This window comes from Somniosus microcephalus, chromosome 2 (assembly GCF_052327205.1).
Source record: "Somniosus microcephalus isolate GS21.2 chromosome 2, FLI_Smic_1.0, whole genome shotgun sequence".
Lineage (NCBI taxonomy): Eukaryota > Metazoa > Chordata > Chondrichthyes > Squaliformes > Somniosidae > Somniosus > Somniosus microcephalus.
In genome coordinates, this window is record NC_140988.1 from 192,260,313 (window position 1) to 192,332,401 (window position 72,089).

The following is a 72,089-nucleotide window of genomic DNA, read 5'->3' on the forward strand; positions in this document are numbered from 1 at the left end:
TGCTTAGCAGCTTGACAGATACATTGGGGGCGTGTCCAGTGAAACTGAGACCTCAAGGAGCGTGTCTCACTTGCACTGCACGCTCCTGGCTTCGCGCTGGTTGCACTCCTGGGCGGCGTGACGTCACACGCTGCCCGGGAATCTTCTTTTTCAAACACCAAGTCCAGGCGTCCCTGGAGCTGATCTGCAGTAGCGCGAGGTAAGTGCAAATACGGGGCTTGCACGCGCTGCAAGCCCCGTTTAGGAATTTCTGGCCCAATAACATAGAGGTCCCTTCGTGGATCAGACTGGCTTCCCACATTCTTGTGGTTTGCCAGTTAGGGATAGTGTTGTATCTAGTTTGCATTAAATGTAAGAGAAAAGGTCAGTTGTTAGAATTCCGAAACTAGAGGATCTGGAAGGAACATTATGTAAAGGTGGAGGGAGATACGCCTGTTTAAGTCTTTTTCCTTGTATTCTGGTTTATCCTATATGATTTTCTATTTTTCCAATTTATTCAGCTAAATCTTGCCCTTAAGCCATGGAAGCCTGTAGATTATATTTAGAACAAAAAAGATCATATTATGTTGCAGAGCAGAGACTATTGGGTCCAATTAGTTCCCAACCAGTTATTTTTAAATTGAAGCAAAAAGATGTAATAAATTTATAACCAGAGAAAAAAAATGTCGGTCCCCACCAAATTGCATGAGAATTATTGCATTAAGATTTCTATAGGAACAAAAATTGGAGCTAACTCTATCTTGTATTGACAAAATCTAACTGAGTTCTGACCCAGACAATTCAAAGCCTTTGTATTGTTTAATAACTTCCTGTTAATACAGAATCATAGAATCATAGAATCTTACGGCACAGAAGGGGGCCATTCGGCCTGTCGTGCCAGTGTCGGATCTTTGAAAGAGCTGTCTAACTTAGTCCCGCATCCCAGTTTCTAAATCCTAAAATTAGTTCTCTTCAAGTACATGTCCAATTACGATTTTAAAGTTCCAATGGAATCTGATTCCCCCACAATTTCATGTAGTGCGTTCCAGATCATAACAACCTACTGTGTGAAATAATTTCTCCTCATTTGCAGTCTAGTTCTTTTACAAATTATTTTAAACCTATGACCTCTGGTTAACCAACCCACTTGCCAAAGGCAAGCTACTTGCTCTATCAAAACCCCTCATAATTTTGAATACCTCTATTCAGTTTCCCCTTAACTTTCTCTGCTCTAATGAGAACAATCCCAGCTTCTCCAAACTCTCCACATAACTGAAGTCCCTCATTCCTGGTATCATCCTGGTAAAGCTCCTCTGTATCCTCTCCAATGTCTTGAACATCCCTCCTAATATGTGGTGTCCAGAATTGTACACAATACTCCAGCTGAGACCTAATCAGTGATTTTCAAAGTTTTATTTTTATTCACCTATGGGATGTGGGCGTCGCTGGCAAGGCCAGCATTTATTGCCCATCCCTAATTGCCCTTGAGAAGGTGGTGGTGAGCCGCCTTCTTGAACCGCTGCAGTCCGTGTGGTGAAGGTACTCCCACAGTGCTGTTAGGGAGGGAGTTCCAGGATTTTGACCCAGTGATGATGAAGGGTCGGCGATATACTTCTAAGTCAGGATGGTGTGTGACTTGGAGGGGAACTTGGAGGTGGTGGTGTTCCCATGCGCCTGCTGCCCTTGTCCTTCTAGGTGGAAGAGGTCGCGGGTTTTGGAGATGCTCTCAAAGAACCCTTGGCGAGTTGCTGCAGTGCATCTTGTAGATGGTGCACATTGCAGCCACGGTACGCCGGTGGTGGAGGGAGTGAAGGTTTAAGGTGGTGGATGGGGTGCCAATCAAATGGGCTGCTTTGCCGTGGATGGTGTCAAGCTTCTTGAGTGTTGTTGCAGCTGCACTCATCCAGGCAAGTGGAGAGTACCATTACACGCCTTACTTGTGCCTTGTAGATGGTGGAAAGGCTTTGGGGTGTAAGGGGGTGAGACACTCACCGCAGAATACCTAGCGTCTGACCTGCTCTTGTTGCCACAGTATTTATGTGGCTGGTCCAGTTAAGTTTCTGGTCAATGGTGATACCCAGGATGTTGATGGTTGGGGATTTGGCGATGGTAATGCCTTGAATGTCAAGGGGAGGTAGTTAGACTCTCGCTTGTTGGAGATAGTCATTGCCTGGCACTTCTGTGGTGTGAATGTTACCTGCCACTTATCAGGACAAGCCTGAACGTCATCCAGGTCTTGTTGCATGCGGGCATGGACTGCTTCATTATCTGAGGAGTTGTGAATGGCATTGAACACTGTGCAGTCATCAGGGAACATCCCCATTTCTGACCTTATGTTGGAGGGAAGGTCATTGATGAAGCAGTTGAAGATGGTTGGGCCTAGGACACTGCCCTGAGGAACTCTTGCAACGATGTCCTGGGGCTGTGATGATTGACCTTCAACCACCACAACCATCTTCCTTTGTGATAGGTATGACTCAAACCAGTGGAGAGTTGTCCCCCTGAATCCCATTGTGTTAGATCCGTGATTCTGAGAGAATGATGTTTTTCAATAACCACACAGATGCTGTAACTTAACAATCAACAGGTGTTTACTGGAGCAGGGTAGTCTCAAGACTGGGGGTACAGAGGCATGCGCAAGGCTTTTATACAGGTGTCGTCACTGCTGGTACTACAGTATACAGGAGCTGTAAAAGTAGTTCTCTCTTAAAGGTACATACACTACACATTGACTTCAGTTTTACTAGGGCTCCTTGATGCCACACTTGGCCAAATGCTGCCTTGATGTCAATGGCAGTTACTCTCACCTCACCTCTGTAATTCAGCTCCTTTGTCCATGATTGGACCAAGGCTGTAATGACGTCAGGGCCGGAGTGGTCTTGGTGGAACACAAACTGGGCATGAGTGAGCAGGTTAATGGTGAGTAAGTGCCGTTTCACAGCACTTTCAAAGACACCTTCCATCAATTTGCTGATGATTGAGAGTAGTCTGATGGGGCGTTAATTGGCCTGGTTGAATTTGTCCTGCTTTTTGTGAACGGGACATACCTGGGCAGTTTTCCACATTGTTGGATAAATGCCAGTGTTGTAGCTATATTGGAACAGCTTGGCTAGAGGCACGGCTAGTTCTGGAGCACCAGTCTTCAGCACGATAGCTGGGATGTTGTCGGGGCCCATAGCCTTTACTGTATCCAGTGTGCTCTGCCGTTTCTTGATATCACGTGGAGTGAATCGAATTGTCTGAGGACTGGCTTCTGTGATGGTGGGGACCTCGGGAGTAGGCTGAATTGGATCATCCACTCGGCACTTTTAGCTGAAGATGGTTGCAAACGCTTCAGTCTTGTTCTGTGTACTCATGTTCTTGGCTCCACCATCATTGAGGATGGGGATAATCATGGAGCCTCCTCTTCCCGTTAGTTGTTTAATGGTCCACCACCATTCACGACTGGATGTGGCAGAACTTTGATCTGATCTGTTGATTGTGGGATCGCTTAGCCCTGTCTACAGCATGCTACTTCCACTTTTTAGCATGCATGTAGTCCTGTGTGTTGCAGCTTCCCCAGGTTGGCTCCCCATTTTTAGATACACCTGGTGCAGCTCCCGGCCTGCTCTTCTACACTCCTTATTGAATCAGGGTTGGCAATGCTAGAGTGAGGGATATGCCGAGCCATGAGGTTACAGATTGTGGTGGAATACAATTCTGCTGCTGCTGATGGCCCACAGCACCTCATGGATGCCCAATTTTGAGCTGCTAGATCTGTTCTGAATTTATCCCATTTAGCACGTTGGCAGTGCCACACATCACGATGGTGTCCTCAGTGCGAAGACAGGACTTCTTCTCCACAATGACTGTGCGGTGGTCACTGCTACCAATGCTGTCATGGACAGATGCATCTGCGACAGGTAGATTGGTAAGGACGAGGTCAAGTAGGATTTTTCCCTCGTGTTGGTTCTCTCACCACACTGGCAGTTGTGTCCTTCAGGACTCGGCCAGCAGTGGTGATACCGAGCCACTCTTGGTGAGGGATATTGAAGTCCCCCACACAGAGTACACTCTGTGCCCTTGCTACTCTCAGTGCTTCTTCAAAGTGATGTTCAACATAGAGGAGTACTGATTCATCAGCTGAGGGAGGGTGGTAGGTGGCAATCAGCAGGAAGTTTCCTTGCCCATGCTTGACCTGAAGCCATGAGACTTAATGGGGTCCAGAGTCAATATTGAGTACTCCCAGGGCCACTCCTTCCTGACTGTATACCACTGTGCCACCATCCCTGGGTATGTCCTGTCCCACTGGTGATGGAGGAGTTTGGGACATTGGCTGAAATGTATGATTCTGTGAGTATGAATATGTCAGGCTGTTGCGTGACTAGTCTGTGGGACAGCTCTCTCAATTTTGGCACAAGTCCCTAGATGTTGGTGAGGAGGATTTTGCAGGGTTGACTACGATGGGTGTGCCGTTGCCGTGTCCGTAGCCAGTGCCGAGGTCGATGCTGGGTGGTCCATCCAGTTTCATTCTTATATTTTGTAGCAGTCAGTTACAACTGAGTGACTTGCTAAGCCATTTCAGAGGGCAGCTAAGAGTCAACCACAGGTAAGGACAGCAGATTTCCCTTCCCTAAAGGAGATTAGTGAACCAGATGGGTTTTTACGACAATCTGATAGTGTCATGGTTACCATTACTGCTTTTTATTCCCGATTTATTTAATTAACTGAATTTAAATTCCCCAGCTGCTGTGGTGGGATTTAAACTCACATCTCTGGATCATTAGTCCAGACCTCTGGATTACTAGCCCAGTGACATTACCACTATGTTACCATTCCCCTAGGTTTGAGCATAATATTCTTGTTTTGGTACTCAATACCCCTATTTACAATGCCAAGTATCCCATAAAACTGCCTTATTAACTTGCCCTGCTATGATATCTTGTGACACAGCATATATATAAAACAGCACAACATGCCTTCCAGTAAGAACTGCATTGCATATGGCTTAATTATTAGATACACCAGTAGTCCTCCAGGTGGCTTTATTATATTTCTCCCTACTTATTGAAGAAGTTAATCACAGCAAATAATCATTGTACATGACTTGCATGGTATACACAACTCTTGGTATACATTTCTCAAATGGAACCCATTTTATGTTTCCAAATTCTACTATAGAATTCTGTACCACTGTATGATTCGCAAAATTTCCACATTTCCCCAAAGGTTAATATTAATAAAAGGGACCCTCCGTGGACATTTTAAAAGGGCTACCCAAAGATGGTGTCCGCACCTCATGGCCGAAAGCCTGCAAGATTTAAAAGCTTGGACTCTGTGGCACAAGCAGCTTTTGGGGAAATCAAAACCTAAAATCCAATTTCTGTGGAGAAGGACTTTTGTATTTTGAAAAGCAGACAGCAGGACTTTGAATATGTATTAAGCCAAATCAGAGACAGGTCAAAACCAGTTAGGCCTATACTTGAGGCCATCAAGCAGTTTGCATAAATAATCGGAAACAGCTTAAGGAAGCCATCGAGGCTGGTAAGATGCATTAATAACAATACAGCTCAGACATCAGGCCAGTAGGTGTGATTACCGGCCATCTAAAAACAGTTCATTTAGATTCCTACCATTATTTAAACTAGCCCGCCAAGATTGGGACAATGAACTATCCTGATTTGGCGTGCAGATAAGGGCCATCCGAAGGAGTATAACTGAAAGCCCCGGGTAGCAATCTCTCTCTGGCTCTCGCTCTTTTCTTCTTGCCCCTCGCCCTGTTGGCTACTGCTCTTCCACCATCCCGTGCTTGCCGTCTGGCTACCGCCCGTGCCTTTCCCATCCCATCAGGAATGCCCGGCACTGCACCAGGCGGACATGGACAAACCAGGCCAGGTGAGGCGGGACGAGACGAGGCAAGGTGGTGAGACGAGACGAATCAGGAAAGGATTGAAGAACGCTTCGAATGATCGGGCCTTCAATTCAGCTGACCTGCGACTGTCTTCATGCAAACCCCAACTGCCGCCTGAGGAAGAGGAACCATCATCCCTGCGAGGTAAAGTACCCAAGCAAAGACTTTAACCTTGGGGTACTTGTACCTGGATGACGCGCAGCGCCCCGAGACCACGTGACGATGGCAGGCCCCAGAGAGCACAAAGAGCGAACCCCAAGCCCCACCGCTGTTTGAATTCAGCAGATTTTGGATTGGTGAGCATGAATTCTGGCCCCTCATAGCTTAATCTAGTTAGGTATAGGGGGTGGGATAATGATAAGGAGATTGTTATTGTTAAGGTAGTTGTTTCCCTCGATGTGCCGTGTGTTCCCCATTCCCTGTATAAGTATAGTTATCTCATAAGACTGTTAATTTTCTATTTCAATAAAATCTTGGTTTTGCTTACATCGAAACCACCTGTCTACTCGAGTCTTTTCTGTATCGCCGCCTGTACCTAATTCTGGTGTCTAGAATCCAGGGGCGTGGGAGCGATTCGAACCGCTCACAAACAGTCAGGGGCTTAACTGACTGGGCGCACGCACCAACCCCACCACCCCCTACACCACAAACAAAAGATATGAACTTATTTTCCATATTTACAGATTAAACTTAACCACTGGTTTTCTGTTTCGAAGAGAATACCTTCTTTCTTGAACAAAACTTTCAGACTTTGTTGTAGGACTTTGACTCATTCTAGGCTGAGCCTGCAGAGAATTTTTCTCCAAGGTCTGATCTTGATCTACATTTGGACTTTCTACACTTTCAGACTGTTTGTCTGCCTGACTTGGGCTCAGACTTAATTTCTGACTTTGCCTTGTACTTGTTTCTGGTATGTCTGATGCAGAATTTACTACTGGTACTCTACTTGTTAGAAGACTATCTGACTCATCAGATAAAATTGAATCATCCCAGCTTTCAACTCCTTCCACATCTGTAGGTAAGATATGATCAACGTAAACAAACCTAACCTTTCCATAATCAAACATCTTGACCAAATATGTGTGAGGGCCACATATCTTCACTACTCTTCCTGGTAACGACTTTTACTATTTAAGGTGATGGTGCTTCATCTAACCTTCTGGTTCAACTTTACACTTCTCTCTCTAATGTTACCTTTATCATGACTCTCTTTCTGCCTTGATTGTTTCTCTTCTATGGACTGTGCCAAGTTTGGCTTTAACAACGAGAACCTGGTTCATGGCTGTTGTTTGAGAAACAACTCTGCTGGTTTTCTACCAGTAGTGGTATGAGGAGTATTCCGATAGTAATCAGATATTTTGCCAGTTTGTGGTCCAACGACAACTGACATTTCTTTGGCTTTGGATCCAACATTTGCTTGGTGAGGGCATGTTTGACAATTTGTACTGTGCGCTCTGCTGCACCATTTGAAGCAGGGTGGTATGGTGGAACTTTGGTATGGTTCACATCGTTTCTGCTCATGGACTGTGTGAACACTTCTGAACAAAATTGCGGCCCATTATCAGACACAATTTCTTCTAGGAGGCCGTATGAAGAAAACAATCTTCGCAAATTGTCTAGCGTTTTGCTTGTTGTTATTATCCGCATCTGAAGCGCCTTTACCCGCTTTGAGTGACCATCTATCACCATGAATATTGCTGTCCTTCTAGCGCAGCAAAATGTACATGTAACATTTGTCACACTCTGAGAGGCATTTCCGTGGCTGTAATGGTACTAATGGTGATTTCTTGCTCACTGATTGACATGTTGTACACTGACTGACTATGTACTCTATTCTCTTTATCTAAACCTGGCCACCATAGCTAAATATGTGCAAAACTCTTGGTCAAGTGCATTCCCAGGTGCTGGTCATGACTGTAATGATCAGTAACCTGTCATTCGGGAATGGTACACTAGGTGGTGCTGTATGTATATAAGAGTGGGCTACCCAGGATGCACTAGGCTACCCACAAGGCAGCAGTCAAGATGGAGGCATCTACAGATACTGTACCTAGTCCACATGTGCGCAATAAAGTGTCTAGCAAAAGCTAGCTGTTCTTAATAAAAACGACTAGTTATTAATGAACATAACATGGTACCAGGATTGGTAAGATCTGCTGAATATTGTGCAATGCGACATGGAGAATTTGAAGCCACCTGAGTGTAAACTCACAGGAAATGTCGACTACAATTGGCAGACTTTTAAACAACAATTTGAACTCTACATTGCTGCCATCGGGTACGGTACGAAGCCAGATGCAAGGAAAATAGCGTTGCTGCTCACAGTTGCAGGCCCACAGGCGATAGAGGTATTTAATACATTTGTATTTAATCCAGAGGAGAACAGAGAAAAATTAGATGATGTGCTAAAGAAGTTTGATACACATTGTTCTCCCAAAAAGAATGAAACCTATGAGAGGTACATCTTCCGTTCTCGGACACGGCAGCAAAATGAGACTTTTGATAGCTTTTTGACTGATCTGAAACTGAAAGCACAGACATGTAATTTCTCTGAGCTGAAAGCATCCATGATTCGTGACCAGATTGTGTTTGGTATTCACGATAAAAAAAGTCAGGGAACATCTGTTGAGAGAAACCGAACTAACATTGGAAATTGCTGTGGAAATATGCCAAGCTAGCGAGCTAGCTCAAAAGCATGCCAAGACTTTCAGTGAAATCAATGATGATGCGACTGCAGTAAGTGCTGCTGTCGGTGCTGTGTCCTACAAGGGGAAGAAACATGTGCAGAACAGAAGTGAAAAGCAATCGGAGGAAGGAGTTTTTAATTGTAAACGCTGTGGTTACAAGCACCAGTTAAAACAATGTCCAGCGTTTGGAAAAATGTGCACAAAATGTCATGGAAAGAATCACTTTGCCAAACAATGCTTTTCAAAAGTAAAAACAAAGAAAGGGCAACGAGTTAATGTGATTGAGGACACTGATTTAAGTGAGACATGTTTTGTAGGAATGGTGTCATGTGACAATATCAAAAAGGATACAGAAAATGTGCAGCCCTCAGGAATTAACAATGCTGAACATAAAGTTAATGCAGTAAAAGAGGACAAATGGATGATCCCACTGCAGGTAAATGAAGCATTAGTTACATTGAAACTAGAAACTGGGGCAAAAGCAAACTTAATCAGTATGAGTGACATTAACAATATGAAAGAAAAACCCAAAATACAGAAAAAGTCAGTACTACTGAAGGACTATATGGACAGAAAATAGTTAGCTTAGGTGTATGCAGACTTAAAGTGACAGTCAAAGACAAAGTGCATCATCTCATGTTTTCTGTTGTGGCTGAAGGACTTGATTCACTACTGGGTGACAAAGCTTGTGAGGACTTAGAACTGGTCAAGAGAGTCTACCGTATAAACTGTGCCATAAGCAGACCAGATGACTCGGAGAATTCTGTAGTGAATAATTTCCAGGATGTGTTCAAAGGATTTGGAGTTCTACCATTCACTTACAAGATCCAGCTAAAGGAGGATGCTCAGACAGTGGTACATGCTCCACAAAGAGTTCCAGCACCCCTGCGTGACTGGCTCAAGAATGAACTGGACAGAATGACCACACTAGGAGTCATCAGGAAAGTCGAAGAGCCAACAGATTGGGTTAACTCCATGGTATGTGTAAAGAAAAAGAACAATGATCTAAGAATATGCATGGATCCAAAGGACTTAAATGCAAACATAAAACGTGAACACTACCAGATTCCCAAGTGAGAAGAAATCACCAGTGAAATGTCAGGTGCCAGATACTTCACAAAGCTTGATGCCTCACAAGGATTTTGGCAACTAAAACTGGATGAAGAAAGCACCAAATACTGTACCTTCAACACACCATTTGGCAGGTATTGTTTCCTCAGAATGCCTTTTGGGATAACATCTGCATCTGAAATCTTTCATAGAGCGATGGAACACATAATTGAAGGTCTGGAAGGAGTTTGGGTCGATGTTGATGACATCATCATCTGGGGCTCCACACTGAACGAACACAATGAGAGACTGACTAAAGTGCTACAGAGCATACGCCGGAATGGACTGAAGCTCAACAAAGCCAAGTGTCAGTTTGGCATCCAGGAAGTCACTTTCCTAGGAGATAATCTATCTGGTAAAGGAATAGAGCCAGATATGGAAAAAGTAAACGCCATACTCAACATGCCCCGACCCACTGACAAAAAAGTAGTGCTACGCATCATGGGGATAATAAACTTCATTGGAAAGTTCATTCCTAACTTGTCAGCCAAGACAGCCTGTCTGCGAGACCTGCTACGTAAAACAAATGAGTTTGCATGGACAGAAAGACATGAACAAGAGTGGATAAACCTCAAAACAGTGCTGACAACCACACGTGTACTCATCTTTTTTGACCCAACAAAAAGAATCAAAGTGTCAATGGATGCTTAGATGCGGTCTTGCTACAAGCAGAGGGTGAAGATTGGAAGCCTGTTGCCTATGCCTCCAGGTCTATGACTGATACTGAGTGTCGATACGCCCAGATTGAAAAGGAATGTCTAGGCTTGGTAGTTGGACTAGAAAAGTTTCATGGCTACATATATGGACTTCCCACCTTCACAGTTGAGACAGACCACAGCCCACTGGTTGTCTTCATAAAAAAGAACCTGAATGAGATGTCTCCAAGGATTCAATGACTCATGATGAAGCTGCAAAGATATGACTTTGAACTGATCTACACACCAGGCAAATACATAGTGTTAGCAGATGCACTATCCCGAGCACCCACAATGAGTCATGTGAGCTCTACTGAAGAAGACGTGGATGTTCATGTGAGTATGGTCACTGCTGCGCTGCCCGTGTCAGACACAAAGTCAGAGCAAATAGCAGAAGAAACGGTAAAAGATACAGTATTACAAACAGTAATAGAGAACATTCATCATGGTTGGCCAAAAGGTTCCTGTTCAAAATATTTTCACATAAGGTCAGAATTGAGTGTCGCAAGTGGACTATTAATAAAACAGAACAGAATAGTCATTCCACAGCCTTTATGTCAAGACATGCTCAAAAGGATTCATGAGGGACACCTCGGAATTGAAAAATGCAAAAGGAGAGCAAGAGACACTGTTTATTGGCCTGGTATAAATAAGGACATTGAGAACATGATAGGCAAATGTGAGACATGTCAGAAACACCAAAACAAACAAGCAAAGGAACCAATGATAGTAGCTGACATACCAATAGCACCATGGCAAAAGGTTGGTATGGACCTTTTTCATTTAAATGGTAAAGACTATCCAATAGTGATTGACTACTATTCTAACTATCCTGAGATGGCGCTGCTCTCAAGCACCACAGCAAGTAGTGTCATAATGCATGTGAAATCCATCTTTGCCAGACATGGAATTCCCAGGATTGCCGTTAGCAACAATGGTCCGTGCTTCAACTGTAAGGAGTGGCAACAGTTTGCAGCACATTATGACTTTCAACACATTACATCCAGTCCTTTGTATGCTCAGTCGAATGGTAAGGCAGAGAAAGGTGTTCAAGTTCTCAAGCAGCTACTGAAGAAAGGGACAGAAAGCAAGTCTGATCCTTATCTCGCCCTGCTGCGCTACCGAGCCTCATCTTTAGACTCTGGTTCTTCACCTGCTGAACTCCTAATGGGTCGCAAGTTGCGTACCACGCTACCCTGTTGTGCAAAAAAAAGCAGAGTAAGGAACTGAGACAGAGACTTCAACTGTTAAAGCTGAAACAGAAATCATACTATGACAAGTCATCCAAAACTCTGAAACCATTGACAAGGGATGATGTTGTCAGGATTGAGGACCCAGATGCATGGAACAGGAAAGCTACAGTTCTTGAGGAAGTAGGACCAAGGTCATACACTGTTAGAACTGAGGAAGGACAGATTATCAGGGGGAACCGCCGTTTCCTCCTAAAAACACAAGAGACTATGGAAGAGCAAATCGATGACAATGCCGCAACTGAATCTTGTCACTCACCGCCAGAACAAGCTAACACAAATACACATACAGGCTCTCATGAAAACACATCAGACTTACCTGTGCTGAAAAGATCCACATGTGCAGTAAAAAAGCTTGATAGACTTAATCTTTGAGTACAAAGAAAACTATATTGAAAATGTATTGACTGTTGAAGATGTTTATGTTGTTATTGATTGATATTGATTGATATTGATTTTGTTTAACCTCAAAGAAAGAGGGATGTAATGATCAGTAACCTGTCATTCTGGAATGGTACACTAGGTGGTGCTGTATGTATATAAGAGTGGGCTACCCAGGATGCACTAGGCTACCCACAAGGCAGCAGTCAAGATGGACGCCTCAACAGATACTGTACCTAGTCCACATGTGCTCAATAAAGTGTCTAGCAAAAGCTAGCTGTTCTTAGTAAAAACAACTAGTTATTAATGAACATAACAATGACGATCTCCTAACAATTTAGACCTGAAGCTATTTGGGAAAACCAATCTAGCTCCCCACATGATACAATCTTTATCCACTGATAATTCATTCCTATGAACGAAGAATGGATGGATATCTTTCTCTGATACCTGGTTTGGCCATCCATTTGCTATGTAATCATACACCTTTGAGATAATTGGGTCACATTTGGTTGCCCGACCAATCTCTTCAGCTGTGACTGGCAGCTTATTAATGTATGAGAACTAGAACACTTCTTCCTTATTGGGTATAACTTGTGATGGGGATGGCAATCTGGACATAGCATCAGCATTACTGTGATCAGCGGATCGTCTGTGCTCAATGTCATACGTATACGCTGACAAAATCAAAGCCCATCTCTGCATTCGGGCTGCAGCTAAGGTTGGAACTGGGGACTTTGGATGGAGGATTGCTGTCAGGGGCTTTTAGAATAGAACCATAGAAAGTTACAGCACGGAAGGAGGCCATTTCAGGCCATCATGTCCGCGCCGGCCAACAGAGATTTATCCAGCCTAATCCCACTTCATAGCTCTTGGTCCATAGGCCTGCAGGTTAGAGCATCCCAAGTGCACATCCAAGTACTTTTTAAATGTGGTTAGGGTTCCTGCCTGTACCACCCTTTCAGGCAGTGAGTTCCAGACCTCCACAACCCTCTGGGTGAAGAAATTTCCCCTCAAATCCCCTCGAAACCTTCCCCCAATTACTTTAAATCTCTGCCCCCTGGTTTCTGACCCCTCTGCTAAGGGAAATAGGTCCTTTCCATCCACTTTATCTATGACCCTCATAATTTTATACACCTCAATAAGGCCTCCCCTCAGCCTCCTCTGTTCCAAGGAAAACGTACCCAGCCTATCCAGTCTTTCCTCATAGCTAAAATTCTCTACACCCGGCAACATCCTTTGTAAATCTCCTCTGTACCCTCTCTAGTGCAATCACATCTTTCCTGTAATGTGGTGACAAGAACTGCATGCAGTACTCTAGCTGAGGCCTAACTAGTGTTTTATACAGTTGAAGCATAACCTCCCTGCTCTTGTATTCTATGCCACAGCTAATAAAGACAAGCATTCTGTATGCTTTCTTCACCACCTTATCAACTTGGCCTGCTACCTTCAGGGATGTGTAGACATGCGCTCCAAGGTCCCTTTGTTCCTCTATACAACTCAGTGTTCTACCATTTAATGTGTATTCCCTTTCCTTGTTATCCCTCCCCAAATGCATTACCTCACACTCCTCCCAATTGAATTCCATTTGCAACTGTTCTGCCCACCTGACCAATTTATTGATATCTTCCTGCAGTCTACAGCTTCCTTCTTCAGTAAGCATTCTCCAAGGCGGCCTTCGAGACACACGACAACGCAAAATCTTAGAGCAGAAACTGAAAGCCAAGTTCTGCACTCATGAGAATGGCCTCAACCATGATCTTGGGTTCATGTCACGTTACATGTAACCCCACCTGACGTAGGGTCATCCAGACTCGAGTCATCGTTGGCTTGTTCTCTCTATACAGATGTGATTTCCAGCAAAGAAAATGTTTTTTGTCTGTTTTTTGTTTTTTGTTTTTCATACAGACACCAGCATCTGCAATATTTTACCCCTTGTGACCCCACCTCATTGTTCTTTGATGTAATGTTTTCCTGACTGAACTGTTTGGACACCATTCACACCTTTGATTGCTGTGATTATCTCTCTGCCGAGGTGTGATAAATGGCAGTTAGAAAGATTACCTGTAGTTGTTGTGTATGTACCTTTAAGAGAAGAACTCATTCTATACTGCAGTACTGGCAGTGACCACCCCTGTATATAAAGCCATAGCAGGCTTCTGTACTTCAGTCTTAAGTTACCCTCTGTTCAGTAAATACCTGTTTTATTGTTCTCCTGCAGTCCGTGTATTATTAAGGCGCGGACACTACAGTGGCGACGAGCAGGTTTGAACTCACCTGCAGGACTGCATCACCTCATGGGGATCTTTCCCTGAGAAGAAGCTTCTTGGAGGTCGAAGTCAGAGCAACGGGCGTCGACCGCGGGCAACCGCCCAAGGATCCATCAGAGTTCGGAGAGTTGCAGGAGAGGCTGTGGAGAGCTGGGCTTGGCTCCCCAGTCAAGGTGTTCCAGCAAATCGTGCTGGTAGCAGGTAGTGCGCTGACCCTTCCGGACTGCGGCGGGCTCGAGCTCGATCGAGCGGCTCTGCAAAGGGGCCGTGCAGCGTCGTCGGGAGGAAAAGAGAGAGAGAGAGGGTGGAGCGCACAGGGCGCGGTCGGTGCACAAGAACCGGGCAGCGTAGCGAAAATAAAAAAGGGGAAGGAAAAGTGAGACGCGCCGAAGCCGCGGGTTGCCGCCATTACCCTGCAGAACGCTAGGAGCAGCGTGGCAGCAAGGGGAAGAAGGAAAAGCACAGGAGGCGCCATTTTATTCCATTGGGGAAGAAGGAAAAGCGCGGGAGGTGCCATTTTAATCCATTGGTGAAGAAGAAAAAGCGCGGGCGCCATTTTAAATCACCCAAGATGCCGAAAAGTGGCAGTATCACTGCTTTCGACAACGAGGTAGAAGACTGGACCACGTATGTGGAAAGAATTGAAGTGTACTGCAAGGCAAATGAGGTGGCCGATGGAAAGAAGGCGTCAGTATTATTAAATTTGATGGGCACGAGAATGTACGGCCTATTGCGGAATTTAATTACCCCAGTTAAACCAATGGAGAAAAGTTTTGAAGAGATTGTTAATATCTTACAGGAACACCTAAACCCTACACCGCTGCTGATAGCAGAAAGATTCAAGTTCCATAAAAGAAACCAGCACAAAAATGAGAGCAATGCTGATTGTCTTACGGAACTACGCAAGTTATCGAAGCACTGCCAGTTCAGAGCAGGACTGGCAGACACCTTACAGGATAAGTTTGTCTGTGGGCTCCAGAGTGAAGGAACACAGAAACGAATACTTTCGGAAAAGGACCTGACGCTAGAACAGGCTTTCAGCGTGGCAGTATCCTACGAAGCAGCAGCACGGGGAGCTGAGGAAATACAACAGAAACCACAAGAATACAGCACTAACGAAATGGCGTATGGAGCAGAAAAGTGCGATCGCTGTGGCAGAACAACCCATGATCAGAATGACTGCTGGTTTAAGGACAAAGTATGCAGGCAATGTGGGAAAATGGGACACATAGCAAGAGTCTGCAGGTCGGGAAAGAAAACCAACACTACAAGAACTACTAAGGAAAAGTACAAGAAAGTAAAGAAATTGACAGACAGTAGTTCGGAAGATCAGGAGAGTGATAAGGACTCCGGGAGCAGGAGACTAAGTTGTCTAAAGTTACTCAACGTGATCGCAAAGGAGGATCACCGAACCATTTGGGTCACCCTCATGATAGCAGGGTCCCCAGTAAAGATGGAGTTGGACACAGGATCAGCCCTAACTGTCATGAATCGACGAGACTATGAGCGGCTATTCTCACACATACCCTTGAAGGACACGTCCATTGTATTGAAGACATACACGGGGCAAAAAGTCTACCTCAGAGGAAAAATAAGGGTGCCAGTTGAATACAACAGCAAGGAAATACAGAAACTGTATATATATATATATACTACAAGATGGAGGACCACCATTATTGGGACGTGAATGGATCCAAAAAATACAATTGGATTGGCATTCCATTCAGGCGCTAACTGTGACTGACAAAAAGGATGATGACGTCACACCTGGACGACTGTCAAAAATTCTAACTGATGCGAAAGAGGTGTTCGAAGAAGGACTTGGGAATCTAAAAGGAGTAACGGCAACAATACAAATCGAAGATAACGCAAACCCAAAATGTTTTAAGGCCAGAACGGTACCTTATGCGATCCGCCCTGCCGCTGGAGAGTCTGGAGCATTCAGGTGTGCTGTCCAAGGTGGACTGGAGTGAGTGGGCCACACCCATCATTCCTGTAATGAAGAAATCATTGAGCAGCACGCCTGGGGAGCCGAAGAAGGTTCGCATCTGTGGGGACTTCAAGGTAACTGTGAACCCAGTCCTGCACACAGTACAATATCCACTTCCATGGATAGAAGATATTTTCGCCTCACTATCTGGAGGGAAACGCTTTGCAAAGATTGATCTGGCCCAAGCGTATCTACAAATGGAGGTGGAAGAAGCATCTAGGAAACACCTCACGATAAACACTCACAAAGGCCTTTACCAGTACAATCGACTGGTATTCGGGGTAGCATCAGCCCCGGCTATTTGGCAGAGGGCGATGGCCACATGATTGATGAGGAAGGGTTGCATAAGTCGCTGGACAAGATTGAGGCTGTAGTCAAGGCTCCAGCACCGGAAAATGTGTCGCAACTGAGGTAGTTCCTCGGGTTGGTGAACTACTACCATAAGTTCTTGCTGAATTTATCTACAATTCTGCACCCACTGAACGCCCTGCTGCAAACTGGAGTAACATGGAAATGGAGTGATGAGTGTGAGCGTGTCTTTCAGAAATGTAAATGCCTAATCACTTCAAAAGAAGTATTGGCCCACTACAATCCAACACTACCGATTCGGTTAGCATGTGATGTGTCTCCCTACGGCATCGGAGCGGTGCTGTCACACAAATTCCTTGACAGTTCTGAGAGGCCAATAGCCTTTGCGTCACGCTCGTTAACCTCAGCCGAGCGTAACTACGCCCAGATTGACAGGGAGGCCCTCAGCCTGGTGTGGGGGGTGAAGAAGTTCAATCACTATCTGCACGGGCAGAAATTCACCTTACTGACTGATCATCAGCCCCTGGTCTCCATTTTTAACCCAAAGAAGGGCATTCCGGTGATGACGGCGCAACGGCTGCAAAGATGGTCACTTTTTCTAGGGGCACATCAGTATGACATAGAGTACAAGGGTACGAAACAGCATGGAAACGCTGATGGGCTATCGCGCCTACCGTTGCCTACGGGAGAGGAAGCACCTGCAGTGGACCCTGTTGAGATATTCCATGCGACCATAGTCAAATGTCTACCTGTTACAAACTCAAGTATAGAGAAGGAAACCCGAAATGACCCGACACTCTCTCGGGTCTATGATTTGACGGTGAAGGGATGGCCAGCACATGGTGACTCACTGTTGCCAGCATTCTCGCCAAGGAGAGAACAGCTGTCAGTGTGCCGGGGGACCTTGATGTGTGGATCCCGAGTGGTAATTCAACCCAAGTTGAGAGATAGAGTGCTCAATGAGCTTCATGAGGGTCATCTGGGAGGGGTAAAAATGAAAAGCCTAGCCAGGGCATTTGTGTGGTGGCCGGGAATCGATAAAGAAATCGAGGATATGACCAAGAGATGCACAGGATGCCAGAAGGTCCAAAACGCTCCACCACAGGCCTTGCTACATCCATGGGAGTGGCCCTCATCTCCATGGCAACGGGTACACATTGATTTTGCTGGTCCATTTATGGACTCAATTTTCCTAATTGCTGTGGACGGCCATTCGAATTGGCCAGAGGTCATCAAAATGTCCTCCACCACCACGGAGAAAACTATTGCAGTCCTACGGACCATCTTCGCCAGGAATGGCTTGCCAGAACAGATTTGCTCCGAAAATGGGCCACAGTTTGTGTCCGAGGATTTCCGGAGTTTTCTGAGGAATAATGAGGTGAAACATTACACATCTGCCCCATATCATCCAGCCACAAATGGATTGGCTGAGAGGTTTCTTCAGACCTTTAAAAAGGCAATAAAGGCGATGTATAATGACTACATACCACTACAACACAAGGTGGATAATTTCTTGTTTGCTTACCGGAATGCGACACATGCAGTCACCAACCAAGCTCCAGCCATAATGTTCTTCAACCAAAGGCTAAGATGTCGCCTGGATTTGCTCAAACCAAACATAAGACGAGATGTTGAGGATAAGCAATTGCAGCACATAAATGAGAAGCCAACCAGGAGCTTCAAGATAGGGCAACCAGTCTTGGCCCGCGACTACCGAACAGAAAAATGGCAGCCAGGAACGATATGCACACAGCAGGGACCACTAATGTACGCAGTGAACGTTGCAGAGAGCATCGTGAGACGCCATGCTGACCAGATTCTAGAGTCACAGGAACAAGCCAAACCCATACCACGAGCAGGTGCACCTGGTAATCAACCCAAAGTACAGATTGCATCTACCTCAGAAGCAGTGGTATTGGAAGCTGACGAACCAACCAATGATAATGAGCCAGAATCAACTCCGCCGCAAGAACAGGATACGCAAGAAAGGCACTATGCAGTCAGGATCAGGAAGCCTCCTCAAAGACTGAACTTATAAATGATTATTTCAATTGATGTATATAGTACAGAGAAAATTGTAATTGTAATGAGTTATTATTTAGTTGTTAAATGAATGTTATGTACCGTTTATCTAAAAGGGGAGGAATTGTTGTGTATGTACCTTTAAGAGAAGAACTGATTCTATACTGCAGTACCTGCAGTGACCACCCCTGTATATAAAGCCATAGCAGGCTTCTGTACTTCAGTCTTAAGTTACCCTCTGTTCAGTAAATACCTGTTTTATTGCTCTCCTGCAGTCCGTGTATTATTAAGGCGCGGACACTACAGTAGTCATCTGGCATTATTCTCTGACTATATAATCTATGTCTATAGGCATCTCTCCACTTCACCTGATGAAGGAGCAGCATGCCGAAAGCTTGTGATTTCAAATAAAACTGTTGGACTACAACCTGGTGTTGTGTGACTTCTTACAGTATCAACCACACAGCCGATTTTAGTATCATCTGCAAACTTCTTAATCATAGCCCTTATATTCAAGTCAAGATCGTTTATATATACCACAAAAAGCAAAGGACCTAGTACTGAGCCCTGCGGAACGCCAATGGAAACAGCCTTCCAGTCACAAAAGCACCCATCCACCATTACCCTCTGCCTCCTGTCTCCGAGACAGTTTTGAATCCAACTTGACACTTTGCCCTGGATCCCATGGGCTTTTAACTTCGTGACCAGTCTGCCATGTGGAACCTCATCAAAAGCCTTGCTAAAGTCCATTTACCCTACATCAAACGCACTACCCTCATCTACCCTCCTTGTTACCTCCTCAAACATCAATGACAAAGCTTCCCTTTTGATCTGCACATAACTCCGCTCACTGGCATTGAGAGTGCGTGAAGCAAAAGCAATTGGTCTCTCCTCCCCACTAACTAGTAAATGAGAGATGACTGCCCCAACTCCGTACAAAGAGGCGTCACACACTAGCTTAACCTCCTTAGATACATCATAGTGAACTAACATGGTATTCTCTACTAACTGACTTTTACACTCATTGAATGCTGTGTCGCATTCTTTTGACCAATTCCAAGGGACCTGTTTTCTCAACATTTAATTCAGTGGATGTAACAATGTAGCCAAGCTTGGGAGGAACTTTCCGTAATTATTCAAAAGACCCAAAAATGATCGAAGTTCAGAGACATTCTTGGGAGTGGGTGCATTTCTGATTGCATCCAGCTTTCCCTTGGTTGGATGTAAACCATCTTTGTCTACTCTGTGCCCTAATACTCCACTGGCTTTTGAAACAACTCACACTTGTGAGCTGCCACTCATACTCTGTGCTTCTCTAGCCATTTGAGCACTTAATTTAACACTTCATCATGGATTTGCCTGTTTGGTGCTGAAATGAGTATGTCATCCAAATACCACATTACCCCTTCAACCCCTTGCAAAATTTGGTTCATCACCCCCTGGAATATGTTAGTGGCAGAAGATCCTCCAAATGGTAGCCTATTGAACTGATATAGGCCTCGGTGAACATTTATAGTGAAGCATGACATGGACTCTTCATCTAACTCGAGTTGTAGGTAGGCGTTTGTTAGATTAACTTCGAAAAGATCTGGCCACCTGTCAGCGCTGTGAATAAATCTTCCACATTTGGCAACATATTAGGTAGATTACACACTAGAACCTGGTTTATGGTTACCTTATAATCACCACACAACCTTACCTTACCAGCTGACTTAGGTACAATAACAATGGGTGTAGCCCAATTACTCAGATCTACCTTGGAGATATTGGGGGAAAAATTGGGTTGCTTTGCGCCTCCCCTTAGTGCCCGTCATCGCCATGCGCAGCGCCCCACTGGCGCCCTGGCCACAAACTTCCCTTGCGGCCCTGACCTCTCGCCAGACGATATGTCCGATCAGGTTAGGCGGTGTTTTGGCAGCAGCAGCGCGCAAATTAAAGGGCAGGTGCCGGGTGGCCATTTTTCTTTTGGCCGACTGCCAGCACCTGCTCCTTCTTACCTCCGAATTTTCCCCCCAATGTTCTCAGTTTCTAGTCTTTTGAGTTCTTGTTCAACTTTCTCCTTGAGTGCGTATAGTACGGGACATGGCTTGCAGTAAACTGATCTTGCGTACTTCTGCACACTGACACTCGCCTTGAAGTCTTGGATCAGACTGCCTGTTTCACTGAACACCTTCGGATAGTGCTTGATGACATCATCTTTCGATGCAAGTTTTGCTTCCACACAAAAAATCTCATTCCAATCCAGCTTCAGTGATCCCAAACAATTTCTACCTATCAAGGCAGGCTTGTCTCCTGCCATTACGATGAGAGACAAGCTCTGACACTGATCCTTGTATTTCATTAGTATGGTGACACTTCCTACTAAAGGGATTTGCTCTCCGAAGTAACATCACAGCTCTACCTTCGATTTCTCTAGTCGATAATCACGCAGCTTGACGTGATATAGTGATTCCGGTGCTACTTTCACGGATGCACCAGTGTCGATTTCCATGGGTATCCTAGTTCCTACGACATCTACTTGGATGATGATACCTCGCGATACACTGTTAGATACCTTCGTGCTCCTGATGACGTGAATCTCCAGAAACTCCTCGTTCTGCTGCTTCTCTTCAACGGTATGTATTGTCTGGCAATTTCTACTTCTAGCATTGCCAGTCGGTTTACTCTTCTGTTGGCCCGCCTTCGTAAGATGCCCAGTTTTCTTGCAGTAGAAACACTCTGCCTTCACAGATGGACAGCTTTGAGTGATGTGTTGTCCCAGGATAGCACAACTTCAATGCACTGTTAGCTTGGCCAGTTGCTGAGGCCTTGGGGCCCAACTGCCTTTTAATTTTAGCCTGCAGCCGATTCACCTCGGTTGTCTGATGACTGGAAATAGAAACATAGAAAAACAGGAGCAGGATTAGGCCATTTGGCCCTACGAGCCTGCTCCACCATTCAATATGATTATGGCTGATCCTCTATCTCAATACCATATTCCTGCTCTCTTCCCATACCCCTTGATGCCTTTTGCATCTAGAAATCTATCTACCTCCTTCTTAAATATATTCAGTGACTTGGCCTCCACAGCCTTCTGTGGTAGAGAATTTCACAGGTTCACCACTCACTGAGTGAAGAAATTTCTCCTCATCTCAGTCCTAAATGTCCTACCCCGTATCCTGAGACTGTGACCCCTCGTCCTTGACCCCACAGCCAAGGGAATCATCCTCCCTGCATCCAGTCTGTCTAGCCCTGTCAGAATTGCATACGTTTCAATGAGATCCCCTCTCATTCTTCTAAACTCTAGTGAATACAGGCCTAGTCAACCCACTCTCTCCTCAAGGATCAGTCCTGCCATCCCAGAAATCAGTCAGGTGAACCTTTGCTGCACTCCCTCTATGGCAAGTTTATCCTTTCTTAGGTAAGGAGACCAAAACTGCACACAATACTCCAGGTATGTGTAGTGTATGTACTTTGCAGAAGGAACTATATTCTGCAGCCCCTGTATACTGCAGTACCAGTAGTGACCACCCCTGTATATAAGCCTGTGTAGTAACTTTGCATAGTAGTTCCAGTTTTGTCTCCACTCAGTAAACACCTGTTGTAACCTACTCCTGCAGTCCGTGTCTCAATTACACACGGACATAATACTGGCGACGAGCAGATCCGAACTTACCTACAGCTCTGCACCACCTCATGGGGATCCATCCATGAAGCGAAGTTGTTGGAGGTCGAGGCCAGAAAGAAGAAAGAAAAACATAACAAACAGAAGAAACGGGCGTCGACCGTGGACAACCGCCTCTGATTCATTCAGCAGGAGAGGCTGTCGAGAGCGGGGCTTGGTTATCCTGTCTATGGTGTTCCAGCAAATCGGGCTGGTGGCAGGTAGTACACTGATCCTTCCTGGGCTGCGGAGGGCTAGAGCTCGATCAGGTGGCTTTTCAACGCGGCTGAGCAGCGTTGTCGGGAAGAGGAGAGAGAGAGAGAGGGTGGAGCACACAGGGCGCAGCCGGTGTTACGAAGCCGGGCAGCGTACAGACCCGAGAAGAGGGAGGAAAGTGTCCCGGAGGGTTTGCTCTGACGACGGGAAAATAAAAGAAATTAGAAGCGCAGAAAGCCGCGAGGAGCTGCAGTTTGCCACGGGGATCGCGGAGAGCGGCGTTAGCAGCAGCGCGGGGGAGGAAGTGCGTGAAGACCATAGGGCATCGCCATCAAGGCATAAAAACGCCAGTAACAGCGCTAGCAGCAGCGAAGAAGGAAGAAAGCGCGGGAGGCGACATCTTAATCCAGCGGGGGAGAAGGCAAAGCGTGGGAGGCGCCATTTTGTTCAATTGGGGAAGAAGGAAAAGCGCGGGAGGCACCATCTTAGATTTCCAACATGCCGAAGACCGGCAATATCACTGCCTTCGATAATGCAATAGAAGCTGGACCACGTATGTGGAAAGAGTCGAAGTATATTGCAAGGCAAATGAAGTAGCCGATGAGAAAAAGGCATCGGTACTACTCAACTTAATGGGCGCAAGAATGTACGGCCTATTGTGGAAGCTGATCACTCCAGCCAAACCGATGGCGAAGAGTTTTAATGAAATTGTTGATATCCTACAGGAACACCTAAATCCTACACCGCTGCTGATAGCAGAAAGATTTAAATTCCACAAGAGAAATCAGCATAAAGAGGAGAGCAATGTTGATTACCTTACCGAACTACGCAAGCTATCAAAACACTGCCAGTTCGGAGCAGGACTGGCAGATACCCTACGGGACAAATTTGTCTGTGGACTCCTGAGTGAAGGAACCCAGAAGAGGTTACTCTCAGAGAAAGAGCTGACGCTAGATAAGGCTTACAGCGTGGCAGTATCGTACGAAGCAGCAGCAAGGGGAGCTGTGGAAACACAGCAAAAGCCACAAGAATACGGCACCCATGAAATGACACGGGGATTTGAAAAATGTTATTGCTGCGGCAGAACAACCCATGACCAGAAGGACTGCTGGTCCAAGGACAAAATATGCAGGCAATGTGGAAAGATGGGACACATTGCACGAGTTTGCAGTTCTGGAAAGAAGACTAACGACAACAAATAGGCTATTAAGGAACAGTACAGGACAGTACAAAAGATGACGGACAGTAGTTCCGAAGACCATAAGAGCGATAGTGAGTCCGGGAACAAGAGACTAAGCTGTCTCAAACTTCACAACGTAATCACAAAAGAGGATCACCGAACCATTTGGGTCACCCTCACGATAGCAGGGTCCCAAGTCAAAATGGAATTGGATACAGGATCAGCTCTGACCATCATGAATCGACGACACTATGAGCAGCTATTCTCGCACATACCCTTGAAAGAGACATCCATTGTCTTGAAGACGTATACGGGGCAGAAAGTATACCCCAGAGGAAATATAAGGGTGCCTGTCGAATACAACGGCAAGGAAATACAGAAATTGTATCTGTACATACTGCAAGATGGTGGACCACCGTTATTGGGACGTGAATGGATCAGAAAGATAAGTTTAGACTGGCACTCCATTCAGGCACTGACTGCGGCTGGTAAAAAGGATGACGACGTCACACCTGGATGATTGGCAAAAATCTTAGCTAACGTCAAAGAGGTATTTCAACAAGAACTGGGAACTCTTAAAGGCATAACCGCCTCGATAAAAATAGAAGAGAATGCAATTCCCAAGTTTTTCAAAGCAAGACCGGTACCGTATGCAATTTGCCCAGCCGTCGAGGCAGAGCTGGAGAATCTGAAGAATGCAGGCGTGTTATCTAAGGTAGACTGGAGCGAGTGGGCGACACCCATCGTTCCTGTCATGAAGAAAACGTTAAATAATAAGCCTGAGGAGCCAAGGAAGGTCTGCATCTGTGGGGGCTTCAAGGTGACGGTGAACCCAGGCCTTCACACAGTGCAGTATCCTCTCCCGAGGATAGAAGATATTTTCCCCTCACTATCTGGAGGGAAGCATTCTACAAAAATTGACCTAGCACAAGCATATTTGCAGATGGAGGTTGAAGAATCCTTTAGGAAGTATCTCACGATAAACACAACAAAGGTCTTTACCAGTATAATCGACTGGTATTCGGAGTAGCATCAGCTCCGGCAATATGGCAAAGAGCGATGGAACAAGTCCTGCAAGGGATTCCGGGGACTCAGTGTTACTTGGATGACATCCTAGTGACAGGTGAAGATGACAGTGAACACCTTGCCAACCTAGAGCAGGTGCTCACTAGACTAAGAGAACATGGGCTACGGGCCAATCGGCCCAAGTGCGAGTTTTTTAAGAAACAGATATCGTATTGTGGCCACGTGATTGATGAAGAGGGGTTACATAAGTCCCCTGACAAAATTGAAGCGGTAGTTAAGGCTCCAGCGCCTGAAAATGTGTCGCAACTGAGGTCATTCCTCGGATTGGTGAATTACTACCATAAGTTTTTGCCGAATTTGTCCACAATTCTGCACCCACTGAACGCCCTACTACAAACTGGAGTAGCATGGAAATGGAGCGATGAATATAAGCGGGCCTTTCAGAAGAGTAAAGACCTAATCACTTCAAGAGAAGTATTGGCTAGCTACAACCCATCACTACCGATAAGATTGGCATGTGATGCGTCTCCCTACGGCATTGGAGCGGTACTGTCACATAAATTCCTTGATGGTTCAGAGAGGCCGATAGCTTTTGCGTCATGCTCGTTAACTTCAGCCGAGCGTAACTATGCCCAGATTACAGATAGGCCCTCAGCCTGGTGTGGGGGGTGAAGAAGTTCAATCACTACCTGCATGGTCAGAAATTTACCCTACTAACTGATCATCAACATCTTGTCTCCATTTTCAACCCTCAGAAGGGCGTCCCGATAATGACAGCACAACGGCTACAGAGGTGGTCCCTTTTCCTAGGGGCACACCAATATGACATCGAGTACAAAGGAACTAAACAGCATGGGAATGCTGATGGATTGTTGCGCCTACCATTGCCGATGGTGGAAGAAACACTTGCAGTGGATCCTGTGGAGATATTCCACTCGACCATAGTCGAATGTCTACCTGTGACGAATGCAAACATAGAAAAGGAAACACGAAATGACCCGACACTCTCCAGGGTCTATGATTTAACGGTAAAGGGATGGCCAGCACATGGCGAACCACTGTTGCCAGCATGCTCGCTGAGAAGAGAACAGCTGTCAGTGTGCAGAGGAAACTTGATGTGTGGATCCAGAGTAGTAATTCCACCCAAATTGAAGGATAGAGTGCTCAATGAGCTTCATGAGGGTCATCTGGGAGGAGTAAAAATGAAGAACTTAGCCAGAGCGTTTGTGTGGTGGCCGGGAATCGATAGAGAAATCGAAGAGATGACCAAGAGCTGTACAGGATGCCAGAAGGTCCAAAACGCCCCACCACAAGCCCCTCTACATCCATGGGAGTGGCCCTCATCTCCATGGCAAAGGGTACACATTGATTTTGCTGGTCCATTTATGGACTTGATGTTTCTAATTGCGGTGGATGCACATTCAAAGTGGCCAGAGGTAATAAAAATGTCCTCAACCACCACAGAAAAAACTATCACAGTCTTACGAACCATATTCGCCAGAAATGGGCTGCCTGAACAGATTTGCTCCGACAATGGACCACAGTTTGTGTCTGAAGAGTTCCGGAGGTTCTTAAAGAACAATGGTGTTAAGCATTACACATCCGCCCCATATCATCCAGCCACCAATGGATTGGCTGAGAGGTTCGTTCAAACATTCAAGAAGGCTATCAAGGCAATGTGTAATGAAGACATACCCCTACAACACAAGGTGGATAACTTCTTGTTTGCCTACCGGAATGCGACACATGTGGTTACCAACCAAACTCCAGCCATGATGTTCTTCAATCGAAGACTACGATGCCGCTTGGATTTGGTTAAGCCAAACATCAGAAGAGATGTGGAGAACAGGCAGGTTCAGAATATGAATGAAAGGCCGACCAGGAGTTTTAAGATATGTCAACCAGTTTTGGCCCGGGACTACCGCACAGAGAAATGGCAGCCAGGAACGATCAGAACACGGCAAGGACCTCTAATGTATACCCTGGACGTTGGAGAGAGCATTGTAAGACGCCATGCTGACCAGATTCTAGAGTCACTGGAAAACCTAAATTCCACACCACGATCCGATACACCTGGTGATGAAACCGAAGTACCAATTGCATCTACCCCAGAATCGGTGATATTGGAAGCAGACGAACCAAACAACGACGTTGATCCCGAATCAACTTTGCCAGAAGAACCTGATACCCCAAAGAGGCGTTATCCAGACAGAATCAGGAAGCCTCCTCAAAGACTGAACTTATAATTGCTTAACTTCAGCTAATGTATCTAGCAACTGTAATTGTAAATATGTTATTTAATTATTAATCGAATGTTATGTACTGTTTAGCTGAAAGGGGAGGAATTGTAGTGTATGTACTTTGCAGAAGGAACTATATTCTGCAACCCCTGTATACTGCAGTACCAGTAGTGACCACCCCTGTATATAAGCCTGTGAAGTAACTTCGCATAGTAGTTCCAGTTTTGTCTCCACTCAGTAAACACCTGTTGTAACCTACTCCTGCAGTCCGTGTCTCAATTACACACGGACATAATAGTATGGTCACACCAAGGCCCTTTACAACTGTAGTAAGACATCCTTGCTCCTGTACTCAAATCCTCTTGCAATGAAGGCCAACATACCATTTGCCTTCCTAACTGCTTGTTAGTTTGACGCAGAATTCTCAGGAATATCCCTATCGGCTATTAATGTCGCTGTCTGACAAGTTAAGTCAAAAGTCAAGTTAGGGGTTGTCATCAATTTACTTCTGATCCATTCATTTTTCAACCCATAAACAAAATGGTCACGCAAAGCTCGGTCCTGAAGGTTTCCGAAATGACAGTGAATGGATAACTTTTTTAAAGCTGCAATGTACTCACTGATACCCTCATCATTTAATTGATCGTGTGTTCCAAAACGATAACTTTCAGCAATTTCCAGGGGCTCAGGACTGTAGTGCTGTTCTAACTTGGTTAGGATCTCCTTCAGTGGTGTGTCCTTTGGCTTGGTGGGAACAAGCACATTTTTCAGGGTTTCATACACCTCGGGGCCTCCTTCAGTCAAAAATATAGCCCATTTCATTTCTAAAACCGCCCGGTCACGGTTTACATTATCGGGGACTTCGACAATACTATTTGCGGTAAAAACATTTCTAGCTGCTTCAAATACACTCCAAAAATGTCTCAGTCGTGATGGAACTCACCCAAGCGCACTATTATTTCCATAGGCGCAGCCATCTGGACTCTGGCAACATCGACAGTTGAGCCACATGTGCTTGAAATTTGCCTCAGATTTTTAAATTTTTCTGCAAAATGAAAAACTTCTAACAGTCCCTCTGTTGGTTGGCAGGATTATCCTCCAACAAAAATTTCAACTAAGGAATCTGCAATCGCATCCTCATCGCCAATTCTGTGATATTTATACAACAGCACAACATGGCTTCCGGTAAGAACTGCACTGCATAAGGCTTTTACTATTATATACATCAGTAGTCCACCAGGTGGCTCAATTACACCTGCCACCTTCATGGATTTGTGAATATGCATCCCCAGGTCCCTCTGCTCTTGCACACCCTTCAAAATAGTACCATTTTAATTATACTGCCTCTCCATGTTGTATCTCCCAAAGTGCATCACTTCACACTTATCCGCATTAAATTGCATCTGCCATGTGTCTTCCCATTTCACCAGTCTGCTTATGTCCTCCGGAAGTCTGCTACTATCCTGTTCACTATTTACTATGTTGCCAAGTTTTGTATCATCTGCAAACTTCAAAATTGCACTCTCTGTACCCAAGTCCAGGCCATTTATATATAACAAGAAAAGCAATGGTCTTAATACCGACCCCAGGGGACCCCACTACATACTTCTCTTCAGTCAGAAAAACATCCGTTCACCACTACTCTCTGCCTCCTATCCCTTAGCCAATTACGTATCCAAGTTACCACCGTCCCTTTAATACCAGTAGACAAAGAATGGGAGATTGTATGGGATACTTTAAATAGGAACATTGAATATAAAAAGGGGAGGTCTTATTATATTGTGACATCATCGCCTAGAAATTTGTGGGTGCCACACCTGTGTTACAGGCGTAAATCGGGCGCCTAAGACTCTGGAACAGTACCCATGGATTGGAGGGTAGCTAATGTTACCCCACTATTCAAAAAAGGTGGCAGAGAAAAAGCGGGGAATTATAGACCGGTAAGCCTGACATCGGTAGTGGGGAAAATGCTAGAGTCCATTATAAAAGATGTAATAGCAGAGCACTTGGAAAGCAGTGACAGGAGCGGACAAAGTCAACACGGATTTACAAAAGGTAAATCATGCTTGACTAATCTACTGGAATTTTTTGAGGATGTAACTGGTAAAATAGATAAGGGAGAACCAGTGGATGTGGTGTATTTGGACTTTCAGAAGGCTTTCGATAAGGTCCCGCATAAGAGATTAGCGTGCAAAATTAAGGCACATGGGATTGGGGGCAAGGTATTGACTTGGATAGAGAACTGGTTGGCGGACAGAATGCAAAGAGTTGGAATAAACGGTTCGTTTTCCGAGTGGCAGGCAGTGACTAGTGGGGTACCACAAGGATCGGTCCTAGGACCCCAGCTGTTCACAATATATATTAATGATCTGGATGAGGGAATTGGATGTATTATCTCCAAATTTGCAGACGACACAAAGTTGGGTGGGAGGGTATGCTGTGAGGAGGATGTCATGAAACTCCAGTACGATTTGGACAGGTTAGGTGATTGGGCAGAAACATGGCAAATGCACTATAATGTGGATAAATGTGAGGTTATCCACTTTGGTGGCAAAAACAGGAAGGCAGATTATTATTTGAATGGCAATAGATTGGGAGAAGGGGAAGTGCAAAGAGACCTGGGTGTTCTTGTGCACCAGTCGCTGAAGGTAAGCATGCAGGTGCAGCAGGCGGTTAAGAAGGCAAATGATATGTTGGCCTTCGTAGCAAGTGGATTCGAGTACAGGAACAAGGATGTCCTGCTACAGTTGTACAGGGCCTTGGTGAGACCGCACCTTGAGTATTGTGTGCAGTTTTGGTCGCCTTATCTGAGGAAGGACGTTCTTGCCATGGAAGGAGTGCAACGAAGGTTCACCAGGCTGATACCTGGGATGGCAGGAATGACGTATGAGGAGAGATTGTGTCGACTGGGCTTATACTCACTGGAGTTTAGAAGATTGAGAGGGGATCTCATCGAAACCTATAAAATTCTGTCAGGCCTGGACAGACTAGACGCTGGAAGGATGTTCCCGATGGTTGGGGAGTCCAGAACCAGGGGTCATAGTCTAAGGATAAGGGGTAGGACATTTAGGACTGAAATGAGGAGGAATTTCTTCACCCAGAGATTGTTGAACCTGTGGGATTCTTTGCCACAGAGGGCGGTGGAGGCCAGTTCATTAAATATATTCAAGAAAGAGTTGGATATATTTCTTAAAGCTAATGGGATCAGGGGATATGGGGAGAAGGCAGGGACAGGGTACTGAATTTGGATGATCAGGCATGATCTCATTGAATGGCGGAGCAGGCTCGAAGGGCCGAATGGTCTACCCCTGCTCCTATCTTCTATGTTTCTATGTTACTATGTTTCTATGACCAGCGCTGGCACTCATTCTACAGCAGTAGTACACTACCATATTGGACCAGCTCCACCGTAGGTGTCCAGGGCATATGCCAGAAGCATTTAAAATGGAAGTCAGTATTAATCCATGCACCTCAGCACTCCTATGGCTCTGCACGAGAACAGAGCACAGGAGTGATGTGACGATCTGGATGCCCCTCGCCCCCAGAGCCAAGATCAGAGGCTGAGTTTCCATGGTGGCAGCAGCATGAGTTGCAATGGAAGCTGCCAGAGCTGTCAGCAGAGGCTTCATGATGGTGGGACACTGCCTTATTCATGGAGTTGACTACTTGCTCCATTTTGGACAGATTGGTCTCCATGCTCTGCATGATGCCACAAGGAGTGCACCTATCATTTCCTGGTGTACACTCATCAGCCTTTTTCGGTAACCTGGGTTGTCAAAGTCAGCATTTGAGTTCTCCGTAGCAAAGCTGGTGTGTGATCTCGCCCGACAAACAGTTAGCACTTGTGGCACCCAATCTCCCTGCTCCAGCTCCTGCACTCTTGTGTCTGCTAATTTACCAATGTAGGAAGTCACACGACACCAGGTTATAGTCCAACAGCTTTATTTGAAATCACAAGCTTTCGGAGCGCTGCTCCTTCTTCAGGTGAAGTGGAGAAGTGCATAAAGACACAGCTTATATAGTCAGAGAATCATGTCAGATGTTTACAGGTAACCTTTCCAACTGCCATTTATCACACCTTGGCAGAGAGATAATCACAGCAGTCAAAGGTGTGAATGGTGTCCAAACAGGTCAGTCAGGGAAACATTACATCAAAGAACAATGAGGTGGGGTCACAAGGGGTCAAATATTGCAGATGCTGGGGTCTGTATGAAAAACAAAAAAACAGACAAAAAACATTTTTTTTGGCTGGAAATCACAGCAGGTCCGGCCACATCTGTGTAGAGAGAACAAGCCAATGTCGACTCGAGTCTGGATAACCCTGCATCAGGTGGGGTTACATGTAGCGTGACATGAACCCAAGATCTCGGTTAAGGCCATCCTCATGGGTGCGGAACTTGGCTATCAGTTTCTGCTCGACGATTTTGCGTTGTCGTGTGTCTCGAAGGCCACCTTGGAGAATGCTTACCCGAAGATCGGAGGCTGAATGTCCTTGACTGCTGAAGTGTTCCCCGACTGGGAGGGAACACTCCTGCCTGGTGATTGTTGCGCGGTGTCCATTCATCCGTTGTCGCAGTGTCTGCATGGTCTCGCCGATGTACCATGCTCCGGGGCATCCTTTCCTGCAACGTATGAGGTAGACAACGTTGGCTGAGTCACATGAGTATGTACCATGTACCTGGTGGGTGGTGTCCTCACGTGTGATGATGGTATCTGTGTTGATGATCTGGCATGTCTTGCAGAGGTTGCTGTGGCAGGGTTGTGTGGTGTCGTGGTCGCTGTTCTCCTGAAAGCTGGGTAATTTGCTGTGAACGATGGTCTGTTTGAGGTTAGGCGGCTGTTTGAAAGTGAGTAGTGGAGGCGTGGGGATGGCCTTAGCGAGGTGTTCGTCGTCATCGATGACATGTTGAAGGCTGCGAAGAACATGGCGTAGTTTTTCCGCTCCGGGGAAGTACTGGACGACGAAGGGTACTCTGTTGGTTGTGTCCCGTGTTTGTCTTCTGAGGAGGTCTATGCGATTTTTCGCTGTGGCCCGTCGGAACTGTCGATCGACGAGTCGAGCGTCATATCCCGTTCTTACAAGGGCGTCTTTCAGTGTCTGTAGGTGTCCATCGCGTTCCTCCTGAAGACTCCTCCTCTACTTCAGCCTCTGAAACATAGAAACATGGAAGAAGATAGGAGCAGGAGTAGGCCATTTGGCCACTCGAGCCTGCTCCGCCATTCAATGAGATCATGACTGATCATCCAATTTCAGTACCCTGTCCCTGCCTTCTCCCCATATCCCTTGATCCCTTTAGCCTTAAGAAATATATCCAACTCCTTCTTGAATATATTTAATGAATTGGCCTCCACTGCCTTCTGTGGTAGAGAATTTCGCAGGTTCACCACTCTCTGGGTGAAGAAATGCCTTCTCATCTCTTTCCTGAATGGCTTACCCCTTATCCTTAGACTGTGACCCCTGGTCCTGAACTCCTCATCCTTCGGGAACATCCTTCCTGCATCCAGTCTGTCCAGTCCTGTTAGAATTTTATAAGCTTCAATCAGATCCCCTCTCATTCTGCTAAACTCCAGCGAGTATAAGCCCAATCGACCCAATCTCTCCTCATACGTCATTCATGCCATCCCAGGTATCAGTCTGGTGAATCTTTGCTGCACTCCCTCCATGGCAAGAACATCCTTCCTCAGATATGGCAACCAAAACTGCACACAATACTCAAGGTGTGGTCTCACCAAGGCCCTGTACAACTGCAGCAAGACATCTTTGTTCTTGTACTCGAACCCTCTCCCTACGAAGGCCAACATACCATTTGCCTTCTTAACTGCTTGCTGCACCTGCATGCTTACCTTCAGCGACTGGTGCACAAGGACACCCAGGTCTCGTTGCAATTCCCCTTCTCCCAACCTATTGCCGTTCAGATAATAATCTGCCTTCCTGTTTTGCCACCAAAGAGCTGGTGCTTGCTAGGGTCAGATTGAGTGATGGAGCATCTTCAGGAGGGCTGGCCTCCTCCTCCGGAAGTTGCAAAGTTCTCTCTACATTTTCAGCTCCTGAAATGAAAGAGAGGGACAAGGGTGTTATGTTCATTAATAAATAGACATTCTTATTATGAACACAGCTAGCTTTTGCTAGTTGCTTTATTGAGCACATGTGGACCTGTACAGCATCTTGTAGAGGCTTCCATCTTGACTGCTGCCTTGTGGGTAGCCTATCCTCATGGGTAATGTAGTCTTAATATATATACAGCTGGGTAGTGTAGTCTTAATACATACAGCTATAGACAGCTCTGCACAGCTCTACGGCTCCACCTAGTGTCCACTATAGAATGACATGTTTATGATCATTACATCCCCCTTTTTTGAGGTTTAACAAAATCAATATCAATCAACTTTCAAGAAAACAATAAAGATAATATCAGTAACACTTTTGTTAGTGCTCTATAAACATAAACATTTTCAAAACAGTCAACACATTTTCAAAGCTTTACATTGTACTCAAAGATTAAGTCATGTCAAAGGAGCTGAAAATGTAGAGAGAACTTTGCAACTTCCGGAGGAGGAGGCCAGCCCTCCTGAAGATGCTCCATCACTCAATCTGACCCTAGCAAGCACCAGCTCTTTGGTGGCAAAACAGGAAGGCTTTTTTACTTCACGTGTGGATCTTCTCAACACGGGTAAGTCTGATGTGTCTTCATGAGATTGTTCTGGCGGTGAATGACAAGATGCAGTTGCGGTATTGTCATCAATCTGCTCTTGTATAGATTGAGGTCTCCTTGCGATCTTTGCTTGGAGAGGGTTTCAGTGTTTCCTTCACTCTTCATGCCATAACTCTCAATGTATTCAATGCACTCTCGAAAAACTGCTGGCAGCTGGATCCCATCATACAGCATAGTCCTCTCAGCAGCCTCGGCTAATGGAACACCAAAGATTGGCCTGAGGGAAGAAGGAGTATCCACCGGAACTGCTTCCTGCTCTGGTGCAGGCTTCTTCCTTTTCTTTTTCTCTTTCCACTGCTTAACAACATCTGCTGCGGTTATATCGTTGGACTTTTTCTCCTTGTGTTTTTCCTCTTTGTGCTTTTCTTCCTTTGGCTTCTCTTTGACCTTAAAGTCTTTTTCTTTCTTCTTGGAGAAACTAGGCTTTTTGAAGACATGGATACCCTTTGGCCTTTTCATCCTTGATGGGCTCTCTGCTTCATCACCTGAGGCATCTGGTCTGCTTATGGCGCAGTTTATACGGTAGACTCTCTTGACCAGTTCTAAGTCTTCACAAGCTTTGTCACCTAGTGTCAAATCAAGTCTTTCAGCCACAACAGAAAACATGAGATGATGCACTTTGTCTTTGACTGTCAATTTAAGTCTGCATACACCTAAGCTATCTATTTTCTGTCCATTATAGCTCTTCAGTAGTACTGACTTTTTCTGTATTTTGGGCTTTTCTTTCATATTTTTTATGTCACTCATACGGATTAAGTTTGCTTTTGCCCCAGTGTCCAGTTTCAATGAAACTAATGCTCCATTTATCTGCAGTGGGATCATCCATTTGTCCACTTTTAATGCATTGACTTTATGTTCAGCATTGTCCATTTCTGAGGGCTGCACATTTTCTGTATCTTTTTTGATATCGTCACATGACACCATTCCTACAAAAAATGTCTCACTTAAATCAGTGTCCTCAATCACGTTAACTTATTGCCCTTTCGTTGTTTTTACTTTCGAAAAGCATTGTTTGGCAAAGTGATTCTTTCCATTACACTTTGTGCACATTTTTCCAAACACTGGGCATTGTCTTAACTGGTGTTTGTAACCACAGCGTTTACAATTAAACATTTCATCCTCCGATTGCTTTTCATTTCTGTTCTGCCCACGTTTCTTCCCCTTGTAGGACACAGCACCGACAGCAGCATTTTCACTCATTACAATCGCATCATTATTGATTTCACTGAAAGTCTTCGCGTGTTTTCGAGCTAGCTAGCTGGCTTGGCATATTTTCACTGCATTTTCCAAATTTAGTTCGGTTTCTCTCAACAGACGTTCCCTGACTTTTTTATCATGAATACCAAACACAATCTGGTCACGAATCATGGATGATTTCAGCTCAGAGAAATTACATGTCTGTGCTTTCAGTTTCAGATCAGTTATAAAGCTAACAAAAGTCTCATTTTGTTGCTGTGTCCGAGAATGGAAGATGTATCTTTCATACGTCTCATGTTTTTTGGGAGAGCAATGTGCATCAAATTTTTTTAGCACATCTTCTAATTTTTCTCTGTTCTCCGCTAGATTAAATACAAATGTATTAAATACTTCTATCGCCTGTGGGCCTGCAACCATGAGCAGCAACGCTATCTTCCTTGCATCTGGCTTCGTACCGAATCCGATGGCTGCAATGTAGAGTTCGAATTGCTGTTTAAAAGTCTGCCAGTTGTAGTCGATTTTTTCGGTGAGATTCAAACGCTCTGGTGGCTTCAAATTCTCCATGTCGCTTTTCACAATTTTCAGCAGATCGTCACCACCCTGGTACCATGTTATGTTCATTAATAAATAGACATTCTTATTATGAACACAGCTAGCTTTTGCTAGTTGCTTTATTGAGCACATATGGACTTGTACAGCATCTTGTGGAGGCTTCCATCTTGACTGCTGCCTTGTGGATAGCCTAGCCTCATGGATAATGTAGTCTTAATATATATACAGCTGGGTAGTGTAGTCTTAATACATACAGCTATATACAGCTCTACACAGCTCTACGGCCCCACCTAGTGTCCACTATAGAATGACATGTTTTTGATCGTTACAAAGGGTTAGCTTTTAGTGTGAAAGGAGAGCAGAGGAAGAAGTGGCTAGTGAAACAGAAATGAAGGATCCCTGCGCAATAGCTTCTCCAGCTTTGATACTTGCCATAGACATGGCTCTTCCCCTGCCCCTGATGGTCAGCACATTTTCCTCCACGGGAAAGAGGGTGTGCAGGTGGGCTCTGCTTCCTCTGGTGGCAGCTTCTTGTCACAAGATCTGCTCGACCTTCTCCTGCAAGAAAGAAGGGAGTGTGTTAGTGACAGTCTTGTGAGGTGTTTAGAGAATATGCCTGTCATGGTAAAATAGTTTGTATGTAGTGTGTAAGATATGAGGGCGGTGAAATTCGACTTGGCCAGGGATGCAAAACAGACGATAATGCATCAGCCCATTCCGATATTCAGTTCCATTGACCTCCTCCTTTCCACAACCTGACTCAGGGCCTCCAATGCTGCATCAGAGAATCTGGGTGCCCTCTCTTCAACTCTTGCAGCTATTTCCCCACTTGCAATGTTTCCCCACTGTTTGGAGCCAGAGAACACCTGTCCATTAGGAATTGCTGGTTGTCATCAGTGAAGCCCAATTTCCCACTCACAAACAGACGTGCAGCCAATGAATAATGCTAGCCGCACACCTCAATCATGATAATGAGCTGCAAGCGCCAATGTAACATGATCCCTATGACCATGTGAACAGGCCTGTGCCCCTGTTTTTGGGAGCAATCAGATTTCTAGGCCCACATCTTTGAATATTCATTCCGTGATGACAGCTATAACTATGTGAAAAGATGAAACATGCTTCTTCTCAGTGTTGGCCTCCAGCTCAGATAAGTTGGCAGTCTTGTGAGGTGGAGCTCACGGCCAGCAATGTCAATTTTATGATTTCCTCGCTGATAGAAGCAGAGTTTGTTTAATACATAAATCTGAGAAGTTAATTGTTTTATCCTTGGTGAATGATTCTTGCTGTCTGATGGCTGGATAATTGCATTAGATTTTAAGCCTGACCACTGCATCCTGTTTAAGGAGAAAATACATTTTAGTTGTTGCCAAATCTGTGATAATTCAATACATGAGGCTCAATCCTCTGTATCAGCTTTACTGAGAAAAACACTGGTTTGAATGTTAATAGATCTTTAGTCTTACAATTAAAGGATGGATGATTAGTTGTCTCATTTCGAGTCTGGCATTGCTTAGGCAACAAAATCAACTGCAGCTGCAGATGGCCATCTCAGTAACCGACATCAGGGAATCCATTAAAGGATTACAGGCATCTGTCATGGATGGATTTTTCAGCTTCATAGATACATACCATACATACATCCTCTGGCAGATGCCCTTTCGCAGTGCATGTGTTCAGAGGCACAGAAGTAGTGATTTCAGTTTGAACTCTATGACAGCACAAAGTCCTACACCTTTGTTTGAAAGCAGGGGCACCCCAGCAAATCATATACCAGAGCTTACGCTTCTCTATGACATCTCTGCAACTACTGACTTACTGAATCACACCCTCCCCACCACCTTTGATGCCCTTGTCCCCACTCTCTCACCCTAATCATTACACTCTCTCACCCTAATTGATCCCCCTGGTATAACCCTCATTTCTATTCCCTTAAGTCCAAGGGACACAGACTTGAATGTCTTTGGCGGACAACTGGTCTAATCATCCATCACCAGATTTGGCTAGATCATGGCCCAGAAATTTGTGTCTCCACGGGTGAGTATGCACGGGGCACTCACCTGTAGGCCCAATAAAAGTGCCGGTTTCCTGCATGCACTGCGCATGCGTGGGAAACCGGCACTTCCGTTCCCCTGAAAGAAGGGGTTCAGAGTTTAAACGCGTGCGCAGGAGAGGCTGCGCGTGCGCATCAAACTTTTTTTTTTTACAGGTTTTCCCAGGAGGGTAAGTCTGCAGAAGTTAGACATGTAAAAAGCAGGCATAAGGCCTGCTTTTTACAAGGTAAGTGGTGAATTAATTAAAATTAAAACATTTTTTCCACAGGTTTATTATTTTTAAATACTTTAAAGCAAGGTAAGTTTATTTTTAGCCCCGTTAGAAAATAAAATTACTTTTTCAAAAATGTAAATTATTGTTGAAAATAGTTATTTCATGTAATTTATAGTTTATTTCAAAAATGTGATGTTTTTTAAAACTTTATTTGAAGATTTAGTGCTATTTTGGGGCCGTAGTATTTATAAGTTTTGACAGCTCTTCCTGTCAATCTTATGAATGGGCATTTCTCTGATCCGATTGGCTCTCCATGGCCCGCGTGATCCCAGGGGATGCATCGAACTAACTGCGCCCCTGGGATACGTAAGCACTGCGCGCCGGCAGCTGGACCAGGCCCCGGATCGGAATCCACGCGGGACCACAGCTCAACGACCGGCGCACTAGGTAAGTGCAGGTCGGGGGCTTGCACCCGCGGGAAGCCCCCGACCTGAATTTCTGGGCCCATATAAAATATTACCGGGTCCTGCTCTCCATCACTAAAACTACCCACTATTCTAAGATCATCCAGGACAGCAAAAATAACACCAGGCTTCTCTTCTCCACCACTAACTGTCTTCTCAAACCACCCTCCCCTGCCTCCTCCTCCCTCACCTCCAAAAATAAATGTGAGGAGCTCATGGACTTCTTTGTTAAAAAGATTGACAACATCCGTTCAACTGCTTCTGCTTTCAATTCCCTCCCTTCCCCAAGCCCACTGGACCTTACTTGCTCTTCATTTCCCCTTTGTCCTAACCCTGAATTTGCATTTTTCTCTAATTTCTCTCCTGTCTCCCATCTTGCCCTTTTAAAGCTGATCTTGTCAATGAGACCGATCTCTTGCTCTCTCAACCATATTCCTACTAAATTACTGACATCCCAAATTTCCTTCCTGGCTCCCACGTTAGCGGATATTGTTAATAGTTCCCTCCTCCGGTATTGTCCCCTTTTCCTTCAAATCAGCCGTCATCACCCCCTCCTCAAATAAACAACCCTTGACCACCCCCTTCCTTGCAAGCTATTGCCCCATCTCCAACCTCGCTTTCCTCTCCAAAGTTCTCGAACATGATGTCGCCTCCCAAATCTGTGCCCATCTTTCCCAGAACTCCTTGTTTGAATCCCTCCAATCAGCCACAGTACTGAAATTCCTCTCAGCAAGGTCACAAATTACATCCTAATTGACTGCGACAAAGGTAATCTATCCCTTCTCGTCCTTCTAGACCTGTCTGGAGCCTTTGACACGGTTGATCACAAAATTCTGCTCCAACGCCTCTCCACTGTCATCCAGCTGGATGGGACTGCACTCTCCTGGTTTTGTTTCTATCTTTCCAGCTGTAACCATAGAATCATCTGCAATGGCTTCGCTTCTGATCCCGCACTGTCACCTCTGGGGTCCCCCAAGGATCTATCCTTGGCCCCCTTCTATTCCTTATCTAAATGCTGCCCCTCGGTGACATCATCCGGCAACACAACGTGAGTTTTACATGTATGCTGATTAAAATTCTCATCCTTGTTTTCAAATCCCTCCATGGCCTCACCTTTCCTTATCTCTGTAACCTCCTCCAGCCCTATAATCCCCCTAGATCTCTGTGCTCCGCCTATTCTGGTCTTTTGAACATCCCCAATTTTAAATACTCCACAATTGGTGGCTGTGCCATCAAATGCCTAGGTCCTAAGCTCTGGAATTCCCTCCCTAAATCTCTCCACCTCTCCACTTCTCTTTCCTCCTTTAAGGCGCTTCTTAAAACCTACCTTTTCGACCAAGCTTTTGGTCATGTGCCCTAACATCTCCTTATATGGCTCGCGTCAAATTTTGTTTTCTTTTGATAACACTCCTGTGAAGCCCCTTGGGCCATTTTATTACATTGCAGGCACTATATAAATATAGGTTGTTGTTATTGCTGTTGATGAAGATATATTGAGGCAGTCATCACTACAGAGAGGGTTGACTGAGTCTACAGACTACAGACTGAGTCTCAACAGCTGAAATCACCCTTTGGCTACTTACCTAGGAGAGCACGCAGATCTCAGACACAGGGAATAGATAGGGATGCAGTTTACAGATGCTAGTAAGCACACGAGGGCAATGCATTGAAGAGTTAACACATTGGTACTTAGGAGCCAATGTATGTTGACATTGCCACACAGAGAAAATCAAATAAACGCAGCATTAATGGCAATGTGTCATTTTATTGAAAAGGAAATTCAGTCAAACATCACTATTTATAAAAGGAAAAAAATGTTCAGCTCTTATTTCTTCAGATACAAATAGAACTAAAATCAATTCTCTCAAACATCTGAAGGCTCGCCCAAAAAGAAGGAGACTATCAAGCCTCCCATACCTTACTGCCAGCTCATAGTGCTTGGTCTCCTACCACTGGCTTTTTGGCATCTTCTTCCTCCTGCTCTCTTCCTGCTGTTTCTCACGCACCTCCATTGCAAGGACTGTGAATGGCCACAATGTAGAATATTGCAACAATTTGCCAACTTTCAGAGGGGAGTATTTTAAGCTTTCTCCACCTCCCATGTACCCCAAGCATTGGAAGTGCTTGCCCAAAGAGCATATTGGTTCCGGTGTGGGCTGCATTACAGCTGTGCTGAGTTGAAGTACGGAAGTTGAACAGATGTGTCACTAGCCATGAGCACACTGCATATGGCAAAGGATTTATCAATATCAGCATTCTTCACCAGTAATGCACCTCACCTTTTTTCACAACAGTTTATGCCTTGTGAAATATATAGTTAAAAGAAATCAAGAAAGCAGATAAATAGGTAAATTTCTGTTTCATTAGCATAAAGTAAATATACCATAATTTAAAAATGGATTTAACTTTACTTAATATAGGGAAGGGTGTTTTTGCAGTTTTTATAAATTGTAGCCACAGTGCAAATCCATTTACAATTTAAATTAGAACACCGTGATATTTATTAAAGGGCAGTCAGAAAATATTTTACCTTAGGCCATTACATTTACCAGAGATAAAAAATGCCTTTATGTTGATTTAGATTTTAAAATTAAAATCTGGGTCACTAACCTTGTTGTCATTTCATCAAGAATAATATGTCCCCTAGAGACATCAAGTGAATTTTAAAAGAATGCTTTCATAATACTTATTATCCTTTGCACGTCATTGGTTATTCTTCTTAATGTGGATTTGTTTCATATTGCCATTGTTACTTCTAGGCATATTCAATGTGTGTTTTTTTATATCTCTGCATTCTGCAGAATGTCTTTAGGTGACAACTGTATTTTCTAATTCTGCACAAAATGTAGTACTCTAAGCTAAACAGAAAACTATTGTCACAACTTAAGGATTGGATAAACTCATTTGGATCTTACTCATATAGAGTATTTCTTCCAATGCATTTCTCTGGCTTCCCCTCCTGAGCCCCGAGTTCTAAGCATTGTCTGTAAGTGCACAAAAAGAACCTGTAATTTAACATCACATTGCTCCCATTTTGCTGTTATTTAAGAAGGAATATTTTATATGGAAGCAGGAGAGAGGAAGGAACCTGCAATTTCAGTGTGGAGAGAGTTAATGAAGACAACAGCGTGGTATGGGTTTTGAGTGATTGGGTGGAAGCTGACCAGATGAAAGATTTTCTTTTCTTTTTTTCTGTGCCACAGCTCATCCTTCACATTCTCTCCTGTATTTATTTATTCCGTCATTCAGTCTGCCACTCACTTTAAAAAGTGCTTGATTTTTGCCCTATTAATTAGTACTTGTGTGCACTTTTGTAAACATATATTGTCCCCCAAAATCTCTGGGCCTGGGATGCAAGAATCAGGATGGAGGTTAGGCTGTAGCAGCAGGAATTTAGGGTGGGATCCCATTCCACTGGATCTCAACCACTTTTATTTTATGTTGGGAAATTCCAATGGAGCGGGAGTATGTCATTCTTGCACGCTAATCAATTACTATTAGAAAACTGGCAATGAATGTTTTGTAGAAACTTTTGTTAAAAAAATGTTAATGCTGTGGCGGAAATGTTTAACTCCTTCCCCTGAAACAGAAGGAAGCCGTTCAGTCCATTGTGGTGTTAGCTCTCAACTAGAGCAATATGTTCCAATCAATATTGATTATATAGTTCTAGGATAAGTTGGTTTGTTACTTGTTCTCTTATTTTCTGTCTAAGAAGGCAAATGGTATGTTGGCCTTCGTAGCGAGAGGGTTTGAGTACAGGAACAGGGATGTCTTGCTGCAGTTGTACAGGGCCTTGGTGAGACCACATATTGGCCTAGAAATTGAGTTTTGGCTTAGCCAGGGCTTTAGCGCCGGAAGTTAGTGCTGGCGCTAAGTCCCCCTGCGCGCGCCAAAAATTCAGCAGGGCCGCGCCCAAACGGCTGCCGGCGCTACTGAAGGGTCTTTGCGGCGGTAAATCGGCGCTAACTGCCGTTTCGCGCCGCAATTCCGGCGCTGCGGCACCCGATGCGGTGCGGCAGGCTCGGGAAGTGCAGGCCTCCTCCTTCCCTTAAGGAGGAGCTGCCTGCACCCGGCCGCGGCCCGCGAAAATCTTTTTAAAAATGAGCCCGGCACCTCGGACAAGTGCCGGGCTTGCTTCTGTTCCGGGGGTGGGGGGGGGGGAAGTCCGGGGAGGGAGCTGCGGCCAGGCGGCCGGCGGGAAAGCGGCCGGCCGCCGCGGGGCCTTTAATGCGCCGGCGCAAAGACTTGTAAGACTCTGTTGCCAGAGTCTTAGTTGCGGCTGCCACGGGCGAGGCGGCCGCAACTGAATTTCGGCGCTGGGGCCCGTCGGCATGGCAACCGGGACGCTGCGCACACCGATGACGTCATCGGTGCCGGCGCAGCGCTGCCGGTCTACCGTGGCGGAAGGGCCCCAGGCAATTTCGGCGCCGGCGCCAATTGCAGCGCTAGGCCCTCTAGCGCCGCAAAATCGGCGCTAAGGGCACTCAATTTCTAGGCCATTGAGTATTGTGTGCAGTTTTGGTCGCCTTATCTGAGGAAGGATGTTCTTGCCATGGAAGGAGTTCAACGAAGATTCACCAGGCTGATACCTGGGATGGCAAGAATGACGTATGAGGAGAGATTGGGTCGATTGGGCTTATACTTGCTGGAGTTTAGAAGAATGAGAGGGGATCTCATTGAAACTTACAAAATTCTGACAGGACTGGACAGACTAGATGCAGGAAAGATGTTCTCGATGGTCGGGGAGTCCAGAACCAGGGGTCACAGTCTAAGGACAAGGGGTAAGCCATTTATGACAGAAATGAGGAGGAATTTCTTCACCCAGAGAGTGGTGAACCTGTGGAATTCTCTACCACAGAAGGCAGTAGAGGCCAATTCATTAAATATATTCAAGAAGGAGTTGGATATATTTCTTAAGGCTAAAGGGATCAAGGGGTATGGGGAGAAAGCAGGGACAGGGTACTGAATTTGGATGATCAGCCATGATCGCATTGAATGGCAGAGCAGGCTTGAGGGGCCGAATGGCCTACTCCTGCTCCTATCTTCTATGTTTCTGTGTTTAATTCTGGAGTATAATTACTGAAGTGTTTACTAGTGTTCACTCAGTAATTATAATGTAAGATATTAATTAATACTTGACTATAATTTCAGATGCTAATTGGCAGGTCAGCAATCGTTAAATAACATGATAAACCCTTGACAGATGCCCATAATCTTTTAATAAAAACAAAAAATGCTGGAAGCACTCAGTAGGTCAGGCAGCATTTGTGGAGAGAGAAACACAGTTAATGTTTCAGGTCGTTGACCTTTTATCAGAACTGTCAAAGCTTAGAGATGTAAGAGAAGTTTTAAGCACGTACAGAGGCAGGGAAAGGGGGGAGGGGAGGAAAGAACACAAGGGACAGTCAGGAATGATTAAATGACAAAAGGGATGATGAGGCAAGGCAAAGGGGTGGTAATAGGACAAGTAAAGATACAAAAGATGGGTCTAGAGGTGCTGTAAATGGCAACTGCAGAATCATTACCAGCAGCTGCTGTCTGAAAAAATGGGAGCAATGGTTACGATCCGAAATTGTCGAACTCAATGTTGAGTCTGGAAGGCTGTAAAGTGTCTAACCAAATGATGAGGTACTGTTCCTCAAGCTTCCGGGGGTCTGTAATCCTTTGATGGATTCACTCCTGTGTTTCTTGAAAAAAGCTGAAGTATCTGTGAAAAGAAAAAGCAGTATAAAGAGATAAATATTCAACCAATGTAAGACTTCTGTGAAAGACAAAAGCAGAACAAAATGCTTGCTTATAATCATCTAATCCCATCTACTGATGGCTATAGGCTTTGATTAAGTAGACTACAGATTGGAATAGGGGACAAAGAGCAGGTGATTTGATTGCTCAGGGCATGATATTCACTGACACATGTTCATCCAGAAAATGTCCTTTGAGTTTCTTCACACTCAGGCGATGACAATATATAAAGGGGCTTAAATTGATTAGCCCCAGAAAACAGTCACGGGCATCGTGATGCATGATTAACCTGTGCCCGTTGAGTGGAATGCAGGCAGCATGCCAACTTCATGATACCTACTGATTATAATGATTTCTGTGTGCAGCCAGTGCTCCCCACACTGTTCATTGGCTGCAGGCATCAGCAGGGGGCCCAATATCGTTAGTAACTTGCACTTCTTAAAGCTAGCCTGCACTGCTTAAAGCTAGCCTGCACGTCTAAAAGGGGAGGTACATTGTAGCTGGAGCAGGTGCTGGGAGTCGTGCTACAAGTGAATCTGACCTGGGAAAGAGCAAAGAATGGCTGACTATGGGAGAGGGTGGGAACTCAGGTTTTTGGACACTGCACTTGAGTTCTTGGTGGAGGAGCTGGAAATGAGGAGAGATGTCATGTATCCTCAGGGGGGCAGGAGGCCCTCCACCTATACAATGAGAAGACAGTAGGAACATATTGCCGTGGAGGTCAATGCCAGGAGTATAGCCCCAAGGACGTGAATGCAATGCCGGAAGACGTTTAATGATCTCACAAAGGTGTCAAGGTCAGTGGTTGCACCTTCAAATGCCACATTCTAACAACTGCACTAGTAGCCTCAGACACTGCTCAATTCACCACACCCCCATCACTTACCTACCAACAATCTCTATCAATCAGGATTCATACCTTCACTTCACCCTCACACACTTAGCACTGTTGCAAGCCTCAATCGCACATCTCACAGCTTGCATGCACTGGCAGCTATTCAACCTTGGCAGCCACATCACCCAAACAGATTGTATGACACTCACTGACACACGTCCCTTTCTCTTGCAGGATAAGGTAGCGCACAACCGGAGGCAGCAGGAACTAACCGGAGTAGGAGAGGTGCGCCTGCATGTTCTAATCCCCATTGAGGAGATGGTGCTGGCCATCGGTGGGGCTGAAGCCATTGAAGATAACAATATCCTCATACTTAATCCTTTGTCCCACATCCCACTTCTCCCTCATCCCTCAATCTCTTATGACTTACAAGTTTAAGCACACACTACTTGCTTTCTCCTCTCCCCCTCTCCACAACCCTACCCATGTCCCTTTTCATTTCAGACACCCAAGAACTGGTACCTGCCCAGGTAGTGGTGGAAGAGCAGGAAGACATTGAAGGTGAAGACTCACCATCACTCGATTTCACAGTGCAGACATCAGTTCAGATACTGACACTGCATGTAATTTAAGCACTGCTTAGAGGCGGGATCTGCACCGGGCACATGTGCACTGCAGCCAGGGTGGGGGGAAGGAGAGCACAGGTGCCAGCTCACCGGAGGCATGGTTGCGCATTAGTTCTTCTGCAGAGGACTCAGATGAAGACTTGGATGTGCCAGGCTACAGAAAAAGGCTGATGGGTGTACATGCTTGGTGCATTGGGAAGTCAGCCAGAAAGCCTGCGTTCAATGTCAAGGAGCATGGAGGAGTCCAGCACCAACTTGTCACAGGGCTTTGCGCAGGGCTTGGAGCCCATTCATTCCAGAATGGAATGGGTGGCCATCTCCATCAACACACTTGTGGAACCAACCATGATGCAGTAGCTGATGGCCAATGTCTCATTTCCATTGCAGCATAAGCAGCAGCCACTCAGCATCTGACTGCTACAGTGGTAGCTCAGACAGCTGCCATCATAGCTCTCGATACCAGTGTTCAAAGGGGCTTGCAGGGTGTCACAGCAGTCTAGCAATCTGTTCACCAACAGATTACTAGGCTTGCTGAGGCGCCGCCCCAGGGGAGTGGCAGTAGATCCATGGAGCTCAAACCTGCTGTCATCTCTCCAGACGGCATCAGTCATGCTCGCACCCCTGCCACTCCATCAGTGTCCTTACTGTTGCCTGTCAGCCAGCCAGCCCAGACTGCTGCTGCCCACACTGAGATGGTGCAGTTTCAAGCCGGGCCTTCTAGTTCCAGAGATGCTTGAGGTTGCCCTCCAAGGCCATCTACAGTCAGTTAGTTAGCAGCCTTCCACCAGCCATGCTGCAGCCACTGGGGTAGAACCTTGTAGGCGCATGAAGACAGGCAAAGGCACATGGAAGATACACTTACAGAATGCACAAGGGTGATTACTTTATTTTTGTATGCAACATAGCATGATTTAAGTTATAAATTTGGATTGGAATGTATATTTTGTGTTGGCTTTTATTTTTGCATTGTGGACAAGAGGACGATGTGATGGTCAGTGCTAGAGGAAAGGTAAGGAGTGTGGGACTGTTGGGAAATGGGAAATTGGGGTTGAGGTTCTCTCTTGAATTAATTGTTCACGTACAGCCCGGGCAGAAAGAGGCTATCTACGTTGCAGCCTCCCTTGCTCTTCTTCCTCTTCTGGCTTCTCCTCTCCCTCCACATCCTCCTCCTCCACGTCCTCCTCCTCCACCTCCTCCTCCTTGTGCTCCTGCTCCTCAGCTTATTGCCTGATAGGTGGTGGCAATGGCTGTTCCCTCATGATGGCAAAGTTGTGCAACATTCAGCATACCACCACAAACCTTGAGACCCGCTCAGCCAAGTACTGCAGGGCTCTTCCAGGGCGGTCCAGACAGCGGAAGTTTTGCTTCAGGCTGCCAATGTTCTTCTGTTTATGGTCACACACCAGCTGCACGTTGAAGGAATAAAATCCCTTTTGGTTCAGGTATATGGCAGAGTTGACATGAGGCGCACGCAAATCAATATGCATGCAGTCAATTTCACCCTACAGCTTGGGGAAGCCTGCAATCCTTGCAAACCCTTGTGCTCGCCCTGCCTGCTTCTCTCTGGCAAGAGGGAGTGAGATGAAGCCCTCTCTCTTTGCATAGAGGGCCTCAGTGACCTACTTTATGCAGCAGTGCACGGCAAATTGTGCGATGTTGCTAAAATCTCCAGCAGCAGCCTGGAAGGAGCCAGACAAATAAAAGCTCATAGCCATGGTCACCTTCACAACCACTGGCAGTTCAGTCCTTGCCCTGCTCTGAGGTTGGAGTTGTGGCTGCAGCAGTTGGCAGATTTCAGTGACAATCTCCTTAGTGAAGTGCAGATGTCTCAAACATTGCTCCCTTAAGAACCTGGGTGGATATGGCCACCTGTGAGAGCTCTTCTCCCCTCCTCCTCCTCCTTCTTCTTGCAGCTTGTCCTGCTCTGCATTGCCTCTGCTCATTCTCCCAGTCATGCTCAATGCCAAGAGGAAGGCCCACTAGTGCACCCATGTCTGGGAGCAACTGGTTTGTGCAGAAGCCATGAAGTCAACAGAAAAGTCCTTCAGCACTTGCCAGACCACTCCCTGTAGAATTTTGAAACTTGAAATAACTATAGAAAGCACCCAAAATGCGTAGACTTGCAGCAGTAGCCAGTAGAATGAATCCAGTAACTAACCTGTAAGTAATTCATGATCCCTTTAAATAGCGCTGGTGAGGGATCCTTCATGATGCTTAATGTCATGTTCAGCTGTGTGAGGTTAAGATAGGGTGCAAGCTGGAGTGTGGAAGTCCAAAATGGCAGTGCTGGCATCAAATCAACATTGCACTTCACATCAGAAGTGTGCAACATGCACCACTGTCGCCATTTTGGAACCTTAAGGGGTCTTGTGGCACCCAAATAATGGGAGGTTGGAGATGGGGCAATCCTTTAACTTGACCTGATCTCTGCACCAATATGTACAGTCAAGGTTGGTCACTAAACCTACTCTAAAATTTGAATTATTCCAGTTGAACAATTAGCATCCATTTAGGAAAGTCTGAGTAATATGTTATTTGATTAATGGAGACTCATCTATTTTCGATTCATTAAAATGATAGTTTTCTGTGGTTTGTTTGGAGGAGACAATTGTTTCCTGCCTGTCATTTAGTTTATGTGGGCTTTGTACTTACGGTACATGAGGTAGATTGTGACATACACCATGTGCCAAGATGGCTGTGAATCACTCCTCAGACTGGCATTTTAACATTAAAACCTGTATTTAGTGCTCAGCTGCTCTCATTCAATCTGATTACAATTGTCTATGTACGGAATTGTCAGGCTTGAATTATCTGCACGATAGGCTTTATGTGCTGTGCCTCCCTATGCAAACTGAAAATGGTTAGCATTAGGGCATGTTCTTGTGGTGCTATGTATTAATATGTTCAGTTTAACAAAAAGTTTTGCAACAATGGGAAACTTTGAAACAGCTGTCTTATTGTCACTGTATTTTGTGTCATTTTTTCCATCACTCCAATCTTTTATTTTGGAAGTGCCATCTTAGAAATTATACTAGCATACACAGGCTTAATGCACCCATATGAGATTCCTCTGCCCGTTATTTTAAGTAATTAATTTTAAATGGGTTAATGCCTGCAGTAAATAAATAAGGAGGGAGAGGAATGAAAATTAGTAAAGGTCATTTAGCAATGTGATATGTTAGAGGATTTTACAATCATGGTTACGACTGACAAGGGTTAGAAAAACAAGGTTAATAATGAGGAAGTTATGAATTAATAGTGAATTCAGGCAGGAATAAAAAGGTCATTTTCCAGTTGGCAGGCTGTAACTAGTGGGGTACCGCAAGGATCAGTGCTTGGGCCTCAGCTATTCACAATCAATGACTTAGATGAAGGGGCTGAGTGTAATGACAATTCCGTACATAGACTAGTGTAGTGTATCCAAGTTTGCTGATGATACAAAGCTAAGTGGGACAGTTCTTCTTTAGGCAGTCCCTCGGAACCGAGGATGACTTGCTTCCACATTAAAAATGAGTTTGCAGGTGAGTGATGAGTCCAATGCGGGACCTACAGTCTCTGTCACAGGTGGGGCAGATGGTGGTTGAAGGGGCGGGTGGGTGGGGTGCTTGGGTTGACGTGCACTCCTTGCGCTGTCTGCGCTTGGCTTCCGCTTGCTCCCGGCGAAGAGACTTGAGGTGTTCGGCGCTTTCCCGGATGCTTCTCCTCCACTTTGTGCGGTCTTGGGCCAGGGATTCCCAGGTGTCAGTGGGGATGTTACACTTTTTCAAGGAGGCTTTGAGGGTGTCCTTAAGAGTTTCCTCTGCCCACCTGGGGCGCTCTTGCCGTGCCGGAGCTCTGAGTAGAGTGCTGGGAGTCTCGTATCGTGCATGCGGACAATGTGGCCCATCCATTGGAGCTGATTGAGCATGGTCAAAGCTTCGATGCTGGGGATGTTGGCCTGAGCAAGAACACTGACGTTGGTCTGCCTATCCTGCCAATGGATTTGCAGGATCTTGCGGAGGTAGTGTTGGTGATACCTCTTTTGGCAGTTACAAAAGACTAAAGACGGAAGAAGCCCGAGAGGAGTATAAAAAGTGCAGGGGCATGCTTAAAAAAGAAATTAGGAAGGCGAGGAGGGGCCATGAAATAACACTGGCGAGCAAAATAAAGGAAAATCCTAAGATGTTTTATAAGTATATTAAGGGCAAGAGGATAACCAGGGAAAGGGTAGGGCCCATTAGGGACCAAAGTGGCAATCTGTGTGTAGAGCCAGATGATGTAGGCGGGGTTTTAAATGAATTTTTTGCATCTGTGTTCACTATGGAGAGAGACGATGCAGACATAGAAATCGGGCAAGGGGACTGTGACATACTTGAACATATTAGCATCGAGAGGGAGGAGGTGCTAGCGGTTTTAGCAGGCCAAAAAGTGGATAAATCCCCAGGCCTGGACGAGATGTATCCCAGGCTGCTGTGGGAGGCAAAGGAGGAGATTGCAGGGGCTCTGACACAAATTTTCAGAACCTCTCTGGTCACAGGGGATGTGCCAGGGGACTGGAGAACAGCTAGTGTAGTACCATTATACAAGAAGGGTAGCAGGGATAAACCAGGGAATTACAGGCCAGTGAGCCTAACATCTGTGGTAGGGAAATTATTGGAAAAAATTCTGAGGGACAAAATTAGTCTCCACTTGGAGAGGCAAGGATTAATCGGGGATAGTCAGCATGGCTTTGTCAAGGGTAAATCATGTCTGACAAATCTGATTGAATTTTTCGAGGGGGTGACTAGGGGGGTGGATGAGGGAAATGTTGTGGATGTGGTTTACATGGACTTCAGTAAAGCTTTTGACAAAGTCCCGCATAGGAGACTGGTCAAGAAGGTAAGAGCCCATGGGATCCAGGGTGCCTTGGCGCGTTGGATCCTAAACTGGCTGAGTGGCAGGAGGCAGAGGGTGATGGTCGAAGGATGCTTTTGTGACTGGAAGCCTGTGTCCAGTGGGGTACCTCAGAGATCGGTGCTGGGTCCCTTGTTGTTTGTGATCTACATAAATGATTTGGATGAGAATGTAAAAGGTATGATCAGTAAGTTCGCAGATGACACGAAAATTGGTGGGGTGGTAAATTGCGAGGAGGAAAGCCTTAGGCTACAGGACGATATAAACGGGTTGGTCAGATGGGCGGAAAAGTGGCAAATGGAATTTAACCCTGAAAAGTGCGAGGTGATGCATTTTGGACGGACAAATAAGGCAAGGGAATACACAATGAGTGGTAGGACCCTAGGAAGTACAGAGGGTCAGAGGGACCTTGGTGTACATGTACATAGATCTCTGAAGGCAGCGGAACAGGTAGATAAGGTGGTTAAAAAGGCATATGGGATACTTGCCTTCATTAGCCGAGGCATAGAATATAAGAGCAGGGAGGTTATGATGGAGCTGTACAAAACGCTGGTGAGGCCACAGCTGGAGTACTGTGTGCAGTTCTGGTCGCCTCACTATAGGAAGGATGTGATTGCTTTGGAGAGGGTGCAGAGAAGATTCACCAGGATGTTACCTGGGATGGAGCGCCTCAGCTATGAAGAAAGACTAAACAGGCTGGGGTTGTTTTCCTTGGAGCAAAGAAGGCTGAGGGGGGACCTGATTGAGGTGTACAAAATGACGAGGGGCATAGATAGGGTAGATAAAGAGGAACTTTTCCCCTTAGTAGGGGGGTCAATAACAAGGGGGCATAGATTCAGGGTAAGGGGCAGGAGATTTAGAGGGGATTTGAGGAGGAACTTTTTCACCCAGAGGGTGGTTGGAATCTGGAACTCACTGCCTGAAAGGGTGGTAGAGGCAGGAACCCTCACAACATTCAAGAAGCATTTGGATGAGCACTTGAAATGCCATTGCATACAAGGCTATGGACCAAATGCTGGAAAATGGGATTAGACAGGACAGGGGTGGATGGGCGGCGCGGACACGATGGGCCGAAGGGCCTCTTTCTGTGCTGTAAAACTCTATGACTCTATGACTCTATGACTCTCCAGTGCTTTGAGGTGCCTGCTGGACATGGTCCATGTCTCTGAGGCATACAGCAGGGCGGGTATCACTGCTGCTCTGTAGACCATGAGCTTCGTGCCGGGTTTGAGGTCCTGGTCTTCAAACACTCTCTTCCTCAGGCGACTGAAGGCTGCACTGGCACATTGAAGGCAGTGTTGGACTTTGTCGTCAACGTCTGCCCTTGTTGACAGTAGGCTCCCAAAGTATGGAAAGTGGGCCACGTTGTCCAAGGCCTTGTCGTGGATTTTGATAATCGGGGGTCAGCACTGTGTGGCGGGGGCCGGTTGGTAGAGGACCTTTGTCTTTCGGATGTTTAGTGTAAGGCCCATGCTCTCGTACGCTTCGGTGAAGGTGTTTACGATGGTTTGGAGTTCGGCGTCAAGTCCTTCATGGAGAGGGAAGTCGCTGCTCAAATATCCATGGGATTAATGCCCCTGTAGTGCTGTTACTGGCATAGGCGTCCACCCCTAATTATGTAAATAACCTCATTCCCCACATTTGGGAGAGCATCATGGTAGGGACAGAGCAGCGTGTGAAATTTCAACACTCTGCAATATGCTAGCATGTGAAGCCACTAAAGGAAACAGTATAAATGGGTTCAAGAAACAGCAGAAGGTTTTCAAAAGAAAGAGGTTCTAAAACAGTGTGATGAACAGATTGGACAATGAAGTGGCAATCAACAGAAAACGATTGCAGTGAGCAACTGTGAGTTTGGTAAGTGTGGGAGTTTTAAGGGTTAATCTCTTTTAAAATCTAGTGTTAATTGCTACTGGCTCTTAAGTAAGATCAACTGTTTAAGTTAAAATTTAAACTTTAAATTTTTAAGTTTCTTCAGGCTTAAGTAGAGACAAACAAGCAAGATCTGCTGTTGGAGAGCTGCTGTTAGTTAATTAGCTAACTGGATTAAACTGGTTCCTGAAACCATAGCAAAGCAGTGATGACTCATTTGTGTCACAAACAGTATAAATACAGGGGCCTGTGAGTGCAGCCAGCACAGAGTGAACAACTGTGAGTTTGGTAAGTGTGGGAGTTTGGTGAAGTGGGAGAAGGAGGTGCTTGCTTATCTTAAATTCTCCCACAGAGTGGCGGCGGACCTGAGCCGGAGCAGATCGAGGTCCGAGAGTGGGGATAAAAGCAATAAAAGACCTGCATCAAAAGAGAAAATGGCAGTGTGACATGGCAGGTATTAATTGGTAGTGACTGTGGGCTAAGTTTTAAGTTAACATATAACTAAATTTTAAAAACTAAACTTAATTTAATTAATTTAATTAACTAAATGCAGTAAATAATTTGATTAATACTAAACTACTTAATTAAATAAATAAAATAATGGGAGCACAGGAAATGTGTTGCTGCTGCAATATGTGGGAGCTTGTCGACATTTTTGTCCAGGGCACCTACATCTGCAGTAATTGTCTGCAGATTAAGGAACTTTGGCTCCGAGTTGAGGAGCTGGAGTCCGAGCTGCAGACATTGCAAGACATCAGGGAGGGAGAAAATTACCTGGACCTTTTACTCCAAGAGGCAGCCACACCCCTTAGATTAAATACTTTAGAATTGACACATGGTCAGGGACAGGAGGGTGTGACTGTGTGTGAGGCAGGTACGGGGATCCAGGAGGTAGTATTGCAGGAGCCTAAGTCCCTGCACTTGTCCAATAGATTTGAGGTTCTTGCAACCCTTGTTTACCAGTGTGGGGACTGCAGGGAGGATGAGCAAACTGACCACGGCACCATGGTACAGGAAGCCGTTCAAGTGGGGGAAGTAAAAAGGAAGGTGGTTGTTGTAGTGTATGTAACCGTTCTACCTTTAAGAGAACTATTTTATGTAACCGTCCACCTTTAAGAGAACTATTTTAGGTGTGGCACTACTTTATCCTGGCTGCTGTATACTGTAATACCGACGGTGACCACACCGGTATATAAGTGCTGTGGCAGAATTTATTGGGCAGATTCGCCCTGACCTTTGAATAGTAAAGTCCTGTTTAAGTTACTCTTGTAGTCTGTGTATTACTTCGCTATACAACCCACAGACTTTACAGTGGCGACGAGTTCGATCTTGCCCTGCGGCAACAATACTTCTGAAGAAGTAAACAAGCGTCGAAAAGAGGCACCCGCCCTCGTCGTTTTGCTGAGAGAAAACTCGAGTCTGCAGACCAAGAAAGGAGGAAGATTTCAAACACGAAGTCTTCCATCAGAAACAGGCACGGATTGTCCCTTCTGCCACGGTGGTGAGTGAGCCGATCAACACGAGAAGCAAGTCGGCCACGGTGACTGTGAGTAAAGGGAAAATAGAAACAAATAAACGGAGGATAAGGGCGGTGCACTCGACCACGGTCGAGGGGGAAAGGAGCCGGACAGAAGTCGGTCCCAGAGGCGCTGAGACTGGGGCAACGTGGAGCAGAAGCCGCGGTACAAGCGGGCTGGGGAGCGTCGTGAGACGACTAGACCGCGACGGCGAAAAAGGCCGGGCACCTACCGAGGCCGCGAGGCACTGCGACCGGGATCATAAGGCGCAGAGGCAATAAATAAATAAATAACTAAATAACCCGCGAAGAAGCAGCCGGGGAGGAAAGGACCGGACTGCGGGAGGTCTGGGAGAGGCGTTTAAAGCCGCTGAGGGAGAGCCGCGGGAGAGACAGAGCCCGAGAGAGAGAGAGAGAGAGTGAGCGAGAGCCGAGCGAGCGGGAGAGACAGAGCCCGAGAGAGAGCGAGCGAGAGCCGCGGGAGAGACAGAGCCCGAGAGAGAGACCGAGCGAGGTTCCGGCCAGCGGCTTGCAGCAGCTGCCGTGAAGCACCAGGAGCTGGATCTGTCCGACGCCAACTGGTTGTCCCCAGCGCCGGTTGCCCCTGCCGAAAAGAAGAAGGGGGGGGGAACAAGGAACGCGATCGGCTTTTCTAGCGCGCGCTTCAGAATAAACTGAAGCCGGCGCACAGGCTACAAACCCCGTAAACCAGCGGTCGTCGCCTGAGGGCAAAGCTTACCCCTCCCACCAGAGGAAGAAGTCAGGAGCGGGAAACCGCCATTTTGCCAGTAGGGGGGAAGAAGACAAGCGCGGGAAACCGCCATTTTTGGAAAAAAAAAGAAAAAGTTAAAAAGTTAGAGAAATCCTGTTGCTTCGCAGAAAGATAGTGAGAGATAGTGAAGATGCCTAAGCATGGTAACATCAACAACTTCGATGCCGAGGTGGAAGATTGGGCCGCGTACGTAGAACGTATCGAGATATATTGTGAGGCCAATAAAATAGAAGATGATGATAAAGCTATAACCTTGCTAAACTCGACGGGCGCGAAGACATACGGGTTATTGAAGCATCTTCTATCACCAGCTAAACCGGCGGATCAGACTTTCGATAATATTGTTGCTGTTCTGAAGGATCACTTGAACCCCACACCGCTGATGTTGGCGGAACAATTCAAATTTTATGCGAGAACGCAACGGAAAGAGGAAAGCAACGCGGAATACTTGGTCGAACTGCGTAGATTAGCGAAATACTGCCAGTTTGGAGGAAATCTGACAGAGGCATTGCGAGACAAGTTCGTGTGCGGGTTGTCGAAGGAAGGAACGCAAAAGCGACTGCTCGAAGAGAACGACCTTACACTTGAGAGGGCTGTTCTTATTGCAGCATCACACGAAGCCGCAGCGAAAGGAACTGCGGAAATGCAGCTAAAGGCAGCGGTACTCAGTGTGGATCAAATTACTTCGGGTACAACGAAATGTTATCGTTGTGGGAAGACAACACACGATCAGAACCAATGCTGGTTTAAAAACCAGGAATGTAGAAAATGTGGCAAACTGGGTCACATAGCTAAAGTATGCCGGTCAGGGAAGAAGACCAACAACCAAAGAAAACCATCACAGGAAAAGTACAACAAAGTACACAAGGTGGCTGAGAAGAGTTCAGATGAACCGAATTCGGATTCAGACCCAAACGGCCAGGAACTGGGTAGTCTGAGAATTCACAATGTGAGTAAGGAAGCTGACCTACAAACTATCTGGGTCATGCTAAAAATAGCCGGAGTCCAAGTAAAAATGGAGTTGGACACTGGATCAGCCCTATCAGTCATAAATCGAAGGGATTACAACCGGCTATTCTCACATATACCCTTGAGAGATACCAAGTTCGTATTGCAGACATACATGGGGCAAAAAGTATACCCCATGGGAAAGATAAGAGTCAAGGTGAGAGACAGGGGTAAAGAACACCCAGGAATGGACTTATATGTACTACCTGAGGGAGGACCACCACTTCTAGGATGGGAGTGGATCAAGAAAATAGACATGGAATGGCACTACCTAAAAGCAATAACGAGTGAGGACTCGGTGCGGACAATCAGCTTAGACTCTGAAACGGATGACGATAAGTCCAGCCCAAGTATGAAAGACAAGGCTAAAATGGACTTGCTGACTAAGGTTGGAAAAACGAAGGCGTGCATAAAGGCTTATGCTCCAGAGGAGAACAAAGTTTCAGAACAGAACTCCACTGAACAACAACAACATAGTTTGACAGAGAATTCTGAGTCTGTTCAGTTTACAGACATATACATTACTGAGGAACACCGAGCTCGAACTCAAACTTATTTCAAATTACGACAGCAATTAGAGCAATTGAGTTGCCGTCTCGAACAAGAGATGAAAGCAATGAAAAAGTTCTATGACACCGAATGGGAGAATCTGGAAAGACAACAGAAGCAGCTGAGGGAGAAAAGGGAGCAGGAGCACACAAACCGTCTGCGAGAGGAGGCCAAACGAATCAAAGCTGATTCGGTTTCTGAAGGTGCATGCTCTAATCTGGTGGAGCAAGATGTTCAGCAACTGAAGGCGCTGGTTAGCAGGTTGCAGGCAGAAAAAGCTGAGTTGGTCGACATGACTTCCGAGCTCCTACTGAAGTTGGGTGCAGCATCACCGGACGATTCATTAGTGGAAATTCGAATGATGGGGGCTGCGGATGATGGCGAAGTAGAAGCAGCAAAGGAGCCCCAGGACAAGGTTCTAAACAGCCCTGCAGCTAATGGAAAAGGGATGATGGCAGAAGAGTTAACAGTCAGCCAACTCATTCATATGCTGAGGGATAAAACTCTAAAATGGGAAAAACTTAAATACGAGCCTCAATCTTCAAAGGGAAGGGAGCTCTCAAAAGTCATTGGAAGAGCTGAGGTGGCAACCCAGACTGAGAAGTCTGCAGCAGAACAGCCCTTGGATGCCAAAAGTACGCTGACGCACGGCAATGCAGAACAACAGAATACTGAAACAGCTACTTCAGTAGAGGGATTGAATGGTCCGATCAATCAATCTCCGAATGAAGTTGAAGTATTGAAATCACAAATGAGGTCATTAGTAAAAGACTTGCAGGAAGCCCAGGAAAAGCGGGATGAAGCTGAACACATGAAGAAGTCTCTTCAGGAAAGATGTCAGGATTTGGAACAAAAGTTGGCTAACATCCAGCTGGGTAGGGAGGAAATAGAAGACCCTCCCGCTGGCTTAGCTCAGGACGACACCGAATATGACCATGACCTGTTGAGCGACACCGAATATTACGAGGACCTGTTCTGCCCAGCTTGTGATGAAAACTCCCAAAGTGCAGAAACCTTGATGAATCACAAAGTCTAAGGAACATCGGGAGATGGTGGCGCTACTACGGGAGGAGCTGTGCAGGCAGCTGGCAGCTGACAGTGGAGCCCAGAGAGTCTCCAAGAAGCAGAAAAGGAAAAGACGAAGCAGAAAATAATGACCATCTGAACCATTATCACCTCTACCAGACCACGCACGTGCTCCCTCCGAATGGAGCCAAATCAGTTGGAAGTAGAAAATCTTCCCAAGGAATCCAGGGTTTTTTAAAAGTCAGCAATGCTGGTTCAGGAGTGACGGAAGTTCAAGCTGTTAAGTTTAGGGAAGGACTATTGGATGAGTCACTCCAGCAACGTGAACCGACTACACCACCGGGAACTGCTACACCACGGAGGCGTTGTCCGGACCGAGTTAAGAAGCACAGGAGACGCCTCCACAGAGACTAAATCTGTGAACTGTTTTCCACAGAAACTGAAATTGTGAACTGTTTTCCACAGAGACTATATCTGTGAATTGTTTTACATGAAGTTGAATACATGTATGTTTAATGGAGAACAAGTATGTTGTAAGCTAAAAAAGGAGGATTGTAGTGTATGTAACCGTTCTACCTTTAAGAGAACTATTTTAGGTGTGGCACTACTTTATCCTGGCTGCTGTATACTGTAATACCGACGGTGACCACACCGGTATATAAGTGCTGTGGCAGAATTTATTGGGCAGATTCGCCCTGACCTTTGAATAGTAAAGTCCTGTTTAAGTTACTCTTGTAGTCTGTGTATTACTTCGCTATACAACCCACAGACTTTACAGTTGTAGTAGGTGACAGTATACTTAGGGGGATAGACACTGTTCTCTGCAGCCAGGAGCATGAGTCCCGAAGGCTATGTTGCATACCCAGTACCAGGCTAAAGGGCATCTCCTCTGGACTGGACAAGAACTTGGAGTGGGAGGGGGAGGATCCAGTAGTCATGGTCCACGTAGGTACCAACGACATAGCTAGGACAAAGGACGAGGTTCTGCTGAGAGTTTGAGTAGCTAGGGACTAAATTAAAAAGCAGAACCACAAAGGTCATAATCTCTGGATTATTACCAGAGCCACGAGCAAATTGGCATAGCGTCAATAGGATCAGGGAGATGAATGCGTGGCTCAAAGATTGGTGTGTGAGAAGTGGGTTTTGATTCATGGGGCACTGGCACCAGTACTTGGGAAAGAGAGAGCTGTTCCATTGGGACGGACTACATCTGAACCATGCTGGGACCAGAGTTCGAACAATTCTAATAACTAGGGAGGTAGATAGGGCTTTAAACAAAATAAGTGGGGGGAGGGTCCCGGTGGAGTGAAATCTAGAATGCTAAAGAGAAAAGACAAGGAAGCAGTGCAGGAAAGTGATTGGGGTAAGGATAACCAGATTGTGTCAGGAAGGGACAGAGCGTACAAACAAAGGAGTGCACGAACAAATAGGGTCCGGGTAAGACATAATGGTAATAAGACAAATAGGGCCATAGTACAAAAAAATGTTAAGATGTCTAAAACTGTTAAAGACAAATCTAAAGACATTGTACCTGAATGCACAAAGCTATTCGTAATAAGGTAGATTAATTAACAGTACAAACAGATGTAAACGGATACGATATAATTGTGATTATGGAGACATGGCTGTGATTATGGTGACCAAGGCTGGGAGCTGAATATCCAAGAATATTCGATATTTAGGAAGGACAGGTGAAAAGGAAGTGGTGTGGCCTTGTTAGTAAAGGATGAAATCAGAGCAATAGTGAGAAAGGATATTGGCTCAGAAAATCAAGATGTAGAATCAGTCTGTGTAGAGCTAAGAAGCACCAAGGAGCAGAAAACATTGGTGGGAGTTGTCTATAGGCCTCCAAACAGCAGTGGTAATGTAGGGGATGACATCAAACAGGACAATAGAGATGCATGTAACAAGGGTACTACAGTAATCATGGGTGACTTTAATCTACATATAGATGGGTCAAACCAAATTAGCAATAACACTGTGAAGGATGAATTCCTGGAGTGTGTACAAGATGGTTTTTTAAACCAATACATTGAGGAGCCAACTAGGGAACAGGCTATCCTAGATTGGATATTGTGCAATGAGAAGGGGTTAATTAACAATCTTGTTGTGCAGGGTCCTTTAGGGAAGAGTGACCATAATATGATAGAATTCTTCATTAAAATGGAAAGTGAAGAAGTCCAATCCGAAAGTTGGTTCTTAAATCCAAACAAAGGAAACTATGATTGTATGAGGAGTGAGTTGGCTATGATAGATTGGGGAGCTTCATTAAAAGGCTTGACAGCGGATAGGCAATGGCTAACATTTAAGAAACAAATGCATGAATTGCAACAGTTATACATTCCTTCCTGGCGCAAAAACACAAAAGGAAAAGTGGCCCAACCATCGCAAACAAAAGAAATTAAGGATAGCATTAGATCCAAAGAGGAGTTGTATAAAGTTGCCAGAAAAAGTAGCCAGCCTGAGAATTGTGAGCAGTTCAGAGTTCAGCAAAAAAGGACCAAGCGATTGATTAAGAGGAGAAATATAGTGTATGAGAGTAAACTTGCAATAAACATAAAAGTGGACTGTAAAAGCTTCTACAAGTATGTAAAAAGAAAAAGATTAGTGAAGACAAATGTAGGTCCCTTACAGTTAGAAATGGAAGAATTTATAATGGGGAACAAGGAAATGGCAGAGCAATTAAACAAATTTTTATTCTGTCTTCACGGAAGAGGACACAAATAACTTCCCAGAAATGCTACTGAACCAAGGGTCTAGTGAGAAGGAGGAATTAAAGGAAATTAGTATTAGTAAAAAAATAATGCTGGAGAAATTAATGGGACTGAAAGCTGATAAAGCCGCAGGGCCTGATAATCTCCATCCCAGAGTACTAAGGGGTAGCCATGGAAATAATGGATGTATTGGTTGTCATCTTCCAAAATTCTATAGATTATGGAACAGTTCCTGCAGATTGGAGGGTGGCAAATGTAATCCCACTATTAAAAAAATGAGGGAGAGAAAATGGGGAACTACAGACCAGTTAGCCTAACATCAGTATTAGGGAAAATGCTAGAGTCAATTATAAAGGATGTGATAACAGGGCACTTAGAAAATCTCAATGGGATTAAACAAAGTCAACATTGATTTATGAAAGGGAAACATACTGGAGTTTTTTGAGGATGTAACTGGTAGAATAGATAAGGGAGAACCAGTGGATGTGGTGTATTTGGATTTTCAGAAGGCCTTTGATAAAGTTCCACATAAGAGGTTAGTGTGTAAAATTAAAGCACATGGGATTGGGGGGTAATATACTGGCATGGGTTGAAAATTGGTTAACAGACAGGAAACAAAGAGTAGGAATAAATGGGTCTTTTTCAGGGTGGCAGGCGATGACTAGTGGGGTACCGCAGGGATCAGTGCTTGGGCCCCAGCTATTCATAATACATATCAATGATTTGAATGAGGGAACAAAATGTAATATTTCCAAGTTTGCTGATGACGCGGAACTAGGTGGGATTGTGAGTTGTGGGGAGGATGCAAAGAGGCTTCAAGGCGATTTAGACAAGTTGAGTGAGTGGGCAAATACATGGTAGATGCAGTATAATTTGGATAAATGTGAAGTTAGCCACTTCGGTAGGAAAAACAGAAAGGTAGAGTATTATTTAAATGGTGATAGATTGGGAAATGCTGATGTACAAAGGGACCTGGGTGTCCTTGTACACCAGTCACTGAAAGCAAACATGCAGGTTGCAGCAAGCAGTTAGGAAGGCAAATGATATGTTGGCTTTCATTGCAAGAGCATTTGAGTACAGGAGCAAAGCTGTCTTGTTAATGTTGTACAGGGCCTTGGTGGAACCACACCTGGAGTACTGTATGCAGTTTTGGTCTCCTTACCTAAGAAAGGATATACTTGCCATAGAGGGAGTGCAGTGAAGGTTCACCAGACTGATTCCTGGGATGGCAGGACTGTTCTTTGAGGAGCAATTGAGTCGACTAGGCCTGTATTCACTAGAGTTTAGAAGAATGAGAGGGGATCTCATTGAAACATATAAAATTCTGACAGGGCTAGGCAGACTGGATGCAGGGAGGGTGTTCCCCCTGCCTGAGGGGGTCTAGAACGAGGGGTCACAGGCTCAGGATATGGAGTAGAACAATTAGGACTAATGAGGAGAAATTTCTTCACTCAGAGAATTCCACAGAAGGCTGAAGAGGACAAGCCATTAATGGGCCAGAACTTCGGGTCCCCACGGGTGTGTACGCGCTGGGTACTCACGCGTAGGCCCAACGAAAGTGCCGGTTTCGTGCATGCACTGCGCATGCACGGGAAACCGGAACTTCCGTTCCCTTAAGGAAGGGGTTCACAGGTCGAACGCAGGTGGGTGGAGATCTCAGGGCCTGGAACTTCCGTTTTTTTTGCAGGTTTCTCCGGGAGGGTAAGTCTCCAGCAGCTACGCTTCTATGGACATTCCCTGCAACCATTGGCTCTCCATGGCCCACGTGATCCCAGGGGACGCTTCAAACTAATTGCGTCCCTGGGATACGCAAGCACTGCGCGCCGGCAGTTGGAACAGGCCCAGGATCGGAATCCCACGCGGGCCCACAGCACAACAGCCGGCGCGCTAGGTAAGTGCAGGTCGGAGGCTTGCACCCGCGGGAAGCCTCCGACCCGAATTTCTCAGCTAATGTATTTAAGAAGGCGATAGATAGATTTCTAGACACAAAAGGCATCAAGGGGTATGGGGAGAGTGCGGGAATATGGTATTGAGATAGAGGATTAGTCATGATCACCTTGAATGGCGGAGCAGGCTCAAAAGGCCGAATGGCCTACTCCTGTTCCTTTTTTTCTATGTTTCTATTGGAAGTTTAACCGTCCATAACATTTTCAACATTTCCTACGTTGTTGAATGACAGACTTTTCTATCTCAGATGACTGTGTTAGCTAATTTTCCCTCTATTTTTCAGCCTTTTTTTTAAAACCACTGGAAAGCATTCCTTAAAAAAAAAAAAAAAAAGAATTTTGGCACACACGTCCATTACATCAAGGCTGGATTCTCCCCTTCACAGTGAAATTGGGACAGAGAGGGGCAGGGCGTCTGTCCGCTGCCCACTGATCACTGTCACCCTGAACCATTTGCCTGTCTTGGGGGCCATGTGTTATGTAGCGTGAGCTCTGGATGGGCTCCATCATTAGATGGTGCACCCTGCTGCTGCTGGACTCTGAAAAAGTGGTGGTGTTGCAGTGGGAATGTTGAAACCAGCACTAGAAGAAGTGACAAGGGACCTTAAAGGGGCAGAATAGCCCTGAAAGAGAAAAAAACCTATCCATTTTGTAGGCTTTGGTCTCTCTATCAAGGTAAATGCTGAGGGTGTGTAGGATCCGCAAAATTGGAATTTGTATTAATATGGGTCAAATGGCAGAAGAGGCCATGATTTTAAAGACTGTTTTAAAAGAAGCCCAGAAAAAGGGGCATACAAAATGGCCACCATACCATGTGACCAGCTTATTGGGACACTTTAAAATGGTTCCTGCGCAACCTCAGACAGATTTGTGGATTCAACCCACAGTAAGTTCTGGAAGCCGTTTCTGAGAGAACGAAACCAGACCCACAGGTATACATATGGATTAGATGCAGATCTAGTCAAGATCGGCCTGGAGACAGAGGCCATCAAAATGTTGCCCCAGACAAAAGGGGACAATTTCATATTCATGAGAACAGCACCCACGACTAGATAACAAGATCAGCAGGCCATTCAAAACAATGAAGGTAATTCTAGACCAGAGATGGGCCTGTTACCAGCCGTTTAAGACATTTTAAATATAATAACTACCCCACTGTGCTCTCAGCCCGCCAAAAATAAAACAAAGACTAACCTGATTTTGGGCGGGAAGTGAAGCCTCTGGAAGAAAGTTATATCTGGAGAGACTTTTCGGCAGTTGAAGCGAGCTGGGAGAGGTACAGCAAGCTGGCAGCTGGAGGACAAGCAGGCTTGAACTTGAACACAGACACGCCGGGTTGGAGAGCTGGAAACACGCAGCTTGAATCCGGACACCCAGAAGAAGGAGCAGTCAATTGCAGGAGGAAGAAGAAAGCCAACATCGAGAAGGCCATCTCGAAACCGCCGTTCCGCCCCGGGAAGCACATCGGGAGATCATCGACCATCCCCGGGCCGTTGCCGAAACGAGAGGCCATCGACCCAACTTGGGAGAAGAAACAAAAAAAATAAAGGTCCCAAGCGAAGAAACCTTCCCGGGAGAAGAGAAGAAAGGAACCTGAAGAAGCGATGGGAGCCAGCCCAAGGCTCCTCTAACCAGGGTCGAGCCGACGATCCTCGACCCCGCCGACATCCAGGCCCGCCGGTGTCCAGCCACCCCCGACCCCCACCTCAGGAGAGAGGTGTGGCGCAGCTCACAGGAGCTCCACAATCCACGTGGAGACGAGGCGCCTGAAAGGACCAAACACAGACTCGATTTCAAAACCTTGCACTTTCTAGTGGGATTGTTGAGCATGTTTCTGGCCCTTCACAATCAGATCGAGATAGGTTTAATAAGGGGGTGGAATTAAGGGTTCAATTAACATGAGTTGTTGTCCCTCGATGTTCCGTGCGTGTCCTTATTTCATGATGATCTTTGTAGAGTGTAAGATGCCTGTATTTGTTTTAGTTAGTACTGTGTCGTTATGATTTGTTTGTGTGTTTTTCCCTCCCATGTACTCCCTCATCTGCTTGCATTTGATTTGATATTTTTCCTTATGCAATAAAATTTCATTTTGTTTCATCAAACTTGGTCCACAAGAGTTTTCTCTACATTGTAGTTCCTGCGCCTAAGTCCAGAGTATAGAATCTAAGGGGTGAGTGGGTCGAACCACTCAAGGTTTACTGTGCAAGAGAGAGAGGCATCTAGAGAGAGAAACCTCAGGGAAAGCTCTCAAGGAAAACCCCTTACAGAAAATGGCGACCGTGGCAGGACTCTGGCAGCCGGATTGCAATGTAGTAGATCCAAGTTTGAATGGTCGAAATGCAATGGGTGAGAGGATTGCGGATTATATCTTTGGCAAGGTAAATCTCACTAAACAGTGGATTTCCGATGTCTTGCTGGATGGGTGTCCAGTGGACGCAGCCATCTGGTGGACAGAGAGCAAAGAGCATAAGAAGTCAGTGGAAAAGGCAGTGTGGCTGATGTGTTACAAGAAGCAGGTCCAGATTTTGGACTGGGTCTTTGCAGCACAGGCAGCCAAGATCACAACCCAGGCAGCAGAGATAGAGGAAAAGACCATGGGTGGGGAAAAACTCATCACAGCGCTTCACACGCTGAATCAGGAACGCCAAGTGGTAGCTAGTCAACATCAGGCTAGGATAGAGTACCTGGAGTGCCAGCTTACTGAGGCGAAGATTAATGAAACGAGGATACGGGAGAAAAGCGCCCGCCTCGCACAACAGCTAAGAGCGCAGGAGGAGAGAGTAGTGGAGGTTAAGGCAGCTTACAAGCTGGCTCTCGAGCACGGGTTTGAGAGCACAGACCATGGCCCCTGCCAAAAGACCATAGAGGACCTAAGAACGGCCCTGGTTAAGGCAAGAGGCATGGTGTGTCTCGTCAGCCCGAAAGCCAGTCACATGGACTTTTTGAAGGAATCAAAACAGCCGATTCCAGCTGAGGTAATTGTGGTACCAGCCACCGAGCCCTCCGCACCGCTGAGCTATAGTGAGACTTGGTCGGAAAAGGAGGGGGTAGTGAAAGAGGAGGTAGCCGAGGTGGAGTGTGTGGAAGAACCACTGGTCGAAAAGCCGGGACCGGCACCGATGTGTCCCGCTCGGCACCAGAGGTTCGGTCCCAACGCTGTCAATGGCAGTATCGGACCCCACCAGAACCAGCTCATGGTGCACTACGCTGGCCCGCAGTTAAGGTCCATGGTGAGCTACCTCACATGACTCTCAGTAAAGGGAGACCCCTCGATTCATTTCAGGGAGATAGAGGAAACCGCAGCCATTAATGACTGTGATGAACAGGAACAGGTCAAACTGTTGCTTTTCTCCCTGGATCCCACAATCCTTCAGTGCCTCTCAGAGGATGGCAAGAGGGGACGGAAAGGGTATACGGATCTCGGAGGAAGTTTTAGAGGTAATGGGAGTGGACGACGGTAGTCCGTTCAACTGCATAGAAGGGACCGTGCAGCTATCTGGAGAACCCCCACGGGTTTTCGCAGAAAGGCTGTGGCCAGTATATCGACGCAGCTGTCCGGGTATGCCTGAACGGGCTTTAATGAGCAATGAACAGCGGGTTCATTGGCTCCGTTGTTTGGTTACCAACAGCTTGCCAGAGATACGGGCCCTAGCCAGATCTTGGTTTGATCCCCAAGGTCCCGGCGTCACGGAAGAGACGGTACTCCGTCAGTTAAATATAGCGTATAAGAATTGTAGAGGTCAGGAAACACCTCCCCAGAAGGGAAAGGTGCATGAGGCAAAACCCGCAGCCCCAAGCAAGCAGGAGTGGCGTCAGGAGGGGAATCGCCCTGTCCAAGCCAAGCTCAATTGCTACGGGTGTGGGAAGGATGGACATTGGCGCAAGGACTGTAGAAATCCGTGAAAGGATAATAAGGGAGATTTCCCGCAGCCCAAGCCCAGACCCCAGCACCAGCCAAAACCCAAGCCGTAGCTCCTGCCCCAGCACAAGGAGCTGGTGCGGTTATAAATCCCGCTGCGATTGAATCGATTTTAGAGACAATGCGGTCTCTGATGACTTCGCAGGGGAAAATAGCTGTCACCAATCGTCTTGTCGTTCCCGAAACCCCGACCACTGTGCCCAAATGACTAGAGCCAGCGCAGCCTGTCGACCTGTGTCCCCCAGAAAGACACGCACAGGAGGAGACCTCTTGTAAAATGGAGGAATACCTACGGTGCCAGGTTGCGGAGGCTAAGTCAGTTGAGCAGGCTTTAAGGGAGGAGAATGCTAGGTTAACAGCGAGGGCTGGCAGTTTAGAGGGTCAGCTAAGGGCTTGTAAATGGTTTCACATCAATCAGTGCAAACTGTTTAAACCGGGTGCAAGAGCATCAACAACCGAAGCCAGGTCTGAGGATAAAGATCCTCAGCCTGAGGTGCGCGATGAGTCACAGACCACACAAGTTGGCGTTGTAGCCTGCTTGGAAGGAGAAGAGATCCCGCCCACCTGGGGGGAGCTTTCTCCGATGGCCTGGGACTCGGACGAAGAGGGACCCGAACGATAAGGTCCCGCCCTCGATACGATTCTGGAAGAGGTGGAGTTGGAGGTCGGAGATCCCGCCCTTGACTCGAGCGTGGGGGAGGTAGAAATTGGGGGCAGAAATCCTCCACCTTTTAGGGACAGGTGAGGAGGAGCCGTCTGCCACAGGCCCAATTCCTGAAGTGGCGGAGCCTGAGGGGAGGGAGCCGAAGCCCACAGTCGTGGAAGAGCCACGGGCTGAGAGCTGAAGTCCCACCTGAAGGTCCACTCGCCAAGGGAGCCTGCCCAAATCCCAAAGGGGCGGAGCCTGAGGGAAGGGAGCCGAAGCCTACAGTCGTGGAAGAGCCATGGACTGTGAGAGCTAAGGTCCCACCCGAAGGTCCACTCGCTAAGGGAGCCACGCCCAAAATACCTTTTTCGCAGGCCGACTCGAACGCCTCAGCCTGTACAACCTTGGCCCGATTCCCTACTCCCAGTAGACGCCAAATTCAGAAATCCATGAAAAAACACAGTCCCCGTTTAGCAGCAAAAGGCTGCGGAGAACCAGAGCCACAGGTCACTGCAGCCCCGCCACAGGGAGCGGCAAGCTGCAGTCCAATCGGGGATTAGGCAAGCCGCCCGGGGACGGGCGGCGCTGTACATAAGTTTAGATTTAAGTTTAAGGTGTGTAAATATTAAGGGGATTAGAGTTTAATTAGTTTTAAATCTGCCCAGTATGTGTGTTGTTTTGGATCGAGGTCGAAAGACCCGATCATGCCGACACCTAAGCCAGAATCTCTCGGGAGCCTGGCTGTATTGTTTGATTTATTGCAGGAACCAGAAGAAAGTTGAGAGGGATCCTCGTCGCGTTTGTGATGGTCGGATGGAGCTGGGCCTATCGGAGCCGCAACAAGGACTCCACCGTCTACGGGTGCTCTGGAAATAGAGGCCCAATCGCGACTGACGGAACCGGCTCATGGGACGCTGAAGAGACTGCTACCAACTTCCATGAAGGGAGATGGCCAGGCTGGCTGGGGTCGAACTCTTCTGAATACTCCAGCCAGACGGGGTTTGCATACAGAGAAACGTTTCTGATGTGCCCCAGGGTGCGGATCATTGCGCCCAGGATCAGCGTCACCGTGGGCAAGAAGATTTGCTTGAACTGTTTGGGGAATGTACCTTTGGACCGCTGGTGGTGGCTGCGCAAGTTGAGCAGCACCATGAAGAACTCCACTGTGGAGTGGGAGAGATTGGGTAATAACATCCATCGGACAATAACGGGAACACACGGGGGGTTGAGTGTCTGTTGGGACAAATGGTGGGAACCAGATGAGGGGATCTACATCTGTATGTGGGGTTCAGAATGTGCTTGTCCCACAGGTGTCTCCATCTTTTTCCAAAGACAGTGGCAGAATACTGGACAAGGAATGAGGTGGGACGTCAGCTCACGGGCGTACGGATTCCCATACTCACAGATCCCAGTAAACGCCACGGAGCTCATCACCCGACCCCGTAAGCCCCTGCCCACAGTTCCAGTAGCTAAAGCCCTCAAGGAAGGGTGCCCCACCACGACAAAGGGACCCGGGAATGGATTGGTATTGGTACCCACAGATCAGGTACTGTACCAAGGGGTCCACTACGCGGTGGCTTCGGTGATTTTAAACCTCATCGAGGTAAGACTGCCAGCGTGGTGCCCTAAGGAAATGGAGCAATTATACCAGGTCCTGTTAACAAACATGTTTAAACAGTTCCGTTGTTGTTTCACAGAAACACTTCTACACACTGGAGCAGAAGACTTTAGAGATAGGGGCAGACATATTGAACATAGTGACCCCACCGTGATGGGACCTGTTCACTAATATAGAAATCCCTTCCTGGATTAGGTTAGCCTCCCACATTCTTGTAGTGTGCCAGGTAGTAATTGTAGTTTATTTACTGTTTGTACACTGTAAAAAGGTCAAACATTCGCAAAAGTATGAGAATAGAGGGAGCATTATGTGCGGGTAGAAGAAGAGACACCCGTTTAGATTTTGCTGCTTTGTATAAAGTTAAAGTTTTCCCTCCCTCCTCTATTATTTTTGATGTGTATTCATGTGTATCTTGAATTTTCATGTATGTACTTTATTTTTATTATTGAAGTTTTATTAGATGATGTAGGGGTATAAGGACCCCCTCCACGCCTGGAACTAAGTTGTTAGATTTTTAACCCCAAAGTATTGCCATTTATGGATGCTTAATGTACACTAGATTTTTCTGAAATGGGAAATGCATGTGTCGTGGGGTCATAGATAGGTAAATACTGGGGATGGTTAGATTGTGGAAAGTCAGAAAATTTTGCTCACCCAGATTTAAGATACTTCAAGCAAGTTACAGTATCATCAGGGAGGAGTGTAGGATCCGCAAAATTGGACTTTGTATTAATATGGGTCAAATGGCAGAAGAGGCCATGATTTTAAAGACAGTTTTAAAAGGGGCATACAAAATGGCTGCCATACCATGTGACCAGCTTATTGGGACACTTTAAAATGGTTCCTGCGCAACCTCAGACAGCTTTGTGGATTCAACCCACAGTAAGTTCTGGAAGCCGTTTCTGAGAGAACGAAACCAGACCCACAGGTATGCATATGGTTTAGTTGCAGATCTAGTCAAGATCGGCCTGGAGACAGAGGCCATCAAAATGTTGCCCCAGAAAAAAGGGGACAATTTCATATTCATGAGAACAGCACCCAGGAATAGATAACGAGATCAGCAGGCCATTCAAAACAATGAAGGTGATTCTAGACCAGAGATGGGCCTGTTACCAGCCGTTTAAGACATTTTAAGTATAATAACTACCCCACTGTGCTCCCAGCCTGCCAAAAATAAAACAAAGACTAACCTGATTTTGGGCAGGAAGTGAAGCCTCTGGAAGAAAGTTATATCTGGAGAGACTTTTCGGCAGTTGAAGCGAGCTGGGAGAGGTACAGCAAGCTGGCAGCTGGAGGACAAGCAGGCTTGAACTTGAACACAGACACGCCGGGTTGGAGAGCTGGAAACACGCAGCTTGAATCCGGACACCCAGAAGAAGGAGCAGTCAATCGCAGGAGGAAGAAGAAAGCCAACATCGAGAAGGCCATCTCGAAACCGGCGTTCCGCCCCAGGGAAGCACATCGGGAGATCATCGACCATCCCCGGGCCGTTGCCGGAATGAGAGGCCATCGACCCAACTTGGGAGAAGAAACAAAAAAAATAAAGGTCGCAAGCGAAGAAACCTTCCAGCCACCCCGGCCCAGGAGAAGAGAGGAAAGGAACCTGAAGAAGCGATGGGAGCCAGCCCAAGGCTCCTCTAACCAGGGTCGAGCCGACGACCCTCGACCCCGCCGACATCCAGGCCCGCCGGTGTCCAGCCACCCCCGACCCCCACATCAGGAGAGAGGTGTGGCGCAGCTCGCAGGAGCTCCACGATCCACGTGGAGATGAGACGCCTGAAAGGACCAAACACAGACTCGATTTCAAAACCTTGCACTTTCTGGTGGGATTGGTGAGCATGTTTCTGGCCCTTCACAATCAGATTTAGATAGGTTTAATAAGGGGGTGGATTTAAGGGTACAATTAACATGAGTTGTTGTCCCTCGATGTTCCGTGTGTTTCCTTATTTCATGATGATCTTTGTAGAGTATAAGATGCCTGTATTTGTTTTAGTTAGTACTGTGTCGTTATGATTTGTTTTTGTGTTTTTCCCTCCCATGTACTCCCTTATCTGCTTGCATTTGATTTGATATTTTTCCTTATGCAATAAAATTTCATTTTGTTTCATGAAACTTGGTCCACAAGAGTTTTCTCTACATTGTAGTTCCTGCGCCTAAGTCCAGAGTATAGAATCTAAGGGGTGAGTGGGTCGAACCACTCAAGGTTTACTGTGCAAGAGAGAGAGGCATCTAGAGAGAGAAACCTCAGGGAAAGCTCTCAAGGAAAACCCCTTACAGGTGAAATTGGAGGGAGACGAGGCCTCTACTTTGCCCTCTTGCTCAATTTACAGAAATTAGTATAGCTACCCCTGGCCGACTGCGTCCTTTCACCAGGAGGTCCTGGGATGCAGTGTTAACAAAAGTAGATTGCAGGACAACCTGCCCAGTATCTGGGCTCTACCTCCTCCACTAGCTTTTACACGTGATGGTTTGGGAAAGGGCAGCGGGTAGCATTACTAGCAGGGGGCGGGTGAGGGAAATTAAACTCTGGATAGGAACGTAGTAGAAGGCCTTAGTGCCACTGGCTCTGGGCTTGATAGCAGAGGAAAATCCTGCCCCAGAAGTCAAGATCTCTCATTCCTCCAGCTCCCAGGTATAATTGGAGCAGACGGAGGCAGGAACTTCTGCAGGAACTGCTGCTCCAGCTTCAACTCGCCTTCATTGCTTGTGGGATTTACCATCGGGTGTGATGGGGTATCTACGATATATGTACCATACTGTAAAGGTATGTAAATAATCAAAATACATTATCTGATGCATTGTCCATCATTTGTACCATAGTACTGCTAGGCACAATGGTTGCCTGTTCATCCCTGGGAACCAGCAATGTTATGGGTAGTGGAGGGGCCATTGTGATTGATTACACATGCTTAGGCACCATTTAAAAAAAAAAACTTTTACATTTCACAGGAAGCACAGAAGCCATGGGCCATGCTATAAGAGCGGGCGTCTCTTTCAAGGCCGACCACAGCAAATCTTCACCCCTCATCCTTCTAAGGCCATTCATAATCGATCTCTGCCCCCTGGCCCCACAACCCAGCAGAAGTGAGGTGTATGCCTTACAAAATGCAATACGATGCTCTCTGCAGAAACTTGGTAGGGCTCGGAGGCCCATTCTTGTGCAGGCAGAAGTCCGTCCCACCTACAACAATACAAAAGCAAAATACTGCAGATGTCGGAAATCTGAAATATAAACAGAAAGGCCTAGAAATTCAGTATAGCCACTTTTGGGGCGATAAAGTCGGGCGGCCGCTAAAGTTTGCGCCCGCCGGAAAGTGGAGGCCACTTTGCCGATATTCAGTAGCTTTGGCCAAGGAGTTTGCTCGAGCGCTAAAACTGGCGTTGCACGGCTATCTTTAGGCGCTAAGCCGGCGATGCAGACTGATACCGCCGAGGCCGGGCGCAGCGCAGGTGCGGTCATGTTTTGATTGACAGCAGACACCCTGGCGCCGGCCAGCTCTTAAAGGGGGAAGGGTCCACTTGGTCTGCTGCCACGCCCTGGATACTGCAGCCCTCCAGCTAGGCCTAAACACTGCTGCTGGAGAGAAATAGCGCCAGGAAGGATGCAGAGGGCCCGTGAGCGAGCGCAGCGCTTCTCTGCCCATGATTTAAAGGTGCTGGTTAGGGCTTTGGAGAAGAGAAGCCATATCTTGTTCCCGGACAGTGGCAAGAAGCCTCCCAAGAGGGTGTACAGGAGAGCCTGGAAGGAAATCGCCCAGAGGGTCACAGCCAACAGCGATGTCCCCAGGACTGGTGTCCAATGCCGGAAAAAGTTTAACGACCTCACTCGGATTGTCAGGGTGAGTACCCTTTCCAGTGTCCTCCTCATCCTTGCATGTGCACCTCACATTATGGGCAAAGGGACCTCAAAGGCCTAATGGCCAGCCCTCATCCAGCAGCTATGGCACTGGCATGAACATCAATTGCACTTTACACACTGGCCAAGCTATTCGACCATGGGAGGCAGTGCACACAACAACAGGGCACCACACTGGCCAAGCTATTCGACCATGGGAGGCAGTGCACACAACAACAGGGCACCACACTGTACTTAGAGGCCGTCCTTTCTCTTGCAGGCCAAGCTGGCCCAGAATCTGAAGAGCCGGACTGTCACCGGGGGAGGCCGTGCCCAGTTCCAGCAGCTCAGTGACCTGGAGGAGCGCATGGGTCGAGTCATGGGTGCCCGGGTGATTGGCCCCGTTGCAATTGGAGATGCCGACCCTGTGCTGGGCCCCAATGGTAAGGACATGACCGTTTGGACCTCTCTCGTTCCCCTTGCACTTCAGATCTACATCCTTTGCCACTGT

General features: G+C 46.2%; 1 protein-coding gene across 1 annotated transcript; it reads right to left on the reverse strand.

Moving 5' to 3' along the window:
* Nucleotides 1-21,243: 21,243 nt before the first annotated feature.
* LOC147123172 (uncharacterized) lies at nucleotides 21,244-47,000 on the reverse strand. Its single transcript, XM_085965513.1, has 3 exons — nucleotides 46,909-47,000; nucleotides 27,345-27,759; nucleotides 21,244-21,543 (listed from the first exon to the last, which is right to left on the reverse strand). Exons 1-3 carry the CDS (start codon nucleotides 46,998-47,000, stop codon nucleotides 21,244-21,246), a joined length of 807 nt encoding a protein of 268 aa, XP_085821639.1.
* Nucleotides 47,001-72,089: the final 25,089 nt, after the last annotated feature.

What these genes read in the sequence shown, in the direction of transcription:
- LOC147123172 (XM_085965513.1), bottom strand. Translation starts at nt 47,000, where the DNA reads ATGGCTATGAGCTTTTATTTGTCTGGCTCCTTCCAGGCTGCTGCTGGA. An exon ending in GCCGTGCACTGCTGCATAAA is followed by an intron (nt 27,760 to 46,908) that starts GTAGGTCACTGA and finishes TACCGCAAATAG; the next exon opens with TATTGTCGAAGTCCCCGATA. An exon ending in TTGACTTAACTTGTCAGACA is followed by an intron (nt 21,544 to 27,344) that starts GCGACATTAATA and finishes GTATTGAGATAG; the next exon opens with AGGATCAGCCATAATCATAT.